Source organism: Artemia sp. Qi Xiang Cuo, chromosome 17, assembly GCF_049724085.1.
Source record: "Artemia sp. Qi Xiang Cuo chromosome 17, ASM4972408v1, whole genome shotgun sequence".
Lineage (NCBI taxonomy): Eukaryota > Metazoa > Arthropoda > Branchiopoda > Anostraca > Artemiidae > Artemia > Artemia sp. Qi Xiang Cuo.
The window spans coordinates 43,641,614-43,707,737 of record NC_142810.1 but is presented as its reverse complement, the minus strand read 5'-3'; the positions used below and the strand labels follow the sequence as shown (position 1 = coordinate 43,707,737).

The following is a 66,124-nucleotide window of genomic DNA, read 5'->3' as shown; positions in this document are numbered from 1 at the left end:
TATCTAGCATGAACAAGAAAGTATTTTTTTATTTCAAAACATTTTTATTTTCAAATATAGGACAATAATAACATAGTTATTTCACTATTTTCATTTACTGATTCAAATCACTGTCTTCAATATATTTGACAGTTGCATTTACTCCATCTTGTAGTTTATGCATATCTGTAGTCATTAGGTACTCTTGTTCAATATTGTTTCTAATTTACCTGTAAAATTCAGGGAATCGAAGAGGAAAAGACAGTGTGGTGTCCATGTAAGAAGGCATGCCACATTCTAACCAAATGGGAACTCTTGGCTTTATTTGACTACCACTAGTACCTTCAAGTTCCAACAGAGTAAAACCACTCATATCGAATAGTGAAATATCTTTTCTACGAGCAAAAATCTGTATTCACAATGTTATCGTTCTGAACTCTTCTTCACTAGTGGTTTAAGGATATTATATATACCTGGAGAAACAAAGAACTACCCGGAACACTACCCAGCAAGAGGATCAACAAACTCTTGGATAAGCCAAATAACGGGGAAACCTACCTGGCCACTCGAAGAATGCCCTGAGGGCTTGGTATGGCTCCTAGTGCGCTTGTAGGGGTTCCCCACTTGACTAGCGTATTGAAAAAACATCTTGAAGAAAAAGTCTAGAAGAAAGAAATTCTTGAAAAACGTCGTGAAACATCTTAAAAACGTCCTGAAAATGTCTTGAAGAAAAATGTCTTAAAGAATGTCTTGAAATGTCTTGGAGAAAAACGTCTTGAAGAAAAATATCATGTCTAGCAAAAACCTACGTCATCCACATCTAAATTTGTATAAGTAAACTTTAGACTAAAGTCTTAGAGAAAGTCCCAAGGGAAAACATCTTGAAGAAAAATAGCCTACTAAGCATTTGCCCAAATATCCAGTAGCTTAAAAAGGTTCTTGTACCAGGAATCGAAGGGATATGGGCGTTTTCGGACGTAGAGATCCGCACTACTCCCGAAGACAAATGTTTTTTTTTTGGATCTATAAGTTTTCTATTTTGTTCTTATGAAATGTTTTAGCAATGGGGCTAGGCCGCTAGGGATCCCTCGCTCATTTCAGAAACTTGGGTTTTTGATCATGAGTTAATTATAAGAAACTTTTCCATACGGAAGTTTTTCAACAAAAAGTAAAGAGCTAAATTAAATCAAAGATGTGCAGATATAAAGTCAAAAATATCTTAAGCGTTTAACAGACGATAAATCACTATCAATAAATAAATGAAACCCAAAAACGAACGGAGGGTAACCAGCCCCTTCCCATTCCCCTTTTTCCCCACATGCATCAAATCAAAATTTTTGAGATACTCATTTTGTTCAAAATAATCAAATGGTCAAATAACCATGCTTCCGGGATTGACGTACCTCCCCATATCCCCCCAGGACAAGGGCTGTAAGCTACAGAAGTTACCCATTGTTAAAATATAAGGTTTTTATTGGGAAAAAGGGGCATGTTTGAATCTGGGTCTCTAAAAAGACTTTGGGTATTAAAACTTTATGGAAATGTTGAGAAGGATGACGAATACAATCAAAACGTACTATGCACATGTTTTTTATCAAAAGGGAATATGAGCAATATCTAAGGAACGGTGGAGAGTATTAAGACGAAGCTTCCAGGGGACGTTGAAGAGTAATTGGAGGGCAACCAGCCCTGCGGCGCTTTTTAGATGCCCCCCCCCTTAAAACTCATCAATTTCTTTGAAAACCATTTTTCAATGCGCTGTAAACTTTTTTTAACATTCATAATACTAAAAAATAAAACACAGTGAAACAAAATCTTAAATGCTGAGACTTCCAAGAGTTAATATCGTTATATATTAAGTGTTTAATTTGTTTTTATTTATCATGAAATAAAAAAAACAAAGTTTTTTTTTAACTGAAAGTAAGGAACGACGTTAAAACTTAAAAGGACCGAAATTATTCCGTATATGAAAGGGGCTGTCCCCTCCTCAACGCTTCGCTCTTTACGCTAAATTTTTTTTTTGTTTAAAAAAATAAGAGTTACGAGAAAGTCAAACTTAAGCGTAAGGAGCGAGGCGTTGAGGAGGGGACAGCCCCTTTCATATACAGAATAATTTCTGTTTGTTTTAAGTTTTAACGTTGTTCCTTACTTTCAGTTAAAAAAACTTGTTTTTCGTTTAATTTTTGAACGTTTTTGAATTAATGCAGGTTTTGATTTTGGCTCACCGTACATGAATAATTAGAACGAAATTTTCATATCAAATTTACTTTTTTTCGGCTAAATGGTTTTCTCGGAAGTTGTTTAATTTTATTTACGAATGTTTTTATTAGTAATAAATATATGTAACTTACGAATTAACTTAGGTAACGAATTTCTATATTCATATATTTTTAATATGTATATTAGGGGGCTTGCTCCTTAGACAATTATTTGAAAAAAACTACGTTTTCTAAAGAGTTAAAGAGGCTGAGTTACAAGGTCGAACCTTAAAACGTACAGGGATTAGAGGCACAGTTGGGGCTACCACCCCCAAACCCCCGCTTTCGCAGCCTTTAAATATAAAAAAATTTCTTTAAACTGAAAGTAAGGAGCGACATTAAAACTTAAAAAGAACAGAAATTATTCCGTATATGAAAGAGGCTGTGCCCTCCTCAACGCCTCGCTCTTTACGCTAAAGTTTGACTTTCTCACAACTCTTTTTTTAAACAATAAAAACTTTAGCGTAAAGAGCGAGGCGTTGAGGAGGGCACAGCCTCTTTCATATACGGAATAATTTCTGTTCTTTTTAAGTTTTAATGTCGCTCCTTACTTTCAGTTTAAAGAATTTTTTTTTATATTTAAAGGCTGCGAAAGCGGGGGTTTGGGGGTGGTAGCCCCCCAACTGTGCCTCCTAATCCCTGTACGTTTTAAGGTTCGACCTTGTAACTCAGCCTCTTTAACTCTTTAGAAAACGTAGTTTTTTTCAAATAATTTCTGCACGTTTTTGTACAGTTTATTACTTATTATTGCTTGACTAACTGTTAGCTGATCGTGTCAGGAGTTAAAGATTGGGGGCTTCCGCCCCCCAAACCCCCCGCTCTTGAACATTCTTGTGTTAAGGCTTTTAATTCCTGAATACTCGAATCACGTCGTACAGGGTGCCTCCTAATCCCTGTACGTTTTAAGGTTCGAACTTGTGACTCAGCCTCTTTAACAGCCCCCCAACTGTGCCTCCTAATCCCTGTACGTTTTAAGGGTCGACCTTGTAACTCAGCCTCTTTAACTCTTTAGAAAACGTAATTTTTTTCAAATAATTTAAAAAAGAAACTGAGTTTCTTTTCAAAGTATATAAAAAAGTTGCTCTGATGGTGAATCGAACCCGAGTTTTCCGCCTGAAAGTCTGAATCTTAGCCGCTGGACTATACAAACACAATAGTAATTGTTGTTTAGCAAATAGAAGGTATTTTCGACGCAAGCAAATTCCCAAAAATCTTGATATGTGGTTTTTGGAAAACAGGGAAGGAGTGATCAGATTGAGCTGAAATTTCGACGATAAGCTCCCAGGCCCCAGGAAAGCTTATCCTCTAAATTTCAGCCCGATCAGACAACGTTAAAGGGGGGTTGTGGAGGGAAAAATTAACATGGGCTAATATAGGAAAACGAGGTTTTTCGTAAATGTAAATTCGGGGGATAATTTTTTCGGTCTGAAAATATCAAAAGGCCCTAACAGGTCGAATTCGGCTTCGAATGAGTCCTCATTCAACCGGATCCGTTGCCAACGGTGGCCTGTAGGGGTGGCTAAGAAAAAAAAAAAGAGATGAAATTTAAGTGGCTATATTTGGTTTTTTGAAAACAGGGAAGGAGTGATCGGATTGAGCTGAAAGTTCGAGGATAAGCTCCCGGGCCCTAGGAAAGCTTAACCTCTAAATTTCAGCCCACTCGGACAACGTTAACGGGGGGCTGTGGTGGGAGGGTCGAAACTTCCGGCCCAGTTTACCCCATGAAGATAAAGTCGGAGGAGGATGAAATTTTGCAAGTTTCTTAGTTTGAGCTTGGGCTACAAAATGCGATTACCGCTGTCTCTCTGCGACCTCTAGGACCGGAAATCACTTAACATTGTGGTGGGTCGCCTCTTTATAGAGGCACAAGTGTGCCTCCTTGATACCTCGCTCTTTAAGCTAAAGTTTGAATTTTGTTCCAATTCTTTAAAAATGACCGCTTAATCACAAAGGTCGTTATTTAGAATAAATAGCTCTTATGAAAGTACTAAAAAATCTTTGGCTTAAAGAGCGAGGTATTGACTAGGGGGTGAACCCAATCATGCACGTAATATTTTCTGTTCGTTTTAAGTTTTGATGTTAATCCTTATTTTCAGTTGGAAAACTTGTTTTTTTATATTTAATTTCTGATCTTTTTTTAAAATAATGCTGGGATATCCTGCGCCCTCTTCATAGCAATGTCCCTTCCCCCATGAAAACTTCCTTCATGGAAAGATCTTCCCACATAACTCCGACCCACCCTATCCCCTACTATCAGAAAAAATCCCCCCTAAAAACGTCTGTATACTTCCTAATAACCAATACTATATGTTAACATTGGGTAAAGTTCATAACTTTCAGCCCTCCCCCCGGGGACTTCGGAGAATTAAGTCATCCTAAAGGACATAGTTATCATATTTTCAATCATGCTGAACAAAATGGCAATCTCAAAATTTTGATCAGGTGACTTTGGAAAAAAATGAGCGTGAGAGGGGGCCTAGTTGCCCTCCATTTTTTTGGTCACTTTAAAAGGGCACTAGAACTTTTAATTGCCGTTCCAATGAGTCCTCCCACGATATTCTAGGACCGCTGGGTTGATACGACCACCCCTGGGGAAAAAAAACAACAAAAAACAAATAAACACGCATCCGTGATCTTTCTTCTGGCAAAAAAAGTGCAAAATTCCACATTTTTGCAAATAGGAGCTTAAAACCTCTACAGTGGGGTTCTCTGATACGCTTAACCTGATGGTGTGATTTTCGTTAAGGTTCTATAGCTTTTAGGGGGTCTTTCCCCCTTTTTTCGAAAACCAGCCAAATTTTCTCAGGCGCGTACCTTTTGATGGGCAGGACTAAACTTGATGAAAGTTATATATTTGAATTCAAGATTGAAATCTGATTCCTTTTGTGTATCTATTGGTATCAAAAACCCGTTTCTAGAGTTTCGGTTACCATTGAGCCGGGTCGCTCCTTACTTACAGTTCGTTACCACGAACTGTTTGATTGAGTTTGAAATTGGTGCCAGATTGAAGAGAACTTTTCGGTCAAAAATCAGGATCAGGAATCAAAGAAACATAGGTTTGGCAGACCGACTTCAGACAGTTCTCTCCGACATAGAGTATAAGACTCCTCCCACACTGTGGGAGAAATTTCTTCCCCCACGCTGTAGACACTGGCTAAAAGGCAAGCGAGGGTTATTCTTTTCGGCCGAGGACAACAATTATTCGCAGCTTTCTAAAATATAATATCACATTCGTCAATTCAGATTGAGGTCCATACTTCTCATCAGGTCCATACTGCAGAGATTAGACACTTACCACTTCCTTGCAATAAATTCGAATCGACGACATAGGAGAGGAAATAACAAAACTAAAACAAGGTGTTGCTCCTGCAGCGCAAATTATACGCAAATATAAACAGGATTTTAAACAAGGTGAGGTGCTGTCAATCTAGTACATTTAAACTTAGTCCAATTTAAACGTCTGAGCGTGTTTTCATTGTATATAAGACCATAGCTGAGTAGTATCGAAATCAGTCATTTTTAAAAGGGAAGTTTAAAAGTGTGAAAGTCTTTCCACGTGAAGGGAAAGTCGACTTGGACTGGGCTGTCTAACTGAATTAAGCTTCCGGGATCTAACTGAGGTCAAAATAAACGATTGATGTGACTTGAAATAGGAGGGGAGGACATCAACCCCCTTCCCCCCACTCATGCTCGCATGCTGCCAGTTTCCCTTTTTACTTCCTGTTGGCAACAACCCGGTTTAGCAGAGATATTTACTTGTCCTATTTCTGAATTAGTATCTTCTTATAACATAGAATGGAAAAATAAAGGAACGAAATGGAGCGATTATTTTCAAGGCAGTTGACGGGAAAGAAGACAAAAGCCTCTGAATATTCTGATTGAGCGGTCCAGATCGTTTTTTGCTCACAGGCCTTGACATCGAATGCGTTAAAATGCCTTTAGATAAAATGTACAAGGGTGATATTAATATTCAATTAAGTCAAAAATTCTCTTTAGTGAGCCTAAGTCAGACTGGATTGCCAGCGAATTGTTTAGCATCTGGTTTGTTTTTTTCAAAAAAAAGAACTCGACTTATTTCTTCACTTTTTCTGTCTTCCTTGTTTTATTAGAATTTAGGTATTAAACTTTAATAACTCCAATTGGAGGTCAGATAGAAGAAATACAAACTAAAGACAAACTAAAGAAACTCTGGATTTACATGGATTATATACTGGATTAATAATGGATTTCAAATAATACTGGATAATACTGGATTAATACTGGATTTCAAATAATACTGGCATAATACTGGATTTCAAAATACACACAGAACCTGTTTAGTGGAAAAAAAAAAATCAAATGTGGGAAATTATTTAATATTTTTCCAAATTGGAAAAAGTACTAAAAATGAAAGATCTAAAGCCGAACTGGCCAGCCATACCAAAAAACAAAGAAAAAAAGAGTTCTCACGACAAGAAAGCAAAAAGGACTTCGGGCAGCAGAAGGAAAAGACAAAACTAAAGCAATGCGGATATTTTGTCTGTATATTTCTTTCTCTTTAGTGTTTTCATTGAAGTGACACTATTTAGCTTCTGTGGCGTCACAGTAGAGACAATTACATGTATACATATTTGTTTTTTTGTCTTTTGGTTTCGGATTATATTTGATTTTGGGTTATTTTAGTTTTTATACTTGTTTCCTTAGCGTTGAAGGCGCCTTGTTTCATGCATGCGAAATATCCGCGTCGTTTTAGTTTTGTCTTTTCCTTCTACTGGCCATAATCCCGTTTTTTTTGCTTCGTAAGATATCTCTCTCTTTGTTTTTAGTAATAAAATGCATATAAACAAATTTTGGATTCGTTTTATAGTTTTTTCGTATTAAAAATACCGCCCAACACCAATCCTGGATGCGGCCTTGCCTCCAGTCCCTCCACTCCGTCCCGAAGTTACAAACTTTGGTACTGGTGCATAATTACGACACTTCTATATACTAATGAGAGACGAAACCGCCAGGCTGGTTATTTTCAAGAGACCGCTCTTGAGAAATGGAATGCAAAGCGTAGTTTTCATTGCGTTTACGATATTTAAACTGTTGTTTTGGGGGTTTAGGGGGGGGAGGTACCTAGGTTAGGTTACGTATTTAATATATGCTATGCTTCACCCCCATCCCCCTAATGTGCCAATATATAGCCCAAATTTGTTTCTAAAGTATTATATATACATCCTATTTTATTTTATTTCATTAGCATTAACCAAAGTTGACTTCTTTAGAAGTGTCGTTATAATGCACCAGTACCCAAACTTTTTATAATTTCTTCAATTATTTATAATAATTGCTTGTTTTGAGGAATTTAACTCACCTATCCCTCCCTTCTTTAAAGAAAACATGACCGGTCCATAGCAACCCCAGAATTTCTTATACTTTGCACGATTTGATCTATAATTACATATATTTCCACTTAAATCTTGTGTGCTTAGGATTAATTATATTGCAAGTAAAAGAAATAATCGCGCAAAGCCTTGATACGTAGGGGAAAACACTGAAGTTTTCACTAACTCCGCGTCCTAATCTTGTGTAACTTGTTACCATTTGGGAGAGAAATTATGTTGATAACTTCTTTGATTGCTTCATTGTGGTGATATCAATTAAGAGCAACTTATATGTAAATCTCTAAAAGCGGTTGCATCTAAATTAACTATAAAACGAGTCTCGATGTAGGTCAAAATTTAACTGTTGCGTCACAGTACCCGCTTTTTACCACTAGCTTGATAATTTTCTCCGGGAATAATTTTTATCTTTACAAGAATTTGTTGCAAAGATGAAACGATTGTATACCGTTTTTTGTATTCTTGTTCTGATTTTAACTATTTATGGGAGTGGCGTGACTGATACTAGTGAATTAACCACCAAGTTTTCTGCGAGGTTGAAAAGAACTGACGACCCTGAGTTGTGGACTCATGATTTAACAACCTCCACCTTGAGGTTAGAGCCGGTGCAAAACTTTTCTGGTTTTAGTGAAGAGAGTGAAGCTTATAGTGAAAATACGAAAATGAATACAGGATATAATGTCCCAGATGCAACTTTTGATCTGAATACAAGTTCAGAGGTAAAACCTAACGGAGACCTTAATTCAAACTCCCATGCTAGTGTTAGGGAAGATACGGTAACTGCTACATATGAACCGTCTCCAATTCTGTTAGTAAATGAACCAAAAATTGAGATTATCCCTTTGGGAGACACAAGGTTAGTTGGGTCAGATTTGAAAATAAATCGATTGAATAAATATAGTAAAAAATTTGTGCCATTTAAAAAAGACGTTATGAAATTAGCCAAAAATTATGATTTGAAAGCTTCAAAAAAGCGTAAAAATATTGCTAAGCGAGTTAAAGGCTTTTCGAAGAAACTACCATTTAAAAAGAAATCAAGTATGGAAAGTAAACTGGAGATTGATTTTGATGTTTCACCACAAAACGATAAAATAGGTGAAATAGAATATCCTCGTCCAATCATATCCCGTTTTAAAACTTTAAGAAGGCGACTTTCAGTTAGAAAAAGGGGAAATAGTACAATTGAAGCGAATATTCCAGACGAAAATTTTACAGAAGAATCACTAACTAATATTGAAGAGCCCTCCCCTCTTACAGACTCTTTCGAAGACACCGATATCACAGAAACTTTAGAGGTTGTTAGCGAAAGTGAAGAAAGGTTTAAAACTAGTGATGATATGAACTTGAAGGCCCCTGAGGCAGATCTACCACCTAGTTGGAACCCGAAGACGGAGGGCACTCAGAAGCGTCCCATATTGAGTCGTGTTAAAAGTCTGAAAAATAAAATCCCTATTCGGAGGAAGGCCCAGTCCAAATCAGATATAATTGATTTAAGCCCCGAGAATAGGGGGGTTGAAGAAAATAGAATAGCACGACTCAATGTCTGGTGGGTTAGAAACTTCCACATTAATGAGACGGTGAAACCGATGGCCTATTACGATGAAGAGACAATTGCGGTTGTTGGATTCGACAAAGCATTAAATTCAACTGCATGTCGCCTACTGGAACCAGTGTAAGTATTAGTTTCAAGGCCCTTGGGGAAGAGAATTTTTTTTTTTTTAACCAAATTATCCTGAAAAAAGTTGTACTTAATTTTAATCAATGATCTGTTATTTCTTAATTTTTTAAAAACTTCTCTCTTCCGGTTTATAGAAAATTGAGAACTAAAAATGTGTTTGAATATTTTAAGTTGTACTTGTTTTCTAGTTTAATATTGAGCTTCTACTACCCAGAACTTTAAATAATCAGAATCAGCTCCAATACCCTCCTGAAATTCGTTGTACATTCTTGTCTAGTGTCGTGTGTTTTAGCATATGTCCACTTAGGCTACAATCAGGGGTTTGTCCTATGGGTGGGGGGTTGTGAGGGGACCCCGTCTTCAATTGTGTATGAAAAATCGTCAACAACATCAATATTAGGAATTTTAAATGCGTGGTGGTTTAATGAAACGAATTTCACCAAAATTTTTATCACGGTCTGTAAAATAATAGATAGAAATGAAATTCCGGTTAAACGAAACTCCTCCATTGCTCAGAAAAAAAAAATTATTTAGATGCTTCTGACAGTGGCGTAATTTCGTGAAAATCTTGAGGGGGGAGAAGTTGGAGCCAATTTTCCAAAATCAAATGAAAATGAATTAAAAACTAAAAAATAAGCCATTTGATACCATAAAAGTACTATAAAGGTACCTTATAGTACTATAAAGGTAAATATATACTTAAAAAAATTATCTGTTTCTGTTGATGCTTCTTGAATTATGCAGTTTTTTTTTTAGTTTTGATAAGATTTCTGAAGAAACTAAATTTTAACTGGGGAGACGAACTGAAACCTGGGGGGACAAACCGAGGTCTGGGAGGGGCATTCCCCCCCCCCCTCCTCACTGCCCCATAGCAAATTATGCCACTGGTCCCTGGTTATAAAAATCTATTACTAGCATTAAGGGTGGTAGCTCCTTCCTCTTATCGAATATTTTTCCTTATTTCAAGTATTAGGCCTAACTACTTACCGCAACAATTTCAATTAACTTTTTTTTTATTTCAGTTTGGTATTTAGATTGACAGATTTGATTTATTCTTCAAAACTGCCTGTATATAAAGTTGCATATTTATCAAAAGATGCACGGTAAGCGTTAAAAAACTCCCTGGAAGTGTAGGCTCTCAAGTCTCCTTGAAAAATACTACAGGCATAGTATATTAATGGTTTTTTTTTTAATAATGACCTTAAACTATTACCATTTGTTACTAAAAAATCTTCCTTTAAGAGTAATATAAGGAGAGCAGGAAAAACCCATGGTCCCCATGCCCATGGTCGTACCCAGAGAGGAAAATCTCGATCCCCTTCCTCGAGATTTAAATATCATTAGAGGCGAAGCCACTTCTCGTCATTCGATGGCCAAAAATGACATTTACGATGTTGGAACCCCTCCAACAGCAAAATTAAGATTGTTGGTATGGACATGCCAGGGTTTGTCATTTGAAGAAAAGATCTGAGTCATAAAGACGTTTAGGTTAGCTATATTTCCATTTTAAAACAGTCTTTTAATCAATAGTAAGAAAAAATGTATTAGGAAAATAATTGCAATGCGCTTTTAAACTTTAATTATTATTACAAAATCTAAAAAAAAATGGCGTGTCACCCCATGGTGAACCTTGGGTCATAGGTAGATGACCCCTGTTCTACACCATATATTGCCTATATTTTGGGAAATCGCTAAAATGTACCAACATTCCTTATTTTCTTCATTATTTTAATTTGTCATACTTTCTCTTTGGCTGCTCAATTTTACGAGTGCCGGTCTTTACCTCTACGGGAAATACCTCTTCCCCTGGAAAATACCTCCCACAATGCCCTTTGCTTCCTGGAAAATGCCGCACACACAAAATTGAGCAGCCGAAGTAAAAAATAGGTACCTAAAAGTGCTAAGGGGGAACAAAAGGACCAGATCTTAAAATCAGTTTTAGGACATGACGGAGAATTATCCACGGGGGGGATTTTCCACAGGAGGGGGGATTTTTTGGGTGGCCCTTAGACCCCAATTTTACGTTTGAGGGGAATTTCCTTGGGGGGGGGGGGTTAAGCCTGGCACAAAAAAGAATAATGTAATGAAATGGTTTACACAATAGGTGAATTGTGCCAAGCTCAAAATTTAGAAAAATTGGCAAAGTGTAAGCACTGAACCAAATCGCTTCTAGGACCCATCATGATCGTTGTTTTGGTACCGTATCGCTAAAAAGAAAACTGGGGATGAGGCATAAAGATTTTTGTCCCTGGGACCCAGTCTGGACTCTCTATGGCCCTGATTAGACCAAAAGTTTACTCCTTAGATTTTAATCAGACGAGTAATTTAACTTTCATACAGATAAAGATCTAAAGGGGTCAATAACGGATTGTCCTAGGGTTAAAACCGATCTCCTGTATATGGAACCATTTATTTATTCTTTTTCAAGCTGCTCGAAATCCTAAGAAAGGGTTTAAGCCTACAATGTAATTCAGTGTGGTCAGCTATGCATTGGTCGATCTTCCTGCCTATTGCCTGAGCATAAGCGTGATAGTTGCCACAAGCTGTCCGCTCAAAAACTCTTAGAGTACTAATAGGGCCTACCACATTAATAGTCTATCAGTACAAGCCAATTTAAATTTGCTTCCTGTCTGCCTCTTAAGACAAAAAATCATTTACTCCCACTGAAATTTTGATCATGGCTGGTCTCCCTCCGCCAGTCTGAGAAAAATTACATTTTTGTGTTATACTTTGTGTTTCATGGTCCCTTAATTTGCGAAGTTATTTAATTGTCAGAGAAGTTTTGTCCGTTGGAGGGACTAACCACCGGTCAAGCTGGTAATTGCCTTTTTGTCAAGGCGAGCAGCAAATTACCAATTTATTGATGAAGTTGCAAATTGTGTTGCAAAACAAGGCAGAAATGACTTTATTTCATAAATCGAGGATCCCATTAACTACTTAATTTAATAAAAATCACAAATAATATTTCAATAGATCACGTATACTAAAAGCTTAGCGCAACAAATTAAATCTTACAGAGTCAAAATCCTTTCCAAATTACAAAAGATGATAGCGTGATACCCGGGGCTATTGAAATAGCACTTGGTTCAATTATGAGATTGAGCATCCTATGCTGGGCATGAGGGTTTGGGGGAAGTAGAGGGGGATACGTACAGCAGCATTAGGGGTGAATCTGGCTAAAAAAAAACCGGGTGTATACAACATTCACCTTCACCCACCTGAAAGCTCGTTTACGCTATACTACTGTCGTCTGCAGCAGGTCATAGCTGACAATTCTAGTAAAAGCCAAACACCAGTACATATAATTATGATTGTTTAATGTGTGTTTATTGTTTATAGCGGATTGCGTAATGTTTTAAAATAACCAAATAGCGTGTTTAGGAAATATATATTTTTTCTTCGCCACCGCTTGAAAATGACCCAATAATTATATATATATAATAGCTACGCTCCGCTATATTAATATATACGCTCCGCTATATAATATATATATTAATATATTAATATAACGCTCCGATATATTAATATAACGCTCCGCTATATAATATAGCCACGCTATATTAATAATTATAATAGCTACGCTCCTGTAGACCCAATCACTCAAATCTTGGTTTTTAAGGTTATTCCTTTGAATCCATCAGAGTTTTTTTTATTGGATGTACCAGTAGGCCTACTTTCTTGGTCTCTATCTTTCTTTCTATCAATACTCGGATCTACCAAATATGGGTACATTGAAATTATTCATAGGATATAATATTCTCCTTGACTTCCACCCCTTTGTGTCCAAGGTATTATGTTGAAGAAAAAACGTAACCATTGCCAAGTTCTTGGCTCTTCAAATGATAATCGGTTTATTAGAACTTAAAAGTACTTCCAAGTTCCATTCTCCTTTATTGTTCCTATGAAATGGCAGTATTGTTGATATTTCTGTGATATGACCGCTATTTCTAGTTAAGCTTGCAATGACCTTGATGAAAATATCTCGTTTCTAATAAAGAAATATTTCCAGAATAATTAATACAGATGACATTGATTGCACTTAACTAAACACTTTATGTTTTATGGCCACACTCAACCTTATAGGGTAGGTAAGAGTCCACCCCGCTGATGTTTTGAAGGGGCGTCGTTTCGGAGGGGGGGGGGCAAGGGTACAGTTCCCTCCCAATAATTTGGAGAAAAATTTATGAAATAGCCCACGTCCCCTGACTATCTGGAAGTCCTAGCTCTAATCAGATCCTAGATTTAGGGTTGGTTGGGCTTTCAATCCTCCACCTAAAACCTTTACGCAGCGAAAAATAGTGATACTACCTCGATGGAAAAGACCAAGAGGACTCCCCCTCGTCCACTAGGTGAAAGACAAAGCCAATGATCTTTTCGCCTAAGCCCACATTCCAGTAGAAGAAGCCACAAGCCTGGGATGTGATAGGCCAACCTGGAGGCACCTGGTCTAATCATTCTCCATGTCAAACCCCTGAAAAGAGCCGCGAGTCAATTCAAGGGTATCTTAAGGATCTTCACATTGGGGAGGAGTGAATCCACTCCCTTTGCAAGACGGTCAGACTCCATGTATCAAGGAACAATACTTTTATTTTCATTCCTTTCTCTTCTGGTAGATAGGTTATACAATTCGAACTGTGCTTTTTAATTTACTATTAGCATATCTATTGATCTGAACTTTAAAAGCAAATTTGAAAACCTAATTTTTTGTCATTTCTCAAATTATCAACGTGAAAAACCCCGTCTTATAAATGCTATGTTTTTGCGAGGTGTTCTGACTTAATCTGACTTCCTGAAATACGAAATTTTTAACTTTGGCATTAACAAAAAAAACTGACTTCAAAACACACTTTCAAAGCTTTAGAACAACGGACAAAAAACAATCTGTATGCACTGATTTTATTAAATCAGTTGATTATTAATGAAATATATTCTACAGTTTATTATCTGTGACTGAATGGGGGTAAAAGGTACGTTTTTCATTTTGATTCTGTCTGCTTTTGGTGAGTTAATAACACTGGGTTATTATAACACTGCATTAACCTGTTTAGCGCAAAAATTAGTCACCGTTTAACTCAGCCAAAAAGAAAAGAACAAACCTCACTAAAACATTGGAGAAAATAATGGCTCTGAAGCAATGCAAATCAATTATAGTCGACATAAGGCAGATTTAGTGGGTACCCATGGACCCAATCACGGACCTTAGAAGGTTAAACAATTATGCTTCGCTGGCTACCAAATGTTTTTTTGTCAGATTTGTTCGTCTTTTCACTTCATTGCCATCTAAGGGTTTAGACAAAGTTTCATTGTCGAATTGCGTTTTTTATTCAAGTTCTTGTGATCACACACAGTAAACAAATAAAAAATGAGGACAGTAAACAGTGAAAACGGGAAGGAGCCTCAAATCTAAAGATTTTATCCAAAATTCAATGTTATTTGATTTTACTGTTTTCACGAATCTTCTTCCCTTAAAAATATCCCATCCTAAATAAATCCTTGCGCATGTGCTTGACAGATGAACAGAATGTATCCAGATGTTGCGAAAATTCACATATCCATCATGAGGGATATAAGCCGGCAGTAAAGACCGTAGACTTCAGGACTGAAATATCCCTTCTTTCTCAGTAGTGGTTTAGTTTTTGTTTTGTTTTAGCTTTTTGAGGAATTTTTATTTTAGCGATTTAATCTTCTTCCCTTAAATATATCCCACTCTAAATAATTTTTAGTGTATGTGGTTGATGGATGAAAAAGATGTATTCCAATTTTTCAAAGATTTGGGTAAACTACATACTTTAAAAGTGAAATACGCCCCCTCTTCATCAGATGTGATTTGTTTTCTCCAACTTGGAGACTCCAAGCTAATAGTTTTTCTTTAATTTAGTCTAGTATCAAAATGTAGGGTTTTGATGTTGATGACACAACACTTGTAAATTATTAAATATATTACCATAAACAGTCTCATCTTATCTTTCGTTAAATATTTTAAAAGGCAATAAGTAAATAAAGAACTTCCAATTATCGATTGATTATGCTTGCTGCAGTCTAAAGTCTCTACAAGAAAGGGCAAGAAATTTGTCGTTATTTCTCGAATGCGATCGTATCTCAAATCGTTGTTATAGCCCTGGAACAAAGGTTGAATCAAGCCCTATTTAACCTACCTGTGGATCTTCTTATTCTCCTTAATCCTCTTCCTGCAAAATTAGTGATTTAACTACTGATTCTTAAAACATTTATGCTGGTAAAAAAAACTTTAGCTTTAGCGTAATGACTGGAGATGTTGAAGTGTGGTGATGGCAGCTCCTTTCGTATTCAGGAGAAAGAACAGAAATGAAAGGAGAAACAAGCACAAAATCAATAAATAATATTGTTTTTGACCGAAAGTAAAGAGTGGCAAATGACTTACTATTATTAATGACTTACTATACTTACGTTATTTTAAATGACTTACTATTCACAATCATTCACTTTTTTTTTAGCTTGAAGGAAGAAAAGGAAAAGGCCCTAGAGGATTTGTCACTTGCTGGTGTAGTACTCAAGCCATCTGACTTTGACACAATGCTTCATATGATAGCAGGATGCAAGAACGAAGGAATACCAGATGACAAATGGAACACTTGGACGCTCTTAAATGGCATTTTACCAGGTAATAAAATATATTATCCAATTTTCCTTTTTAGTTGTTTCTTTTCTTTTTTTAGCTTCTTTCCTGTTTATCTTTCCTTCAAATATATTTTTATTCGCTCCTTTTTATCCGATGCAGCCATATAAATCATTTTAAATGTTTCATTTTTCTCATGTTTCATCATCAATGTTCGTCATTTTCCCTTTAGAGTTTAATTAAATAAAAAAATGAGCTTTTTCAAATAAAAGTAAGGCAACATTAAAACTTAAAAAGAACAGAGATTGGCAGGCACGCCATTTTTACAACCAGAATGTAAATGGTGTCTTTTGATTTAGTTCAACCTCTCAATATATTGTAATGTTCAAATTAGTAATCTTAGCAGTTCCTCAAGTACTGAATCTAAGCCTACTAATAACTAAGATGCACATAGTGTCTTAAGTTCATCATCCCTCTCTACAGTCTCTGAATGTTTCAACTTGATGTTCTTCCCTAACTGTTAATGAAACGTTGAAAATATGTCATTTGGAAACGTGGATGCACATGGCGTCTTTTGATTTAGTTCGACGTCCCCCTAAATGTTCCATGAAATTTTCAACTTAATAGTCTTAGCCATTCATGAGATATTGCGTATGAACCTTTTTGACAAACAGGATTAACTTAAACTCTATTCATTTAGTTAATAGCTCTAGTTGTAATAGTAGAAGTTGTAGTAGTATTTGCAGTCACAGTCATGATCACAGTAGTAGCAGCTGCACTCACGAGTTGCCCCATCCGTAGTCGGAGGTTGTTACACTCGCAGTCTCAAGCAGTCATTGTCACTGTTGCAAGTAGTCACAGTCGTAAGTAGCTATAGTAGTAGTAAAGTTGCATTCGTATCTATAGTCACAATATGTTGCAGTAACAGTCATAAGTTGTATCAGTCTCAAGTAGTCGAAGTCGCAAGTATGCACAGTTTTAAGTGATTGCAATCGCAAGTAGTCATAGTTGCAAGTAGTCTCAATCGCAATTAGGTGTAGGTGAAGTTGCAAAGTAGTCAGATTCGGAAGTGGTTGAAAGTAGTCATATTTGTATTCAAATAGTTGCAGTCACAAATAGTCACAATTAAAGTTCCAGCAGTAGAAGCAATAGTGGCCCTAGAAGTTTCTTCTTAATACCCTTAGCCGCTCTTCAGATATTGTAGATATGCCCTTTTGATAACCTGAATGCAGATAGTGTATTTTAATTTAGTTTAATGTTCCCTTCAGCATTCTCTAAATTTTCACTTTAATAGCCTTAGCCTTTTCTGACACATCCTGCATTGAAAATTACTGTCCCCCCCCCTTTCAAATTATAAATCCTGTATGTAAAGAATGGGCACATTGCATAATCTACTAACTTTTCCCAGGAGCTTGTGGGGTGTATGGCATCCCCAGAGGCACACTTATTAGACACTTTAATTATTTTGAAGGAGGTGTCTATTTCATAATTTTGACCACAATTTGCTGAGGGGAATCTAAGAAGTATAAGGAGCATTTTTGTCCTCCAAGAACTGTTCAAAATGCCCTGAAATTTTCATCTGAATACCCTCAGCTGTTTCTGAGATATTGTTGATATGCTCTTTTGACAACCAGCGTACAGAGTGGGTTTTGATTTCATTCAAAACCCCCTCTACATTTTCTAAAAGTAGGCACAAGTAAAAGTAATCGTAGTCATATTTTATTTGTGTTTTATTTGTCATAACATCAATAAAGAAAGAAATGAAATAGCTTTAATGTATATGATTAAATAAAAGAACTTATGGTTCACCTTCGATCACTATTTAACATCCCCCTAAATACATCTGAATGAGTTTCAACTTAATGACCTCAGCTGTTTCTTGGATATTACTGATACGACCTTTTGACAACCATCATGCACTTAATGTGCTTTAATTTTGTTATACCGACCCCTCAACATTTCTCAAAAGTTCCACCTTAACACTCTAAGCCTTTTTGGGGACTTGGGATCAATCATGCTCCCCCCCCCCCCGTATTCTCTACAAGAAATTCTGTATGTAAACGAATGAAAACTACCATATCTTACAGCCCTTGTCCCAAGGGCTTTGAGGGATCATATCATCTGTGGAGGGATTGCTAATTGAACTTTAAACCATTTTGAACCAAATGGTTACTCAAAATTTTGATGGGATGTCTTTGGAGGTAGGGCAGCTAAGAAAGGTGTTATTGCAGCTAAGAATGATATTGCAGATACGTCGTTTAGATATCTTGGATACATATAGTGTCTTCTGATTCAGTTGACCAACTTCTTTTACATTCCCTGCTGTTTCACCTCAACCTTTTTTGATGCACACATAATTAAGAGTTCCACCCCCTCTCCCAATGGTACATCCTGGATATAAACTTTAGACAAATTCCATAATTTACAACCCCTTCCCTGAGGGGTTGTTGGGGGCATGACATCCACAAAGGCATAGTTTTAAAGCTTTTGACTATTTGATTCAATGGGATTTTTCAGAATTTTGATCAGTGTTGAAGAGGGGCATCTCAAAAGAATAAGGGGATTTTCTGTCCCCCAGATACTTTTCAACATGCCATGAAAGATTTAGCTTAACAGCGTCAGTCGTTCCTGAGATATTGCTGATGTCCTCTTGAGACAGCCAGAATGCACGTAGTATGTTTTGATTTTGTTCAATCTTGCTCAAAATTTCCGGGAATTCATCGCAAATAGAAGTAGTCGCCGTCAGTAATCAAACAGTTCGTGGTAACGAACTGAATCTGTAAGGAGCGACTCGGCTCAATAGTAACCGAAACTAAAAAGCAAAATTTTGACACCAATAGATACATCAAAAGAATCGAATTTTTATGCTGATTTGAAATATATATGTTTCATCAAGTTTAGTCTTGATGAAATTAGAATTCTTGATGAATTTATTACCTGAGAAAAACTTGCCTTATTTTCGAAAAAAAAGGGAAACACCACCTAAAAATCATAGAACTTTCATGAAAATCACACCATCATATTCAGCGTATCAGAGAACCCTACTACAGAAGTTTCAAGCTCCTATCGGCAAAAATGTGGAATTTTGTATTTCTTGCCAGAAGAAAGATCACGTGTGCGTGTTTTTCCAGGGGTGGTCGTATCAACCCAGTGTTCCTAGAATATCGCATGAGGGCTGATTTGAACGGAAGTTAAAAGTTCTAGTGCCCTTTTTAAGTGACCAAAAAATGGAAGGCAACTAGGCCCCCTCCCACGCTCATTTTTTCCAAAGTCACCCGATCAAAATTTTGAGATAGCCATTTTGTTCAGCAACCATGCATACCACCATGCATAAATTGAGTTCTTATTTTGTTCATCCTCTTCCTAAGAATTTCCTGAAATTTAGTCTCAAGTAAAAGTAGATGAAGTCACAATCGCAAGTACTTGTAGTCGTAGTCACAAGTAATCGTAGTCGAAGTCACAAGTAGTCACAGCTGCAAGCAGTCACTGTTGCGAGTTATCTTAGTCACAGTTTAAAGAAAAAATATCTTAGGAAAAAAATCATAACACATTGAACCTTATACTTTACTATAGGCAACGCTAGGGCGTTGCCTGTGATCATAAGGCTTCAATGTTCTATTAATTGTTTATTGATTTTTTCCCAGAGGCACTTCATATGGAAGGGTGATTGTACAAACTTCAAAGGGGGCTCATTTGCACCCTTTTTAAGAGTCAAAAGTGAACAGAAGGCAACTAGCTCCCATCCCTACGTCCTCTTTTCCCAAATACATGCGATAAAATGTTGACATAGCCATTTGTTTAAAATAGTCCAAAAGTCAAATAAGTATGTCCCCCGGGGTTCACAAAACCTCCCACAGCCCCCAGGGTAAGGGCTGTAAGTTACGGAAGTTGCCCATTGTTACCATATAAGGTTTTGACGCAAGGAGCGGTAGTATAAACGTCGAAGGACGCTCATTCTATTTGAAATCGAAAGTTTTAGTTCTCTTTTTAAGAGTAAAATGTGATCGGAGGCTAACCATCTCCTCCCCCTACGCTCTTTTCCCCCCAAATGCGTCTAATCAAAATGTTAAGATAGCTATTTCGTTCAAAATAGTCCGAAGGTAAAATAACTATGGATCCGGGTTTGACAGCCCCCTAGGGCAAGGGCTATGCTTTATGCTAGTTGTCCATTGTTAACATATAATGTTCTTATGGATGGTCGTATAAATTTTAGAGGGGGTTCATTCGATTCGAAATTGAAAGTTCTAATGCCTTTTTTAAGAGTCGAAAACGATCAAAGAGTAACCGTTCCCTCCCATTCAAGCCCTTTTTCACCCAAAAACATCCTATCAAAATTTTGAGATATCCATTTTGCTTAAGATAGTTCAAAAGTCAAATAACTATAACTCAGGGATTTAAATCGAAAGCTCTAGTTCCTTTTTTAAGAGTCCAAAGCAACCAAAGGACAAACAGCCCCCCCCCCCCCGCCCACATGTTTTCCTCCAAATTCATTAGGTCCAATTTTTGAAATAGCCATTTTGTTCAAAATATTCTAAAGGTCAAATAACTATCCTTCTGGGGTTGAACCCCCCCCCCCTCCAGCTCGGGACTAGGACTGTAAGTTACGCAAACTGCTCATTGTTAACATATAAGGTTTTTATGAAAGGTGTGGTCGTATAAACTTTGATTGGAAATAAATATTCCGTGCCCTTGTTAATGTGTCAAAAGAGATCACAGGGTGATCAGCCCCCTTTCCCCAGGCCCTTTTGCCCAAAATGCATCAGATGAAAATTGTGAGGTAGCCATTTTGTTCAAAATAGTTTAAAGGTGAAATAACTATACCTCTGGGGTTGAAACACCTCCCCCCAGTCTCTGGACAATGGCTATAACTTATGCAATTTGCCCATGCTTTACATATAAGGATTTTGATTGGAATGGAGGGCATATTTTATCTTGTGTCTCCAAAAAGGCTTAGGGTATTAAGGTGAAACTTTAAGAAAATGTTGAGAGGGATGCCGAACACAATCAAAATACTCTATGTGCTTGCTGTTTGTGAAAAGCAAAAATAAGCAATATCTAAAGAACAACTGAGGATATTAAGTTGAAAATTTCAAGGTATATTGAGGAGATGTTAAAAAGAGATTTTAGGGCAACCAGGCCCCCTTTCTTGATCTCTTTATGTCCACCCTCTTCTCAACAGTGATCTAAATTTTAGAATTGTCGTTTTGTTCAAACCAGTCAAAACGTCTAATAGCTATACTGCCAGGAATGTTATGCCCCCTTAGCTCTGGGGTAAGGATTGTATATTCTGCAATTTGCCCATTATTTACTTGCAGGCTTTATCATTAGGAATAGGGAAATATTTGATTCTGGGAGTATCCAAAAAGGCTAAGAGTATTAGGGTGAAACCTTGGACAGTCTTGAAGCGTATTTTATACTAAATCAAAAGGTACTACGTGTGTCCAGTTTATCAAAAAGGAGGACCTACAATATTTTAAGAACGGCTAAGGGTATTGAGTTGAAACTTTCAGGACAAGTTGGGGGGGATGTCAAAAAGTGGTTGGAAGGTTGTCAGTCCCCTCCCATGCCTTCTTAGTTAAAATCCCTCTAAAAATATTTGATCAAAATTTTGAACAAGGCTTCTTGTTCAAAATAGTCAAAAAATTCAAACAACTATGCCTATACTAGTACTACCACTACTAACAATTAACCGCAGCACCAAGCCACCTGAGGCCAACACAGCTACGCATTCTCTTCCTCCACCCCAATCTATTCAAAACCTCCCTCTTTACACCCTCCTAGGAAGCTCCCATTTCCCTTAAATCATTCTTTATGACATCTTTCCACCCCAACCACGGACGACCTGCTTTCCGTTTAGCCCTAGACGATTGGCCAAATGGACAATCTTCAGCAATCTGTCATCGTTTATCCACAGAACGTGCCCTAGCCATCTCAACCTTTCTCTCATTATAACCCTTGACAGCAGAGTTGAACCACACTTTTCGTACAGCCTACTGTTTGAAATACGGTCAGTCGGCCGAGTACCCAGAATAACTCATAGGCAATTTCTTTGGAAAACATCTAGCAAATCTTCATCCGCTTCTCGGAGCGCCCATGCTTCAGAGCCATATTTGGCCACTGTCATCACTCTAGCTTCCAATATTCTAATCTTGGTTTGTAGACTTATCTTTCTACTCTTCCAAATTTGTTTTAACTCTGAAAAAACACCTTGAGCCTTGGCTATTCTACTTTTAACATCTTCACTGCTACCACCATGTTTGCTAATAATACTACCAAGGTAAGTGAAGCTGTCCACCTGATCAATCTTTTCGTTACCCAAAGTCACCTTTTCATCTTCACTTATTCCTAGCCTTAGTAAATTACTCTTTTTAACATTTATTTTCATGCCTATTCTAGCACCTTGAACTCGCAAAACCTCTAAAAGTTCATTCATTTTGCTCATACTTTCATCTAGAATGCTTAAATCCTCAGCATATTGTAAGTCTAGGAGAGTTTTTTCCTCCCCATTTGATTCCTTGGTCTCCCATTGTCTTTCCTGTGCTTCTTAAGACAAAACCAATGAAAATGATCCATATAAAGGGGGATAGAACACAATCCTGTTTAACTCCTGATTTAATACAAAACCAGCTGCTAACCTCATTTACTACCTTAAATGCAGCAGTGTTATTCTTGTACATAGCACTAATCACTTTAATGTATTTGTCTGGTATACCATACAAGGATAAGACCTTTGCTAAAGCTCTTAAATCAACAGAATCGAACGTTTGTTCATAATCTATAAAACTGAGGACTAAAAGTGTTTGACAACTCAGGCACTTCTCAATTATTAACCAAAGAGTGAAAATTTGGTCGAAACATCCTCTACCTTTTCTAAAACCGCACTGTTCTTCTCTTAAAACTTTTTCTGCAGCATCTCTCGGTCTAAAAAGTACCATATTACTAAGTGATTTGCTAGCTACAGAGACCACACTAATGCCTCGATAATTACTGCAGTCACTCTTATCACATTTCTTATACAGTGGTTTAATTAAGGTTTTCCTAAAATCGCTAGGTAATTCCCCTTTTTGAAAAATCATAGTCATAATCTTCAGTAACTTATTTCTATCCTCAGGGCTGCCATATTTAAGAAACTCATTTACCACACCATCAGCACCTGGATCCTCATTATATTTCAATCCTTTAGTACTCTCGCCAATTCTTCCTCACAAAAGAAATCTTCTTTCACATCCAAAGTATCACAAACTTTTTCATTTTCCTCTATATCTTTTCCTGCAACTTTATCTCGGTTTAGCATATTTTCAAAATGTTCCACCCATCTCCTTTAACTCTTTCCTTATCACTCCCTCGTTCCCATCTTCAACTGGGAACACTTTCTTTGTTCCTATCTTCAACTGAGACAAGTCCACATTGCCTATTCCCTCTCAATTTATTAACATGCCAGTACAATATTTACTATTATGCTGTCTAGCTTTATCTTCCAGATCCTTGGCAATTTTATCCATGGCCTTCACTTCACAGCTTCTTAGTTCATATTTTAATACTTTCTCCACTTTCTTTATATTCCTTTTGTTTTCATATGATCTATCACTCAGATAATTTTTGTACAAACCCCTTCTCCTCTCTATTAAACGTAAAGCTTTTCACTAATATTCCTATCTGCGGTACTAACTTTCTTCCCTAAGACATCATCAGCAACTTCACAAATTGTTTTCCTAAAATTATTCCATCCATCATTCACGTTGTCGAATTTTAAACTCTCCAATTTAGCGTTCAACTTTTCCTGGAAAGTTTCTCTCAAATTCTCATCCTGGAGTCTACCAACATCATAACTTCCCGGGAGATAATTACCCTTTCGAAACTTCAGCTTTAAATTAACCCTAGACACTACCAAATGATGATCTTTACTTTTAGCATCAATAACAGCACTTTTATATACCCTAGTATCTTGTACTGATCTTGCCAGTCTTCGGTTTACAATAACATAATCAATAAGGTTTGCTGTTTTATCATCACGCGAATACCTTGTTAACTTATTGGCCATTGTATGACCAAACACCGTATTGCTTATAATTAATTTGTTATACCTACAAAATTGCAAAAGTCTGTAGCCATTGCCGTTTTCTTTTCCTACACCAAATTTACCTCTGCTAGGATACCATCTATCCATATTTCTATCGATCTGGGCGTTAAAATCTCCTAATAAAAACACCATATTTCTACCTGGGACCCTGTCTATTTGCTCCTGTAACTGTAAGTAAAATTCATCTGAGTCACTAGTATCCCTGTCAGTTGGTTCTACAGGGGCATATAATACTATATCCGATACCCTGAACTTTTTATTCATAAAATGCGCGATTAGTATTATTAATAGCTTCCCAGCCTATGACTATGGAGATGACTTAACCCCCTCCCCCCCCATACCTTTGGAAAGGGATGCTGAATATAATAAAACACACTGCGTGTGAGCTGTTTGTCAGAAGGACGTATCATCAATATCTAAGGAACGGTTGAGAGTATTAAGTTGAAAATTTCAGGGGTTGTTGGGGGGGGGGGGGATGTTAAAGAGCTATCAAAGGGTAACCAATCCTCCTTGTCGTTTTTTGATGTTCCCTCCCCTCCCCTCTGATTAAAATTTCGAAAAAGCAATTTTTTTGAATCTAGGTGTGTCCGAAAAGGTTAAGGGTATTAAGGTGAAACTTGTAAAAATGCTGAGGGACCTGCTAAACTAAATCTAAAGATAATATGTGCATCCTTTTTATCAAAAAGGAGTATCTACAATATCACAAGAAAAGTTGAGGGTATTAAGTTTAAACTTTCTCAGCATGTTGGGAAGATATTGAAAAAGTGGTCGGAGGGTGACCAGTCCCCTTCCCTTTCCCTTTTTAGTGCCCTCCTTCCATAGATATCTTATCAAAATTTTGGAATAGCCTCCTTGTTCAAAATAATCGGTAAAGTCAAATAACTATGCCTCCGGGGATGACTTAACCCCCAGAGCTCCCGGGCCAAGTGTTGTAAGTTATATAGGTTGCCCATTGCTTATAAATTAAATGCTGAAAGTATTTAAGTTGAAAGTTTTTTCAACTGAAAGTAAGGAGCAGCATTAAAATTTAAAATGAACAAAAAATATCCTGTATTTGAAAGAGATTGGCCCCTCCTCAATACCCCGCTCTTCAAGCTAAACTTTTTATTACTTTAAAAAGCTTTTTATTCTAATTAAACAGGCTCATTAAGCCCTCTCATATACGGAATAATTTTTGTTTGTTTTAAGTTTTAACGTTGCTGCTAACTTTCAGTTGAAAGAGCCATGTTTTTTAAACATAAATTTCTTATCGTTTTTCAAATAATGGTGGCTTAAATCCGCCTTTCCCAAACCATAGAAAAAAAAACGAAAAAATCCCCTATGGATAGTTCTTCCCGTGTAAAATACATTCTCATGTATAATTCCCAACTCGGAAATCACTGCCCCTCACCCAAAGTGTTTATATACTTCTCAATAACAAATACCATGTGTAAAAAATGGGCAAATGTCATAACTTACAGGGGGGTCATATCATCCTCATAGGTACATCTATTGGACCTTCTAACTATGCTGAACAAAATGGCTATTTAAAAATTTTGAAGGGAAGACTTTAGGGAAAAAGAGCGTAGGGGACTAATTCCCCTCCAATGTTTTGGCTACTTAGACAGGGCACTAGAACTTTTAATTTCCGTTCAAATGAACCCTCTTCCAATCTTCTAGAACACTTGGCTCGAAACGATCACCCATGGGAAGAACAAAGAAATACTAATAAACACACATCCGTGATCTTTCTTCTGGCAAAAAATACAAACTTCCACGTTTTTGCATATTGGAATTTAAAATATGTGCATTAGGGGCCTGATATGTTGAGTCTGATGATGCGATTTTCATGAGTAACATTAAACTTAATGAATCTTAAATATTTCGAATGAGCCTGAAAAGCCCATTCTTTTCATTTGTCTATTGTTATAAGATTCAGTATGTAGAGTTTCAGTTTCAGTTACATTTGAGCCGTGTCGCTCCTTTCTTTCAGTTTATTACCACAATTAATTTTATAAATTTTATTAATATTATTAATTAATAATTACACAAGTTTATTACCACAATTACCACAATGTTGATTTAAGGATATTGGCGAAAGGTGACATGTTTTATGTCACCCAAAAAGGCTAAGAATATTAAGGGAAAACCTTTGGAAAATGTCGAAGGGGATGTGAAACAAAATCAAATCAAACTATTTATGCAGGAGGGTTTTCGAAAGGACACAACAAAAATAGCTAAGGAAGGTCTAAGGATATTAAGTTGAAACTTTAAAGGAACATTGAAAAAACAATGAAGGGCAGCCGCCCTCTCTCCTCTAGCCCTTTTCTATTCTCTCCTTGACACTGATAGAGATCTTAAGAAACCATTTTATTCAAAATAGTCACAATGTCTGATAGCTATGCCTCTGGGGATGTCATGCCCCCGTAGCCCTTGGGGTAAGAAATTTAAATTGTGCAGTTTGTTCATTTTTTTTTGATGCAAAATTTAGCATAGGAAATGTTTGATCCGGGATGTGTCCAAAAAGGCTAAGGGTATTGGGACAAAATTTCCGGAAATATTGAGAAAAATCAGAAAAAAACTGTATGTATCCAAGCTATCAAAAAGGCCTATCTGTAATGTCTTAGAAACATGTAAGGATATTAACTTGAAACTTCTAGAGCCAGTACTACTACTCTTACTATTGTGGCTGCAAATGAGACTGATTGCGACGGCAAATGTGACTACTACCGACTGCGACAACTTGCAACTGTGACTTCGACTGCTTGCAGCTGCTACTAAATCTACTTGTGACTACTTTTAGGAAATGTTGAGGGGGATGTTGAACTTGAAAACTTTAACGTTGAAAAAAACATCACTTTGATGTTTCGATACTTTGATGGAACTTTAATATTGAAAAAAAAAAAATGACATTGAAATGGGGATGTTGAAAAACTTAAGCCTCTGGCAATCTAAGACAAACAGAAATTAATTTAAAAAACTTTCCGAGAAAGAAGTTTTTCAAAGAATAGTAAAGAGCCATATTAAACTTAAGACCAGCAGAAATAAATTCCTAATATAATTCAAGCTCAACCCGAGCATAAATAGCTAGTAAGAATAAATGAAACCCAAAAGGAACAGAAATTAAATAAACAATCATAGCAAACAAACATACAACATGTATTAATATAAAGTAATAAATAAACCTTAGATCAATTAAAACTTAAATTGAATATTCAAATCAAATTTAAAACAAACAAAAATCACTACAAACAAGATTTTGGCTACTGACCCCTTTCCCTAACTGTAAAAATCTAAAGCCTACTAGACTATGCCGTTATTCTATTTTATAGCTATATTATGTGATTAAGGGGATTTTATACTATAAACAATCATCATATCTCAACCATTGTAAGCTTTTTAGTTTGTTTGGCCAAACATTTTAGAATTGATTGGGTGGTCCTTCCACCCAAATTGATTTGGTGGCTTAAATAGCTTCAATTAGAAATCTGAATCAACGATTTTTGATCAAGCGGAGCAGAAATTTCTTTTAAATTTTGAAACAAGGGCAGTCCCTAAAAGTGACATTGCATAGCTGCTAGGAAAACGCTGAAGTCAGCTGACACGAAATATCATTTGAGAAATTAGGCAGTTTTGGGAGTTCCCTGTGGTACTACTTGCTCTAATTGAAAATATTACCAGCACAGGGGACGTAAAATTTTATCGTGTTTTCAATCAAATTTCATAGTTAAATGACAGATTCTGAATAGTTCTGGTTGGTGGCTATTTCCCTGGGGGGACTCGCTAATGGACCCTTTGTCTTTGAGACTGTCAGCCGGCACTGAGGCTATCAAAATGATTTTAAGGTAGCTTATAGAACCCTCTTTACGACAAACTTGATGTGTAAAATATACACAATAGAGTTTTCTTGAATAAAATTTAATCTTGAACTAATCATTTACAATTAATAAATCGTTTATAATTAAAAACAATGTGAATTAGTCAAGATGCTTCTCTTGCCCTTTTTAAGGATTATGGTTTGGACGCAGAGGATAAGTGCCCATCATCTTTTATGGTTCACCGCATCACCAATTTGCTTATCTGATTTGATAATGACATCTTTAACCAAAGTTGGATTACTAGGCATGTTTCAGGACTATTTTTCCTCTTCAATGAAGAACACTGAAGTCTCAGTCTAGATATCAATTCAGAAAATCAGAAGTTATTCTTTTTTATTGTCACGATGATTACTCCTCACAATCTGTGCTACCTCATTATCTGTATGTTATAGCTAAGTATCTTGTTCTTTTGGTGCAAGTTGCAGCTGCAGAATTGTCCCAAATATGCTTGTTTCAGGAGGAAGGGTCAGGAAAAGAGCCTTATATATATTCTATTGTTGCTCATTTTTTGAAAATAATTTGATATCTTTAATACATATTTTAGGGTATAAATTTACAACCACTCCCGGTCATAAGGAGACATGTTAAGAAACAATTCTTACTTTATAATGTGCAAAAGTATCATAATTAACATGATATCAAAGGGGAACACCTTTATTCTCACTATTTTCCTTGTTCTTCCAGTTTTTCAATCACATTTTTCACTATTTTGTCTTTTCTCCAAGTCTTGAAAATTGTTCATAAGACAAACACCCAAGAGTGATCTAGCTAACCTAACCTAAATTTAGTTATATTAGCCAATTTGTATTTGTTTTTGGTAGATGGCAGTGATGGTGTTTAACATTCATATATAGAATATTTGAAAACAGGATAAATTTCTAGGTGACACTATAATTTAGCTAAGATGAAAATGAAAATGTAATTTGATGCCTTTTTTATGCTCTTTTGTAATTGAATAATTGCTTCTGCGGCTAGTTGCATCTTGAGCCCTTAAAGGAGCCCCAAATGTATTTCATTTTTGTAACCACACAAAGAAGTTATCAACACTAGTTGTTTAAAAGTGGTTAAAAACATATCATAGTTTAGAAATAAGTTGTTCAAGAGTAATATATTCCAAAAATACTTATTTATAACAATTCGAACCTCATTTATTAGACAACTTAAATATAAACCGTTTTCCCACCATTTCAAGTTTTGCAAATGGTGTTGACAAAAATAGTGCTGAATTGTGCTATTCAAAACTTTGATGTTGACAATTCAGGGTATATATCTGCACATTAGGGGGGTGCAGTGGGCCGTATAATTTAGCTAGGATGAAAATGAAAACATCATTTGATGTTTTTTTATGCTCTTTCATAATTCATATAAAATACCCTTGGGGCTCCTTTAAGGGCTCAAGAAGCAATTAGTCCTAGAAGCGATTATTGAATTATGAAAGAGCATAAAAAGAAGCATCAAATGATATTTTCCCTTTCATCTTAGCTAAATTATAGTGCCACCTAGAAATTTACCGAAAACAGACAAATACAGTCAAATATGTTTATTTGTCCCAATTTTATTAAAAAAAATTGTACAACAGTGAAAATAGTGAGGATAAAGATGCTCCCCCCTGGAAAATATGTTAACTAGGATTATTTGCATATTAAGATGTAAGAATTGTTTTCTTAACATGACTCCTTATGACCAGAACTGGTTGTAAATTTATACCTATTTTAATATCTTTATTGAATAATTCAAAAATAATTTAATATTTTTATTGGAAAACGCTATATAGTCCTGGCTGTTTTTAAGCTCTACAGGACGACTATGACTTTCTTCTCTTATGAGTTACCAATTCATTTTAGTCATTGACTTCATAGCATACAATGTGTATCTTATCATCTATCTCTGATCAACAACTATATTTAGAGTTTTACATGTTTTAGTTTATTTATCCTTTATCTTTGAGGTACAAAATGGTGTGGTAGAGGAGATGTTGCCAAATCGTATGAGGAACTTGGACCAGAAGCGGATATTGATCGGTGCTGCAGGGCGCATGACCATTGCCCAATTAAAATTAAACCATTTAAGAGGAAATATGGATTAACAAACATTTCACTATATACAAAGTGAGTATACTTTTGAAAAAGTTACATAACCTTGATATTATATAATAATAATAATAATAATAATAATCTATTTTAAGCCAAATAATAGGCTATACAGCAGAGTATTCTTAAATACACTCCACAAGAGAAATAACATAATATCAAGTTTCACTCATTGATGTCAACGCTTCATTTACATATTTACATAACTGCCTGATTGTCCTTTTTACAGTCGTCTGCAGGATCCCCGGGAACTCCAAGTTATCACCGTCAAAGTCCCCTTAAAAGAGAAAGTTGCTGGCACTCGGCGAGAATATGGGGCACATCACCAATACCTAGGTTACATCTGGGGCAAGAGTACTACGGATCTGCATCTGATTCATCTACAAATGATTTTGTAATATTATTGATTTTTTTCAGACTTTTGATACATATCAAAGTGTATTTTATGCTTCCATTGTAAAAATAGCCATTAGGAATGGAGCAACAAGTATAGAACACCGTTCTATTTGAAATTAGATTGATCAGATACTACTGCTACTACTACCAACCCACCGCAGCACAAAACCACCTGAGGCCAACACAGCTACGCACGCTCCTCCTCCATCCCAATCTATTCAAAGCCTCCATCTTTACACCCTCCGATCAGCTTCCCGTTTTTATTAAATATTTCTTTACAAAATGCTCCCACCCCAACTGCGGACGACCTGCTTTCCCTTGAGTCCTAGATGGTTGGCCGAAAATGACAACTTTTGGCAGTCTGTCGTCCTTCACCCGCAGAACGCACCCTAACCATCTTAACTTTTTTCTCATTATAGCCCAAGAATGCGGAATTGACCAAAACACTTTTCTTACATCCTACTGTTTGAAATACAGTCAGTCAGTCGATTACCCAAAACATTCCATTGGCAATTTCTCCGGAAAACATCTAGAAAATCTTCATCCGCATTTCGGAGCACCCGTGCTTCAGAACCGTATTCGAGCACTGTCATCATTGTAGCTTCCAATGTTCTAATCTTAGTTCCTGGACTCATCTCCTAATCTTCTAAGCTTTTTTCAACTGTTCATGTTTGTCATCGTTTTTCTTAATTTTTCGCGCGATTAGTCAGCCTTTTATGGTTATGAAAAATAAAAACCAACATCATTTCCCCCGCAACTTTTCATACACAGAACTCGCTTAGAATATTTGTGCTCTCTCTTGAATAAAAAATGAACATAGCCTACATGGGGATTTCTGAATCACATTATGTATGGGGATACATCGATATACTTTCTAATATGTGACTATACCTTTGTAATATTTATAATATGTGTCTTTATAATATGTATTGTATAATATGTATTGTATAATATGTATAAATATATATACATATATATATATATATGTATATATATATATATATATATATATATATATATATATATATATATATATATATATATATATATATATATATATATATATATATATATATTTATATTTATAATCTTTCTAATATGTATTGCAGCAGCAGCTGAAACCTAGTAAGGAACGATCTCTATGCCACTGTGACCAAAAATATAAAAACACGGTTAGAAAATAAAATATCAAATGTGTAACATCATTTGTAGCTGATCCAGGAATAGTAACTGTTATTTTGGCTATTCTTAGAGGCAAAACATTATTGCAGAAATTTTTGTAGGAACTTTGAAGCATAGCCCAAAACCTCTTAAAAACTGTATTGGATCAAAATGAAAACTCCACCATTGGAATCAACATAGTCTAAACCCCACATAAAGGGGAATTAAAATCTCCCATTCTGAACAACGAGGAAACATGCTTTTTCACATGGAAAACAGGGGAAGTGTCGCTATTTTTATTATTAAGGGTAACTCTGCTATGGGGAGTAGAATAAATATTTTCAAGAACGACAGAAATGACTGCGTATCATTTTTATCTCTCTTTCTTATCTTATTCATTTTGGTCCTTTGTGCATCTCTAAGTTTATTCATTTTTGTACGGAGGGTTGAAATAATTGTAATTATGGGAATGAAATTCAAAAAAAAAAAAAAAAAATCTTGATCATTCCTAGGAATTAATCTGTATATTCAAAATCTGCTGCTAATCCCAGATCTACAGGCCTACAGGCTTGCTAAGCTTGATTTGACGAGAGATACAATTTTTATAATCATCGAGAAAATGTTTTTTACTCTTTTTTTCAGAAGTCATTGTGACTGTGACGGTGAGTTTGAAATGTGCTTAAGAGCGACCAAGAATCCTCTGGCGGATGTCCTCGCGAACTTTTACTTTAATGTACTAAAAGTAAGTGCCTTTAACGACTATCAAGTATGATAAATGTTTTTTTTTTTCAAAGAGTGAAATAACAATTTCTAAGATCCATCAACTCTTACGGGAAGAGCAACTCTTTCCATGGTAATGAGAGTAGAAGTAATCAAAATTCCAATCTATTAATTAATTAATTAATTAATTTGTATACCCATCATAAACACAGACATTGATGGAAAAAACAGTAGAAAAGAAAAAAACAACACAAAACATACACTTAATGGTGCAGACAAAGAAAAAACACATAAACATCAATCAAAGTGACGAGAGTAGAGGTAGCCAAGGATGGCTGCTACCCTCCAACTTAGCACAATACTTGTCAAGCAACTGATTAACTGCAGAAAATAAATCAGTTACTGCGTATCGCCGGATCAGGTACTAATTACTCGTTCTCAGTGGAACATGCAGTAGGAACTTCAAATATCTGAAGAAAACTCTGCGGATTTTAAATTTATCTTCGTTACGCAGAAGTTTCCAAAATAGTGTTATATATAATATATTGGCAGCGTGACAGTATTATAAATTCTAGCCAGCGAAAACCTATTAATATTTCTCTTCGACGAAATTGTGGCCCCGTACGCAGTTCTAATCTTACGCTCTGTATGTGTGATGACTAGAAAAAGGGTAGTTGACAGTGTGTCACCGATGGGCAGTCCCTAGTATACTAGTGACTCCACAGGCTCGACAGACTGGGATCCTAGTTGAATGTGAGGTAGAGCAGACTTATTCCAGTTAAACAACATCACTTCCGATTTTGACACAATAAAACTAAGGCCAATATCACCATACTGAAATGACTGAGATGTTCAAATAAAAGAGGACTACCATTCAATAGATGATCTGCACATATTTTATCAGCACCATTTGACGATTTTTTGTTTAATCTTTTTCAAACGTCCCGGATTTGAACACTGTTCACAAAAAAATAATTTAACTCTTTAGTAAGGAGGGGACTTAGTTAATCAAAAGACGTTTGGTTTTTTGACTAGTCTGGGGTAGAAAATTCCGTACTAAAATATTCAACCTATTCTTTCTCACCAATCATATTGGAAGTCGGATTATTGTACTCAGCAGGCTTTGCACGCAGATTCCAAATCAGATTAAGATTATCCATGATTTTCGACACAGTTTAAAGTTTTAAAGCGCTACGATGTTTACGCAGTTCTTTTGCAAATTTCCACTTGGACGAATTTGATTGACTGCACCACTTTTAGTCCTGTTACATTCATGCCAAATTTGCAGCCAAAACTTGGCCGCAGCCTTTACATTAGCCAAATCAGAGTTTTGGGCCCATCCTTTTGCTCAAGATATACGGCGCAATTCAACACTCGAAACAGCTTCGCTTTTAGATATTTTTAAAGCGTGGCATATTTCAGCAAAGTATAGGTTCAATTGCAGTCTTATTTTGACCTATCAGGTAAGTCAGCATTCCACTGGAGCAGAAGAAATAGAACCTTAATTTTTCTGAGGACGTCGTCACACTTTCGTTGAAATAAAGAGCGAGGGACCTTTTTCCAGTCACTCACGAGCTTCGGTTTAGGTTTTCGCGGGTAAGCATTCACAATACATGGGATAGTGACAGACAGGGGCAGATGATCTGAGTACATTCCGTCAAGTCCTACGTGTATGGTAGGTAGCTCAATATTATAACTAATAGCGTGATCGATGTTAGACACAGACTGGGAGACACTTATAAAAGATTATTGCTTGTTTTTCGTGGCTAGCATGAATCCATTAAGAAGTGAACTTAGAAGCACTTGGGCACGAGAGTTGCTGCTGTATTCAATGTTACAGTTAAAGTCCCCCAAAATCACTAATGGTAAATCACTAAATGTAAGTCTTAACCAGATTATTTGATTTCATCTTAAAAGGATTACTAAAAAGGGTCAAAAAACTTTTCTGGCCATTTACCTGTTTTTGAAACTTTTGAAATATTAGGCAATACACTAGGGTGTAAATTTATCAAAATAAAATAACAGTAATAGTAACAAGTCCAGTTCTTCAATTCCTAGTCCTTCTAAAAATCACAATCTACTCAGTGTGAAATATCCTTGACTATTTATATATAATTCTTAGTCGAAGTTTTAAAGATTCTTGAGTTAAATCAAAAGATACAATATGCATCCAGTTTGTCAAAATGACCTGATTGCAACATCGGAAATTTTTAGGGATTGCTCAGGGGGATCTTGAACTAAATCAAAAGAAAATTTGTCCATGTGAGTCGTCAAACCGGTGTATACACAATGTCTGAATAAGGGCTAAAAGTATTAAGTTGAATGTTTAATGGAGGGTTGAGGGGACGCTGAACTAATTCAAAAAACACTATTCACATCCAAAAGGGCTTATCTAAAATGCCTCATGAACAGCTAAGGGTGTTAAGTTGAAACTTTTAGGGAATGTCTAGGGGGATACTGAACTAAACCAAAAGACGCTGTGTTCTTTCGTGTTGTAAAAATAGTAAACCTACGTATCCTAGGAACTACTAAGGGTATTAAGTTAAACCTTTTAAGGAATAATATACAACATCAAAGAGAATATGCGCACCAGGTTGTCAAAATAGCGTATCTAAAATATCTGTAGATGACGGATGAAAGTATCAAATTGAAACTTCCTAGAAATGTTGAAGCTGATCTTGAACTAAATCAAAAGACAATTGATTCATCCAGGTTGTATAAATAGTAAGTCTGCAATGTCTCAGGAATAGTTAATTTGAAATCAAACAGTTCGTGGTAACGAACTGTAAGTAAGGAGCGACCCGGCTCAATAGTAACCGAAACTCTAAAAAACGGTATTTTGATACCAACATATACATCAAAAGAATCGGATTTTAATGCTGATTTCAAATATATTAGCTTCATCAAGTTTAGTATTACTCATTAAAAGTTACGCACCTGAGAAAATTTGTCTTATTTTCAAAAAAAGGGGAAAAAAAACCCTAAAAGTCATAAAACTTTAATGAAAATCACACCATCAGATTCAACGTATCATAGAACCATGCTGTAGACGTTTCAAGCTCCTATCTGCAAAAATGTGGAATTTTGTATTTTTTTTTTTTTTGCCAGAAGAAAGATCACGGATGCGTGTTTATTTATTTGTTTTTTATTCCCCCAAAGGTGATCATATTGACCCAGAGGTCCTAGAATTTCGCTGAAGGGCTCATTTGAACGGAAATTATAAGTTATAGTGCCCTTTTTAGTGACAAAAAATAGAGGGCAACTAGGCCCCCTCCCACGCTCTTTTTTTCCCAAAGTCACCCGATCAAAATTTTGAGATAACCATTTTGTTCAGCATGGTCAAAAAACACAATAGCTATGTCTTTGAGGATGACTGAATCCCCCAGAGTCCCCGGGGGAAGGGCTGTAAGTTATGAACTTTGCCCAATGTTTACATATAGCATTGGTTATTGGGGAATATATAGAAGTTTTCAGGTTTTTTCTCTGGTAGTTGGGGGGGGGGGTCAGGGGTTACGTGGGAGGATCTTTCCGTGGAGGAGGCTTTCATGGGAGAAGGGACATTGCTATGACGGAGGCGCCGGATTTCCCAGTATTATTTAGAAAACGATCAGAAATAAAAAAAAAAAAAATTCAACTGAAAGTAAGGAGCAACATCAAAACTTAAAACGATCAGAAATTATTACGTATATGATCGGGTTCGCCTCCTAGTCATTACCTCACTCTTTACGCTAAAGTTTTTTTTTGTGCTTTAATCAAAGCTATTTATTGTAATTAGCGGCCTTTGTGATTAAGGGGTCATTCTTAAAGACCTGGAACAAAATTTGAATTTTAGCATTAAGAGCGAGGTATTGACTAGGGGGAAAACCGCCTAATATACGTAATAAAATTATACGAACATAGAGGTTCGTTACGTAAGTTAACTCGTAAGTTACGTGAGATCAAAATTTCGAGAAAGCCATTTAGCAAAACAAAAATAAAATTAATATGCGAATTTCGTTTTAATTATTCATGTACGGGGAGCCAAAATCAAAGCTGCACTAACTCAAAAACGTTCAGAAACTAAATAAAAAACTAGTTTGTAGAACTTTAGCGTAAAGAGCGAGGCGTTGAGGAGGGGACAGCCCCTTTCATATATGTAATAACTTCTGTTCGTTTTAAGTTTTAATGCCGCTCCTTACTTTCAGTTAAAAAAAACTTGTTTCTTTTTTATTTAATGTCAGTCAAAGTTTAGGGGCTGTAGAACTAAATCAAAAGACGCTAGGCTTATTCAGGCTTCGAAAACAGAACTTCTTAAACTCAGGGACGACTAAAGATTCTAAGTTAAAACTTCAATGTGTCTTTACAAAAGACACTATATAGGGAAATATGCAATATCTCTAGAGACAAAATAGGTCATGTCAATGGGAAATCAAAGCTCTACGGTGTTTTTTAAGAGCCAAAAGCAAATGAAACAAAAGACGCTATGTGCACCTTCTCTTTCAAAATTAGATACAATACTTTTGAAATGGCGTAAGGTATTGAGATGAGACTTTGATGGAAGATTGAATGGTCAATTTGGATTTTTCATTTTGACTTTTTTTGGGATGTGTGAGGGGGAATGTGGAATAAATTGCAAGGCACCATATGTATTCGAGTCTTTAAAACAGCATGTCTGCCTGATTTTGGGAACGGCTCAGGGGATAAAGATGAAAATTTCAGGCTCTGTTGGCGAACGGAAAACGAAAGCTTGGGTGACAGAAATTGAAATTCAGTTTTAGGGGAATGGAGAAAAGACCAACCAATTTTCCCTCCAATCCATGCATTATTAAAGAACTTACACTTTAATCTCTTATGAGACTATCATTTATACCCGGTTAAGGAGATAGATGGATTAATATACACTATGTACTGACAGGTTGTCAATTTGACATATATTCAATATCATAAAAAAAACTGAAGTCAAATACGGCACTATTAATTCTTAATGCGAAAAATTCTATTTTTTTTATGCGACTCCGCTTTAAATTTCAGACCATGAAGACACGTCAAATCTCATTTTCAAATCTAAGGGAACCTCAAACCGGAAACAAATCTTGTCACATTGATTCTTGTCATATTTTTGATTTTTAAGAATAAAGCAGAACTATTTTGACAAGAGAGCTGAAGATGTATTTATCAGAGGAACGCCCTAGCTTTGTCTATAGTTAAGAGCCATAAAGCTTCAATGTATTACTTCTTTTTTTTTTCAGAGGCATTTCATATGGAAGGGATGGTTGCATAAACTTCCGAGGGGGCTCATTTGATTGGAGATTGAAAGTTCCAGTGTTCATTTTGAGAATAAAAACTGATCGGAGGGCAAAGAGTCCTCCTTCCACGCCATTTTTTCCCAAGCAACATCCGACCAAAACGTTAAGATTGCCATTTGGCACAAAATAGTCCAAGGGTCTACATACTATATCTCCTTGGTTGAAATAATTCCCAGATTCTGGGGCAAGTGCTGTAATTTATGCAAGATGCTCATTGTTAAGACGTAAGGTTTTTATTGGGAAATGGGGTATGTTTGATCCTGGTTCTCCGAAAAGGGTTAGTGGGTTAAGTTTAAAGTTTAAAAGAATGTTGAGAGAAATGTCGAACACAGTCAAAACACACTATGCACATCCAGGTGATCGAAAGGGCGTGTAAGCAGTATCTTAAGAGCGGCTAAGGGTAATAGTTTGAAGCTTTCAGGACCACTATTTCTGCTACTACGGTGACTGTAACTGCGACTACTTAAGATTACGACTATTTAAGACTGCGAATACGACTGCTTGAAACTATTTACAATGTTTACTATGTGCGACTTCAACTAAAACTGCTTGCAACCAGGGCTGTAACTGCTTGTGACTATTACTACTTGCAACTGTGACTACTTATGATTCTGACTGCAACTACTTGTGATTTCGAGTACGAATACAACTTACCTGCTGCCGCAGCTACTTGCGACTACAAGTGTGACAAACTGCAACTACAAAGGCGACAACTCGTCCCTGCAACTACTACTAATTGAGACTGTGACTAATACTATGAGTACATGCTACCACTAATGCAATTGTGACTGTGACTGCTATTACTACTGCAAGTATTATTTTTATATTAAGAACATTTAAACTAAATCAAAAGGGTTTAACTGCATTCTGCTTTTCAAAACGGTGTAATGTATTCAGGCTATCAAAAGAGCTTGTAATATCCCATAAATGGATAAAGATATAGGGTTAAAATTAAAGGAGATATTGAAAGGGATGTTACATAATGTCAAAAGATAATGGATGCATATAAGTTGTCAAAAGGGCGTATCTGGGCGTAGCCATATTGATCTCAGGAACAGATACGGGTATATAGTTGAAACTTAAATGGAAAGTTAAGGGGCATCTTGAACGAAAACAAAAGACGCAATATGCATCCAGGTTACAAAACGGCATATTTTAAATATTTCAAAACAATTAGGGAATGGTATCAAGTTAAAACATTCTGAGCATGTTGAGGGGAACATTGAATTTAAATACCCTATGTGCAACCCATTTGATTATAGGTGTAGCTGCAATTTCTCAGGAACGGCTAAGATTATTAAATTAAAAATTTCACGACATGTCGATTGGGATGTTAAACCAAAAGACACCACACGTGTTCTGATTTTCAAGATAGCTTGTCTGTAATATCTCAGGAATAGACAAGGGTATTAAGTTAAACTGTTTGAGAATGTTGAGGGGGGTGTTGAACTTATTCAAAATACAACTATGTACATCTCGGTTGTCAAAAGAGCATATGTGCAATATCTCAGGATCAGATAATGGTGTCAAGTTGTAATTTTCAGGGAATATTGAACTAAAACAAAATTTACTTACTATATACATACAGCTTGTTAAAGTGACTTAAAGGACTATCAGAAAAATAAGCCCTCGGGGCAAGAAAATTCTAATATACAACAAAATTGAGTTTCAGTGCAGAAGAAGTGTATTCTCACAGAGCGATTTAAACGGACTGCTTATATAGAATTTCTGTAGTACCAACTAAAAGTACAACGTGTCTGCATGCGTGTCTGATATTTTAGGTACAACTATTCTGCATATTATGTAGTAAGAATTGTTTTCTAACTTCACACTGTCCGAATGTTGTCGTAGAAACTTCAAAAGGGACTCATTCAATTGGGAATTGAGAGGGCTAGTGCCCTTATTAATAGTTCCAACCTTCCTTTCTTTTTTTATACGATGAGCAATAAAAAATTGTAATAATAAATTTACATATTCCAAATTTACAAATCTACATTAAATCTATTTCTTAAACTATTTCTTACTATTTCTTAATGGGTAAGGGTGAGTGTCTGCAATATCTCAGGGACAGCTAATGGCATTTAGTTAAACCTTCAGGGAATGTTGAAGGGGATATTAAAATAAATTAAAAGACACTATTTAGAGCTAATAAATTACAATAAGATGTTTTAATTCTTAAGCCGAAGGCTTAAAAGCTGGAGAACTATCTATAATTCTAACTAAAACCGAAACTTTGACAAAAAAAACAAACTAAAGTTGGTAAAAAAAATTACGAAAAAAAAGAAACAAGTCCTATTTTAAATCAGCAAAAACAAGCTCTATAATAATTCAAACTCTAAACGATCAGAAATTACTTTTGAGAAATAAACCAAACCGAAAATAAGCATAAATTTTAATCAATCATCATATCAAACATACAGATAATGGATATTGGTATTGATGAGTAAATACATGCTAAAACGAGTTAAAATTAAGTTTAATAGTCAAGTTTGGCTACTGCCTCTTTCCCTTTCTTCTAACCGTAAAAGTTCTAAAACTTATTGCGCTATTTGCACTCAACAGAAAACACGATAAATAATAAATATTGTCTTTTATATACGAGAAATTGAAAAATAAAAAGAATTGCTGAATTTTCCAGGAATTTAAATATTCAGTTTATTTTCGTTAGTTCTTTACACTTTTCTTGATTGTTCTAGTAATGTATTCTTTACTTGTCGTCGATGTTTTCAAAGACTAAAGCACACTGTTCAAAATATTTAGTTTTCGATTGCAATCAAATAAAAAAAAGAAAAAAACACAATAAAAACAAACAATTGGAAAAACAAATCTCCACTATCAAATGATTGCAAAGCTTTTGTCTCATATTGAAATTTTAAAACCATAAGACAGCAGAAAACAGCATACACAGCGCTTGCACAGGTTAAAAACAGCAACCCGTGGCTAAACAGTCCAAGCTATTCAAATTAATATACTTTTAAATTTTTTACTCTTTGCCAACGTTTTGTTGCTTTTTCTATCATTTCTGTTTTTAAGACCCAGAGATTCCCAAGAGCTGATCACATTTTTAATTTGTGGTGTGGTAGACCCAACAGCATCGAGCCTTAGGCCTGATCACTCCACGTGACTGAGCCTGCTGTGTCAAACCTCTGACCCCTGACCCCCGCCCCAAATCAGGACTTAGGTTTTGTCAATACCAGGATTTGAACCTGCATCTACAAGAGCATAAGAGTGCAAGTCTGATCAACACCTCCGGAAATGATTTATTAAGCACCGTAATTCAATCTGAAACATAATCACTTCTAATTTTAGATTACATCCCAGCCTTTTTAATTCTGCTTTGGCTTAGCATATTTTTATTCACTAAATATTCTGTACATATTGAAGACGCTCTTAAGACGACTGAATTAGTTTATAAGAAAAACCGTTTTACAAAAAGGGCAAGTTGGAATCGGTACAAAAAAAACTGTTGGAATCGGTTACTTCAAATATAAATATTGACGGAATTGAAAAAAGAAATATTTAAAAAAAGGGAACTAAGGTTAAAAATAAATCTTGGGCTTAAAAAGCCCCAAAGCAGATCAATTACATACAATTCCTAAACTTAGAGCTACAATAGATGCTTGCAAGAGGATTTTTTATCAGCAACATTCCCAATTTTTGTTTTCTTTTCGTTGTTTTTTTAACTTTAATTACTTTCTGAACATTAATTTGATTGAATATTTTGTTAATGTTTAGTTTTTAACCAAACTAACTCAGTAGTATGTTTTATTTTGTTATTATCTGGATTTTTGTGGATATATCATTTGTAAAGAAATTTTGTTTATTTTTCAAGTTCTAATGACTTTTAATTTTCGATTTTTGAGTCGTTTTTATGTATCTAATTTTTCTTTTGTTTTTTCATTTTTAGGGAGTTCTTTTTCGGTTCCTTTTTACCGAACTTAGACCCGTTTCTTCGGAACGACCTTTCTTTTCTTTTGTTAAGGAACGTAGTCATATTCTACTGAGGAAGGATAACAGAGTGCTAAAAATTTTGATTTTTTGACAATACAGCTGATGCCAACCAAAAAACAGACAGTCGACAAACTAGTCGGCCGCCAGAACTATTCAATTTTGAATTTTGTTTCAGGCTTTTTCTAGGAATGCTCGATCCGGAGCATCGATCGATCTCTTATATCTTATTTTATATTATATCTTATATATTCTGTTATATATCTTATATTCGATTATGTCTTATCATAATATATCTATTATATATATAGATATCCTATTATATCTTATTATATATATCTGGAGCATTCTCGATCCATCTTATTTGCGGTCTTTCTGCTCATTTGACTGAACATTTTCTCATTGTTAAGACTATTGATACTTCATGATTAAATTGATAAATATTACCAGGAAAACATTGATTAGACTTCTTTATATTTTATAGAAAAAATCTATATATTATTTTTACAGATTCAATGTGTGGCAGAACGTGAAAAGTCCTTCGAGAACTGTTTGGCAAGGAGCGATTGCGATGCTGAGAACATTGTAAAGATGCAGTTTCGAGATCCTAGAAGATTCATAAAAAAGAACCAACTTTCATCATTTATATATTGACCCCTCGTTTTACCAATTTATATTTATTCTCTTTCTTTCTCAAATTTCAGTTGGAAAAATAATTTATTACGTCATTTTGCTGTTATCATTCGTTTTTAGTTTTTACTCGAATTACAAAGTTTTCTTGATGGAAGTAAAGAGTGAAATTGAAACTGAAAATTTGGAACAAAAATTTGATCTTGAGCCTATAAAAATGATTAAAACTATATTTTTGTCCTTTAAATGCAAATAAAAAATAAGGAAAAAGAAAAGGGTCACACTTCTAACTAATTCAAAAGACCATTCAAAGGTCAATATCTATCAAAATTTAACGATATGAACTGCATAAATGATAATTGAGCTGGTGGTAACCTTTAACAGTTTCTCAGTACTCGTTCTCAGTGCTCGTAATTCTTCAATGCTTGTGCTGTTTTCAAATAATTCAGTTTGAACACATTTAATGTTAGGATCTGAGACGGAATATTTATGACTAATAAACCACAAAACAAATTCTCAATTTGACTGCCGTTTTCAAGAAGCATCGTAGATACTTGTGAAATTATGCTACGAATTATTCAGAAAATTATAACTGATATTGGAATTTACTTAAACTAAATTATATAAAGTAAATTAAATTAATCCATTAATTAAATCTATTTGAATTGAAGGAATTTGAAGAACACATGTCATTTTATTAAATCCGGTAGCCAAGTAATTTTTTCAAATTTTACAGAACAACAAACTACGAGTTTGCTTAAAAGTTAATATCAGTAATTGTAAATTGTTATATATCAATAATTGTTAATATCAATAATGGTAAATTTCAATAATTGTAAGCTTTTCAAAGAAATAGAGAAATATTCGAAATAATAGATGTTACCATTAGAAGCAACTCTTATTTCATAATGAAAATGAAGAATTTACTCCAATCCTATATACTTCAAAATACATTTACCCCCCCCTTTTTTTACTTGATGCCGCCGGTTCCTAATACATTAAATAGGTAACTCAGAATATGACAGGCTATTGAAAGTTGGGTGTAAAAACATCTTAAGATGCTTTGTGTAATTACTGTAATGAAATCTAAAGCCGTTTTGTGATTTTAGTAAAGTACTAGTTTTACATAATCCTAGAAGTTGCTTGTAACTAATATTATAGATGCATGTTAAATAGGCTCAGATCTGGTAATCTTCATTTTTTGTTTTAAATTTTAATTTTGCTAATTACTATTGTCAGAAAAAATTGTTCTGTTTTTCATTTTTTGCCCGTTTTCATTTTACAATAAAATACATGTTATTAGCTCATAGAAGAGTTCTTTGCCTAAGTTAGGCAAACATATAATATAAAGTCAACCTGAGATTTGTAAACAAAAAAAAAAATCCGAAAGACTTATTAACCAAGGGATTTTACTAATACCGAAATTTAGCTAGCATCAAGTTTAGCCAATCTGATTTTTTAATTAAATTTTCTGATTGGCTAAAATTAGCGCTACATGAATCTCGGTGTTAGTAAATTCTCATGGGAAATGGGCCTTAACATTTTGATCAAAAACTTTGGTCAATCGATTGACGTCTGCTTGAATCAACCTTCAATCGACTTTTCAATCAGCTCTTCAATTTTGAACAAAGCTAATTTCAAGTTGAATTTTAGCTCGCAACCAAATTAGTTTCAGTTCAGAGTTGGGTAGTGAAGTGCCTACCGTGTGTGAAATGCAGTCTAGTACCGATTTGGTTTTCGTACATATACTTTGGTTGCGCTCTAGCGACCACATTGCAAGCAGTTTACTACTTCTTTTTCTGTTCGATCGCCTTGTACTCGCGGTTGAAATTTTTTCTTAAAACATTGGTTTTCTTTTTTAGTTCGAAAGCTGTATAATCTGGTTTTAATGTCGTTACCGCCCGCAATATACTGTCAAATACCGTACTGTTTTTTTGTCTATAATAGTCTCTACTTTTAACTTTCCATAATTCAGGGTTATCCCAGTATAACTTTATTAATAAACAGATAAGCTCGCGTTCGCATTCTTGCTTTTTTTTTTCGGTATACCTTCCATTGTTGCTGGCACGTGACTGACGCAATATTGTAACAAAACTAGTCTAGACGGTCAATCACCCTCGTCAACCGCCAGAGTCATTCAAACTTTCTATCAATCACCGTCAACGCTTGATTCAAGGGCCAAAAAGGTTCCTTGGCAGTCATTCATGCTTGAATCAACCGATTGACGGAAGCTTTGGATCAAAATGATTGACATTCTCTGACCTCCTTAAGTTTTATTCCTGTACTCCGTTCAAATTTTTCAGGGAAAATATGTGGAACGGTCACCACTATAGATAAGAGTTTCTATGAACAAGAGTGCCAACGTATTCTGGAAAAGATTTTGGAAAGTACATTTGGCTCAGCTAATCCCCTAGCTTATCGTTCACAAATCTCACTATCTTACATAAAACTATTCTAAGCTCTAACATATTCCCTGCAATTGTGACTGAAGATGGCTCAAAATGAACGAATATTAATAGAATCTATTTGATTTAGAATCTGTTTTACAAACATTATAAATCTGTTATAAACATCATGTTAAGCTTATAACAGAGTAATATTATAAATCTGTTTTTCTAAAAGTGAATCAGAGGCAACGCTCAATACACATCCATAAACCTTAAATGCCAAGGAATAATGGCATATTTTTCTTTTTCCCAAAAGAATAAAGTTGGATTTGGGAATAAGAGAATAACATAACAAAGAATAAAATAAAAAAGAAGCTATTGCTCCGATTTTCTTAAAGGATTATTCCTGTGCAAAATCTGGTCATTGCTCTTCCACGAGAACATGTTAGTAGCATTACACTTCTGCACTGTATTAGTGCCACCGGCAAGACAAGCATTACTTATTCCAGGGAGAAGAAGACGTTTGTGAAAGTAGAACTAAAATAGAATCTTGTTGGTCAAAGGATAGAATTGACAAGAAAACTGAAAGGTTGACCCTGTCAATATACCAAACTATGTGAAGGAAGAGATGGCAGTTGCAAAAAAAGTGAAAATAGCAGTTTAAGGGAAGAATCCTTCTGACTTTAATTCGCTGAATCACTTATGAGCGCACTTGTTCCGTCGCCCAAAAATTTTCCGCCTAATGAAAACGGCCTTAAGAATCCCGTCCTCAGAGCTTTATACCGGTTAATAGAGTGTGTATAGAGTGTCATTAATAGAGTGTGAAACAATAGCTTTCGATTCCCTAAATTTTGGATAGGCATATAGTTAAGCTCTTGAAGCCATTCCTCTGACAAATTTAATGCCAGAGTAGCCAATCTCAAATAGCCGCATTTCAGTGCAGTACACGTGGAAAAATACTTATACCAAGCACCAGAACAGCTCCAACTTTGAAAGACTATTAATAGATAATGAAATTGTTTTTTATTTTTCATTAGCAACTTTTGAACTTCACTGCTCCGAAGAGAACAGGCTGATTTATTTGAATCCACTTACGATGGACTCATCAAGACAAATTATGCAATACACACATATTTTAATAAGTAATTTGAGTAAGCTTTTTGAGGAAGCAATTAAAAGTTTCTCTACGATTTTGTGGTAGACTAATATCCTTGGGGAACTAAAAAAAGACGACGCACCACTGCTACCTATGCAAAAAAGTGATTATTCTTTTTTAAAAAGAATAAGTGCCCAATAACTCATAGGATTTTAGACCATGAAAAATTAAATACGACTGCTACTACTACTACTAACAACTCACCACAGTACCAAACCGTCTAAGGCAAACACAGCTACGCACCCTCATCCTCCATCCCAACGTACTCAAGGCCTCCCTCTTTACACCCTCCCAGGAAGTTCCCGTTTTTTTAAATCTTCCTTTATGGCATCATCCCCCTCCAACTATGGACAACCTGCTTTTGTATTAGCCCTAGACGGTTGGCCGAAAAGGACAGTCTTTGGCAATTTTCCATCTTTCATCCACAGAACGTACCCTTGTCATCTCAGCTTTTCTCTCACAATAGCCCTAAAAAGCCGGATTGAACTAAACTTTTTGTACAGTCAACTGTTGAAAACCAGTCAGTCAGATGGGTACCCAGAACAATCCGTAGGCAATTTCTCTGGAAAACATCTAGCATATCTGGAAAAAATCTAGCATAATAAAACTTAGGTAATTTCTTTTGGAAACATCTAGACTATCTTCATCCGCTTTTTGGAGCGCACATGCTTCAGAACCATATTTATACACTGTCATCACTGCAGCTTCCAATATTCTATTTGGTTTGCAGAATTATCTTCCTATTCTTCCAAACTTTTTTTAAACTATGAAAAATCACCCTGAACCTTGACTATTCTACTTTTAACATCTTCAATCCTCCCATTGTCCTTACTAATAATACTGTCAAGGTAAGTGAAGCTTGTCCACTTGATCAGACTTTCTTGTTATGTCACCTGTTCATCTTGACTTATTCCTAGCCTTAGGGACTTCGTCTTCTTAAAATTGAATTGAAAATCCAGTATTTTGCAATAGGTTGCATCAAGAAATGGATAATTGTAGAAAAGGGAAAAACCAAGATGGATAGTCCAAGTAATTGAGAGGAAAATATTTAAATGGCTGCACGGGTAAATCGCAAGAGCAAGTATGACTCTCATTGGACAAATACTTGTTTGTAAGTTTTTGGAAAGGCACGCCTGCCTAGAGTCACAGGTAGGTTGACCAAGTATTTAAAATTGACATAGGACCGTTAGATTGCATGGAATGAGAGGCAAACAAGGCCCGCCCGACTATGATCTTAAGAAGGTAGACCAAGAATTTAGAATTGACATAGCACCATTAATTTGCTTGAAATATCAGCCAAACAATCTTTTAAAGCCACCTTTTTTTAACTATGAAAAATCACTCTGAACTTTGGCTATTCTACTTTAACCTCTAAAAGTTTATTCATTTTGCTCACACTTTCATCTAGGATTCTTAAATCATCAGCATATTCTAAGTCCAGGAGAGATTTTTCTCCCCATTTAATTCCGTGGTATTTCCTGTGCTCCTTAAGACAAAGTCCATCAAAATGATCCATATAAAAGGGGATAGAACACAACCATGCTTAACTCCAGATTTAATACGAAACCAGCTACTAACCTCACTTCCTACCTTAACCGCAGCAGTGTTATTCTCGTACAAAAAAAAAAACTAAGAGTTTATTTTGGAATCAGCCCAAAAGACGGTGTCATTTCAAGCAGTCAAATCATCCTGTAGTACCTAAAATATTCAAAAAAAGAAAAAAACGGTTCAAGATGATAAGTAAATGTTTTAGCGCTTTACTTCTGATTTTTTAGCATTTTTAGTGAATAATTTATAGACTGAAAAAAAAAACTATCGAGGATTCTCGGCCTAATGGTTTTTTTTCCATAAAAATTTAAGTAAATTAGTAGAAAAGATCAATGAACTAAGAAAAAAACTAATACAATGTTGAGTATATATGAATAAAACAGAAAATACCATTATTTATGAAAACTGCACTATTTATGTAGACTTGCAGCAAAATGCCTAAAAAGTTATCAACTTGAATAATGTCAGAATTTGATATACAAAATTAATGTCTGTGTAAAAGAAAATATTTTAAAATTATTTCGTTATGTTGCCATTATTGAGGCCATATTGCACTTTAAGGTGTAGTTATCAATACACACGTATAAAAATCACACAGTCAGAAGCGGTTAGACACGGCCCCTCGCTCCTAGATGACAAAAGTAAAAAAGGGACAGACTGGTGCTACCCCCACAACAAAGTCATTTCCTTTGTTGTTCAAGGTAGGGGAGAGTAAGTCTTTCAAACAGGATTTTCAACAAAGGTGACTTTAATTATATAATATAGTCTTGACCCAGCACTTTTTTGTGGCTTTTCAAGCCCTGCTTTAAATACCCCAAAATTTTATTTCGCAGCAAGCTTTTAGTATTAAGCTAAATCTACACAGCAGTTGTCCGTCTTGAATCACTCATAAAAAATTTTTTTTTGTCATTAAACAGTGTTTTTAAAAATGTTGCTGAACTTTTGATTTCTATGGCAATTTACAAACTAAGTAAATATTAAATGGGGCACTAATAGAATCCCGGTTTTTGGTGAAAATCTTCATATAGATACGAAAATCGACAGAAAAAGACAATCCTTATCAGAGGCAACGCTATAGCGTTGCCTATAGTAAAGGCAATACGGCTCCAATGTTTTATTATTATTATTTATTTTTTCTCCCAGAGGCACTTCATATGGAAGGGGTCTTCTTAAAAACTTCAAAGGGGTCTCATTTGATTGGAAATCGAGAGTTCTAGTGTACTTTTTAAGGGTCAAAAGCGATTGGCGGGCAACTCCCCCCACCCCTTATTCGACTGGAAATTCAGAGCCAGTGCCCTTTTTGTTGATAGTTGAAAGTCACTGGAGGGCAACTAACCCCCCTCTCATGTCCATCTTTTCCCCAAACATATTCAATCAAAATTTTGATATAGCCGTTTTATTCAACGTAGTTTTAAGTTCTGGAAATTAGTTATTTGAGGATGACAACCCGCCAAAGCCCTCAGGGCAAGGGTTGTAAGTTATTCCGGGGGCATATAAGGTTTTGTATAGACTGCGTTGTCGTAAAAACTTCAGAAAGTTCGTAAAAACTTGAAAAGCTACGAAAACGACTTGGAATATTATAAATGAAATCGTAAATAAGAAGAAAGAGACCGAGATTCCTGCTAGTCTGATCTTTGATGGTAAATTTATTGATGGAAATGATGAGGTGGCTAATTTGTTTGGTGAACATTTTTCTAAGATTGGTGAATCAATAAGTGAGAATCCATGCGATGAAAATAATGAAATTAATCAGACGTTTAGTGATGAAAGGGGAGTTGGATTGGAAATGTCTGCAGATTAAACGAACGTAGAAGAATTAAAACAGATAATAGGATTGGTGAAATCAAGTTCTTCAGGTAATGATGGAATTAATCTGAAAACGTTCAAGCATGTTATGATATATTTGTTGCCTTGTATTATTTATTTGATTAACCTTTCTTTGAAGAAAGGTGAATCTCCTACTCGGCTGAAAGAGGCTAAAGTTATTCCGCTTCACTAAGGGGGTTCAAAGACTGATCCGTCTAATTGGAGGCCGATTTCAATATTGCCCCTATTTGCTAAGCTTTATTAAAAAGTGATGCATCGACGACTTTATAACCATCTGACTACTTACGGTTTTCCTAGTGATACCCATTTTGGATTCAGGAAAAACCACTCTGTAATACATGCAGTCCAGCACCTAACAGATTTCATCAATGGTGCTCTCGAAAAAAGTGTACTGGTACTTTCAGTAATTACAGACTTTAGAAGGGCTTTTGGCACGGTAGTTCATAAAATTTTATTGCGTTGGCTAAGCTGTTTAGGGAACCATGAGGTTATTCTCAAATGGTTTAAATCTTATCTTACCAGCGCATTATTCGAGTGTCTATTAAAAATTCTATTTCAAAACTTTTATCGTTAATTCTGGTGTGCCTCAGGGTTCCGTGCTTGGCCCACTTCTTTATCTAATTTACGTTGATACCATGCGTTTTATATATCAGATGCACTGATAACGTCTTTTGCTGATGACACGGTGTTTACGATTACAGCTACTTGTCTGAACCAGTTAGTTGAGAAGACAAGTAAGGCCCTCGCTGAATTGATAAATTTTACAAATTGTAGTTATTTGGTAGTGAATATTTCAAAAACAAATTTCGTGACATTTTGTAGAAATGGAGTTTCATGTGTTTTAGATAATAAAATTGTTTTTAATGGTGACTTTTTAAAGTATGTAAATGGTGTTAAAAACTTGGGCTTTAGTCTTGATTTTAATTTAAGTTGGAAATCACATTGTGATCTTGTGGCAGTTAAGATTTCAAGAGGGATGGGTGCGATAAGATGACTGAAAAACCAACTACCGTCAATTTTTTTACTTTTACTATATTATTCTATTGTTAGCCCTTATTTATCGTATGGTTGCGTGCTATGGGCCAGTAGTTTTATTTCAAGTTTTAGAAAGGTCCAAATTTTACAAAATAAAATAGTTTGTATTTCAGGTAATTATATTCAGTTTGTTTAATAGCACGTTGAATTGCTTTACAAGTTTGAAAATTTTAAATATTTATCAGTTACGGGATTACCAGTTAGCAATTTTTATTTATCAATGTTTGAATAAGTGTTCACCGGAGGTATTTTGGAAAAATTTTAAAGCTAACTCATCTTATTACTGTTACGAGACTAGAAATGCGAATGACCTTGCATCGGAGCTCCGGAATACTCAACGTGCTGCGTTTCTGCCTCGTTTTGCGGAACCGGGGGTGTGGAATTCCCTTCCGGATGCTATTAAACATGCTGATAAGGTAAGCCAGCTCAAGAGTAGATTAAAGCGTTACCTTTTGGGTTATAATTTGAATGATTAGAAATTTGAATGATTAATGTTTGGTATGAAATTTGTTTGGACAGACAAAGGTCGCATTTTCGCGAAATTATCCAGCCAAAGCGCAAGGAGTCGGCTCTCAAGCCTAGCTTATACTTATTAATTTTGTCATAGTTGATTTAGTTAGAAGTATCTCATTTTGTTTTTGTTTTTTTTCTTTACCTCTGTTGTTGCTTTTTTTCTTTTTTTTTGAGTGGATGTTTTAAGGATGATATGTGATATTTCTCACTTGAGATTTCTAGAGTGTAATCCTTTTAGAGTATGAGATGTTCTTTATGTTGATTTAGTTCAAATGCTGATTTTTCCCCGTAAAGAGATAGTTTTTATGCGAATGTAGAGCTTTATAATAATGGATTTGCAGCCATCTTAAACAAACCGTCGGGTTTTTGCAGATGCCTGCTGTAAATTTGTTTGTATTTTTTATGCTAAATAAATTAATTTGAATTTGAAAATTTGAAGAAAGGGCTCATTCGATCGGAAATTTAAATAGCTAGTTCCTGTTTCAATAGTCGAAAGTGATTCTAAGGCAACTGACACCCCGTCAACGCCCACCATTTCCCCAAACACATCCAATCAAAATTTTGATATAGCCATTTTGTTCAACGTAGTTGAAAGTTCTGGAAACTATATATTTGAGCAGGACTCCCCCCCCCCCCATAGTCTTCATAGGCAAGGGTTATAAGTTATGCCCTGGGGGCATATATGGTTCTTATGAGAGGAATGATCATACAAAATTCAGAGAGGGCTCATTTGATTGGAAATTGAAAGTTCTAGTTCACTTTTTAAGTGTCAAAAGATATTGGAGGGTAGCAAACTCCCCCCCAAAAAATTCTTTTCCCAAATGCATGCAAAAAGTTTTAAGATAGCTATTTTGTTAAAAATTGTTCAAAAATCATATAACAAAAATTCTGGTGTCAACACAACCCCCCAGGACCCGGGGGCAGGTGTTGTAAGTTATGCCCTGTGGGCATATATGGGTCTTATGGAAGGGATGCTCGTATTAACTTCAAAGAGGGTCCATTTAATTGGAAATTGAAAGTTCTGGTTCACTGTTTAAGAGTCAAAAGAGATCGGAGGGCACTTAGCCCCCCCCCCTCCACGCCCATTTTTCCTCAAACCCATCCAACAAGAACTTTGTGATAGATTTTTTTTTTAAATAATTCAAAGACCATATAGCGAAAACTTCGGGGTCGACACACCCCCCCAGGTCCCGGGGGCAGGTGTTGTAAGTTATGCCCTTTGGGAGTATATGGTTCTTATTGCAGGGATGCTCGTAAAAACTTGAGAGATGGCTCATTTGATTGGAAATTGAAAGTTCTAGTTCAGTTTTTTAGATTCAAAAGAGATCGGAGGGCAACAAGCCCCCCCCGCCCATTTTTCCCTAAATGCATCCAATAAAAGTTTTGAGATAGCCATTAAGTTAAAAATTGCTCAAAAGTCAGATAAAAAAAATCGGGTGTTGTCAAAAAACCCCTGGGCCCGAGGGCAGGCGTTGTAAGTTATGCCCTGGGGCAGATATGGATCGTATGAAAGGGATGCTCCTATAAACTTCAGAGAGGGATCATTTCATTGGAAATTGAAAGTTTGAGCTCACTTTTTAATAGTCACAAGAGATTCTAGGGCAACCAGCCCCCCCCCCGCGCCTCCTTTTTACAAACGCATCTGATGAAAATTTTGAGATAGACATTTTGTTAAAAATTGTTCAAAGGTCGGATAAGAAAAATCTGGTGTCAATACACCCCCCAGGGCCCAGGGAAATGCGTTCTAAATTATGCCCTAAGGGCATGTATGGTTCTTATGAAAAATATGCTCATATAAAGTTCATAGAGGATTCATTTGATTGGAAATTGAAAGTTCTAGTTCACTTTTTAAGGGTCAAGAGAGTTAACGGCAACTAGCCCCCCCCCCCCAAAGCTCTCTTTACCCTAAACCCATCCGCTACAAATTTTAAGATAGCCAGTTTTTTGGAAATTGTCCAAAAATTAGATAACAAAAGCTTCCCCCCAGGGCTCAGGGGATAGGCGTTGTAAGTGTTGTCCCTGGAGCGTATACGGTGAAAGAGATACTTGTATAAACTTTAGAGGGGGCTCATTGGAAATTGAAAGTTCTAGTTCAATTTTTAAGAGTCAAAAGATATACAAGGGCAACTAGCCCCCCCCCCCCCCTCACACACTCTTTTTTCCCCAGCCCCTTCGATACAATTTTTATAACAGCCATTTCATTAAAAATGTCTCAAAGGTCAGATCAGAAAAAATCCTTTGTCGATGGAACCCCCAGGGCCCGGAGGCAGGCGTTATGAGTAATGCTCTAGGGGCATATATAGTTCTTATGGAAGGGATGTTCGTATAAACTTCGGAGGGTTCATGTGATTGGAAATTGAAAGTTCTCACTCACTTTTTAAGAGTCAAAAAAGATTCGAGGGCATATATATATATATATATATATATATATATATATATATATATATATATATATATATATATATATATATATATATATATATATATATATATATATATATATATATATATATATATATATATATATATATATATATATATATATATATATATATGCAATTGCAAAAATATTTGTATATATTTTGAAAAGGGATTATAAAAATTAAAAAAACCTTTAAAAAGAAAACCAATAGTTTGAAACTTAGTAGAAATCATTGACAGAAAACGGATTTGCTTGAATAATCAAATATCTGCGGTTAGAAGACAAGCGACAATGAGGACTCATATATAGAAGCCTGCCGCCTGCCGGACTCTCGGTACTAAATCCATAAATACATAATTTCCAGAACTTTCAACTACGTTGAACAAAATGGCTATCTCTAAACTTTGATTGAATGTTTTGGGGGAAATGCTGGGCGTGAGAGGGGGGTTAATTACTCTCCACTCACTTTCGACTATTAAAAAGGGCAATTTCAATTTCCAATCAAATGAGCCTATTTTGAATTTTATACAACAACTTTCTACTTAAACCTTATATAACCCCAGGGCATAACTTAAAACCCTTGCCCTAAGGGGTTTGAGGGGATTGTCATCCTAAAAGACCTAATTTCCAGAACTTTCAACAACGTTGAACAAAATGGATATCTCAACATTTTGATTGGATGTGTTTGGGAAAATGGTGGACGTGAGAGGGGCGTTAGTCGCACTTTAATCACTTTCAATTATTAAAAAAGGCACTAGCCCTTTCAATTTCCAATTGAATGAACCCTTTTGAAGTTTCTACGACAACGCTTTCAATAAAAACCTTATATGCCCCAGGGCATAACTTGCAACCCTTGCCCTGAGGGCTTTGAGGGGGAGGGATTGTCATCCTTAAAGACCTAATTTCTAAAACTTGCAAATACGTGGAACAAAAAGGCTATCGAAAAATTTTGACTGGATGTGTTTGGGAAAAGGTGGGCTTAAGAGGGGGTTTAGTTGCCCTCAAATCAATTTTGACTAATAATAAGGGCACTGGCCATTTGAATTTCCAATTGAATGAGCCCTTTTTTAAGTTTTTTACGAAAAAGATCTCAATAAAAACCTTATATTCCCCCGGGGCATAACTTATAAGCCTTGCCCTCAAGACTGTTTGGGGAGTGTCCTTCTCAAACGTATAATTTCCTGAACTTTAAAATGCGTGGAACAAAATGGCTATCTCAAAATTTTGATTGGATGTGTTTGGGAAATGGTGGGCGTGGAAGGGGTGTTAGTTGCCTTATAATCACTTTCGACTATTAAAAAGGGCACTAGCCATTTCAATTTCCAATCAAATGAGCCCTTTTTGAAGTTTCTACGACAACATGTTCTATAAAAACCTTACATGCCCCCAGGGCATAACTTACAACCCTTACTCTGAAGGCTGTGGAGGGGGGGGGGGTCGTAATACTCAAAAACCAAATCTCCAGAACTTAAACCTACGTTGAATAAAATGGCTATCAATATATATATATATATATATATATATATATATATATATATATATATATATATATATATATATATATATATATATATATATATATATATATATATATATATATATATATATATATATATATATATATATAGTACCGGGAGTCCGGCAGGCGGCAGGCTTCTATATATGAGTCCTCATTGTCATTAGTGTGGGAGCATATTCTTTTTCTGGTAAGGTTTTGTATTTACAGGCATTTTTTAGACTAATTTTCGACTCGGTCAAAAATTTCGGGGGGGGGGGGGTTCAAATCGGGTAACTTCCCCTGGATACGGCCTTGATATATATATATGTATATATATATATATATATATATATATATATATATATATATATATATATATATATATATATATATATATATATATATATATATATATATATATATATATATATATATATATATATATATATATATATATATATATATATATATATATATATATATATATATATATATATATATATATTTTAAACTTAAGCTCAGCAGATACAAATACCTTTTAAAATTCAAACTCAAAACGACCAGAAATTACTATTAAAGACTAAATGAAACCCAAAACAAACAGAAATTAAATAAACAATCATTGCAAAATATACAACAAGTAATAATATAAATGAATAAATAAATCTTAAAGTGAGTAATGCTTAGATTGAATATGAAAATCAAGCTCAATATTATATTGAAAAAAAATACTTAATATTGAAAAAAAAACATTAAAATTATAGTAACATTTTGAACTCATGAACTTTCAGTAGTTAATATCATTATACATCAAATATTCAGTTTAATCTATTAGCTCTTTTTAAAATTTTTAAAGACGAATATAGTTTTACTACAAACAAGAGTTTGGATACTGCCCCCTTCCTTAACTGTAAATAAAAACCAAAAGCCTACTGCGTCATTGGCGCTTAAGTGAAAACAAATTATATTACAAATATTTTCTTTTTCAGTCCTTACAGCATTGAAAATAAAATACAATTAGAGTGAAATAAATTCTTGAACTGATGGATCTTTCAACAACTAATATGCTTATGCATCAAATATTCAATTTGATGTTGTTTGTACTTTCCAAGACTATTCAAGACGCATATAGTTTTCAGTAAAGCGCCAATGACGCAGTAGGTTTCAGACTTTCACAGTGAGAGAAGGAGGTCATACCCAATCTCTTGTTTGTAGGGATTTTTGTCCGTTTCATGCTTGATTTGTATATTCAATTTAAGTTTCACTCGTTTTAAGATTTATTTATTAATTTAGATTAATATCTATTGTATATTTGTTTGCATTGATGGTTTATTTAATTTCTATTCGTTTTAAGTTTCATTTATACTTCAATAGGAAAATTTTTTTTTTCGTTTTAAGCTTGATTTTCATATTCAATCTAAGCATTACTCGCTTTAAGATTTATTTATTCATTAGGTCAGAGTTTTTGTGATCTGACCTTTAAACTATTTTGAAAAATGGCTCTCTCAAAGTTCTTCTCGGATGAGTTTGAGGAAATTAGGGCGTGGAGAGGGGGGCTAGTTGCCCTCCAATCTCTTTTGACTCTTAAAAATTGAGTGAGAACTTTCAATCTCGATAAAAGAGAAAAATGTTAGTTTTCGATTATGTATTTTTTCAAAGAAATTTTAAACTTCGATTCTGAGTTTTTCCGACGAAGAAAAAGTAAGTTACACTTCAGTTCTGAGTTTCACAAAAGAAGAAAAACGTTCGACTTAATTTCTGAATTTTCTCAAAAAGATGAAGAAGAAATACATTTCGATTCTGAACTCTCTCAAACAAGATAAAAAAAAATCAAGTTTGTTCTGGATTTTACCATTGAAGAAAAAAAGTTTTGCTTCTATTCTGGAATTTTTCCAGAGAAGAGAAAACGTTATGCTTTGATTCTGATTTTTTTCAATGAAGAGAAAAACTTACACTTCGGTTCCAAATTTTCCCAAAGAATAGAAAAAGGTCCCAGATCAATTCTGAATTTTCTCGACGAAAAAAAAATTCCACTTCAGTCCTGGATTTTTTCTAGAGAAGAAAAAAAAATCAAACTTTGTTTCTGATTTTTTCTCGTAGAAGATGAGGAAACTTAAACTTCAGTTCTGAGTTTACCTAAAAAAGAAAAAAGTTTTGCTTAAGTTCTGAATTTTCTCAAAGATGAGAAAGAGTTACACTTCAATTCTGAATTTTCTAAACGAAGAGAAAAAAGTTCAAGTTTTATTTTGGATTTTCCATAGAAGAGAAAAAATTTATACTTCGATCTTGGATTATTTTTCAGAGAAGAGAAAAAGTTCTACCTCGATTCTGAATTTCTTCCGGATAAGAGAAAAAGTTCCATTTTAATTCTGAATTTTGTCAAGGAAGAGAAAAAGTTCCAAATTAATTCTGAATTTTCTCAAGGAAAAGAAAAAAGTTACATTTCGATTCCGAATTTTTTCCAAAGAATAAAAAAAAGTTCAAGATAAATTCTGATTTTTTTCCAAAGAAGAGAAAAAAGTTAAAATTTGATCCTGAATTTTTCCGTAGAAGATAAGAAAAGTTACAGTTCAGTTGTAAGTTTCCCCAGAAATAAACAAGAGTAGGGCTCAAAAGCTGTATGACTTCCCAAGGCCAGGGCATAAATTTGCATTTTACTGAATATTAAAACAAAGTAAAACACAGTCAAGATCTAAAACTCTAGAAGATTTGTATCCTAAGACAAAATTCCAGTTTTTCAAAGAAAAGTAAAGAACTCCATTAAAAAGTTAGCAAAAAATAAAATCAAATAATCTTCCAAGCGTAAAACAAACACAAATCAGCATTAATAAATAAATGGAACCCAAAACGAACCAAAAATACAATGAATAACCGAGTCAAACTCAAAAAGACCAAAAATTAACAAGAGAACGGCTCAAAAGTTCTATACCTTCCCAAGACCAGAGCATAAATTTGCAGTTTACCGTACATTAAACAAAGTGAAAATACAGTCAAAGTCTAAAACTCTAGAAGGTTTGTGTCCTAATATAAAATACCAGTTTTACAGGCCATGGAGCCTTTGTGGGGATTTGTAGATTGTTATAAAATTATTTTACTGATATATGAAAAATAAATCTATCTATCTGTCTATCAAAGAAAAGTAAATAACTCAATTAAACCAAAATGAGCACAAAACAAAATCAAATAATCTATCAAGCGTAAAACTACCAATAATCATCAACGATAAATAAATGGAAGTTAAAAGGAACAGAAATTACAATAAATAACCGAGTCAAACTCAAAACAAGCAGAAATTAACAAGAGTATGTCTCAAAAGCTCTATGCCTTCCCAAGGCCAGAGCATAAATTTGCAGTTTACTGAATATCAAAAGAAAGTGAAATACAGTCAAACACTAAAACTCTAGAAGGTTTGTGTCCTAAGACAAATCTCAGTTTTTCAAAGAAAAGTAAAGAACTCCATTAAACCAAAAAGAGCAAAAATAAAATCAAAAGATCTACCAAGCGTAAAACTACCACAAATCAGCGTCGATAAATAAATGAAACCCTAAACGAAAAGAAAATACAATAAATAATCGACTGAAACTTAAAACGAGAAGAAATTAACAAGAGTATTGCTCAAAAGATTTATGCCTTCCCAAGGTCTGAGCATAAATTTGCAATTTACTGAATATTAAAACAAGGTCAAAACAAGGTCAAACTCTAAGACTCTAGAAGGTTTACGTCCTAAGAAAAAATCCCAGTTTTTCAAAGAAACGTAGAACTTCATTAAACCAAAATGAGGAAGAATCAAATTAAAAAATCTACCATGCGTAAAACTGCCAAAAATTAGCATCGATAAGAAAATGAAACCCCAGACGAACAGAAAATACAATAAATAATCGATTGAAACTCAAAACAAGCACAAAATATGTTTTTCGAAGAAAAGTAAAGAACTCAATTAAACCAAAAATGAGCTAAAAATTAAATCAAATAATCTATCAAGCGTAAAACTACCACAAATCAGCTTCGATAATTTAATGGAACCAAAAACGAAAAGAAATTATAATAAATAACCAAGGCAAACTCAAAACAAGAAGAAATTAACAAGAGTAGGGCTCAAAAGCTCTATGCCTTCCCAAGGTTTGAGCATAAATTTGCAGTCTACTGAATATTAAAACAAGGTGAAAACAAGTTCAAACTCTAAAACTCTGGGAGGTTTGTGTCCTACGGACAAAATCATGGTTTTTCAAAGTAAAGTAAAGAACTTCCTTAAATTAAAATGAGCAAAATATCAAATAAAATAATATACCAAGAGTAAAACTACCACGAATCAGCATTGACAAATAAATGGAACCCAAAACAAACAGACATTACAATAAATAACCGAGTCAAACTCAAAACACGCGGAACTTACAAAAGAGTAGGGCTCAAAAGTTCTATAGCTCCCAAAGCATAAATTTTCAGTTTACTGAATATTAAAACAAGGTCAAACTCTAAAACTTTTGGAGGTTTGTGTCTTAAGATAAAATCCTGGCTTTTCAAAGAAAAGCAAAGAACTCCATTAAACGAAAATAAGCCAATAATCAAATCACATAATCTAACAAGCGTGAAACTACCACGAATCAGCATCGATAAATTAATGGAACCCAAAACGAACACATATTACAATAAATAACCACAAAGAACTCCATTAAACAAAAATGAGCAAAAAATCAAATCATATAATCTATTATGCCTATAACTACCACGAATCAGCATCGATAAATAATTGGAACCCAAAACAAACACAAATTACAGTAAATAACCGTGTTAAACTCAAAACAAGCAAAAATTAACAAGAGTACGGTTCAAAAGCTCTATGCTTTCCTAAAGCCAGAGCATAAATTTGCAGTTTACTGAATATTTAAACAAGGCTAAAACAAGGTCATACTCTAAAACTCTGGAAGATTTTTGTCCTAAAACAAAATCCTGGTTTTTCAAAGAAAAAATAAAGAACTCCATTACACCAAATTGAGCAAAAAATCAAATCAAATAATCTACAAAGCGTAAAACTATCACAGAAAACGATATATTTTCATTAAAAGCCTTTGAGAAATAGCTCTTAATATGGATTAAATCCACCTCTATTAACAACCCTCCCACCCTTGAATTGTCTGGTAGGACCCCCATCTAATTTTAATTTACGCTTGTATTTTTGTTTATATTTCATCCTATGTCAGGTTTTTTCACGTTTTGTTTTTCACATTTGCATAGTCTTGTCGCAAGAAACACTGTATTTTCAGAATTTCTCTAATTATACATTTGCTGCAAACAGTAACTTAAAAGAATTATAACGGTTCAAAAAAATAAATAAAAAAGAATGTGAATACATAGTTTGACGATTACTTCACATGCATAGAACTAATTTTCAGAATTTCTCTAATAACACACTTGCCTTGGAAACTATAATTTCTGGAAATATATTTTCCCCTTTGAGCGTCAATTATCACAGGTGTAAGAAAGACATATTCGTCATTCTAATAAGCAAAACCTGAGAATTCTTCTCGCATATAATTTGCTATTTCTACAAAGTATTAACCAGAACAGAATATTGAAAATAGCTTGATGGTCCTGGTGACTGGAGCGTTGTTCTATTGGATGGTAATTTGTCTAGTGAGTCCTAATGAAGACAAAAATCATTAGAATATAATGATCCTATGAGAAATCTCCCGGAAAAAAAGTAATATGTAACAATCCACGTATAGATTAAAAGCGAGGTTGTCCCCCACGGACTCTGAAGAAGCGATTCAAGTGGGAATGCGTCATCTATAAACACTCCTCATTGCGTAAGAGCTAAAGAAAAAAAACCTTGAAAGAAAGAAAAGAAACGCCTTGAAAGAAAAAAAACGCACTGAAACCTCTTAAGGAAAAATGTCTTAAGAAAAGTCTTAATAACAATTCCTCTGCATGGTGCTCTCATTATGTAACCTATACGCTGTCATTACGTAAAATGTGTACTGTCATTACGTAAGATATGCGTTGCCATTAAGTTATTTTCGATAAATCCACTATGTCATGCATGAGTTCCAGCTCCAATTACTAAACATCCCCTGTGATGGAACATGTCACACATGATTGTGTCATCCGTATTACATAGCAACCAAATGTAAACATTCCCTAACACCTACATCTATTACTCTCCTCTTTTCTAATACTGAGGTAAGATTACTTAATCCATATTACATAGCAACCGAATGTCAACATTGATGTCATGGAAACCAGGGTGTCATGGAAACAGGGTATGCGCTTGAAATAGGGGATGTTGTGGAATCATATGGGAATCTGTTATGGGCGTTGTTGAAACCAGGGCCTTCTACAAATCCTATGGGAATCTGCTATGGGCCTTTTGGAATCCAAAAAGCCTATACTACTGGCACAATGTGTTTTTTTTTTTCTTAGACCAAAGAACTTCGTATAGAATGAGTTGTCGTAGAAACCTCATAAGGGGCTCATGAAATTGGAAATCGGGAGTTCTATTGCTCTCTCCAATAGTCGAAAGTGATTGGAGGGCAACCCCCCTCCCCAAAGCTATTCATTCCCCAAATACATCCAACCAACATTTTGAAACAACCATTTTGTTTAGTGCAGCTGGAAGGTCCAGTAAATATGTCTTTGGGGATGACTTCTCCCCTTCACGGCCCTCAGGAAAAGGGTTGTAAGTTATGCCTTAGGGGCATATAAGGTTTTTGGAAAGAGTGGTCGCATAAGCTTTGGAGGGGGCTCATTGGATTGAAATATGAAAATTCTAGTGCCCTATTAATAGTCGAAAGTTAATGGAGGGCAGCCGGCACCCCCCCCCCCACGCCCATTAATTCCCCAAGCACATCCAATCAAAGTTTTGACACATCCATTTTGTTAGGCATATTTGAAAGGTTCAGTAATTATGTCCATGGGGATGACCTCCCCCCCTATAAGTTAAGGCTACAAGCTATATTAGTTGCCCATTGTTAACATTTAAGGTTTTTATGGAAAGGGCGGTCGTATAGACTTCAGATGTAGCTCAATCAATTGGAAATCAGAAGTCCTAGTGTCTTTTTTGAGATTCAAAAGTGATAGGATGGCAACTAGCCCATCCCACGTCTTCTTTTCCCCAAATGTATCCGACAAAGATAGTCATTTTTTCAATATAGCCTAGAGATCATATAAAATACCTTCAGGGTTGAAATAGCCCCTCGGAACCTGGGGGTGTGGGTTGTAAGTTATGCCCCGTGGGCATTAAAGGTTTTATAGAATTGGTGGTCGTATAAAATTTGGATAGGGCTCATTTGAACGGAAATTTGAAGTTATGGTACCCTTTTTAAGAATCAAAAGTGAATTGCGGTCAACCAGCCTCCCCCGCTCCCACGACCATCGTTTTCAAAAACAAACATCAAATCAAAATTTTGAGATGTCTATTTTCTTCAGCATTGTTGAAAAATCCTGTAACTATGCCTTTGGGGACGTCAACCCCTTCACAGTCCCCAGAACAAGGGCTTTAAGTTAGGCAATTCGTTCACTGCTTATATGTAATATATACCGTTGAGAAAGGCATGCTTGTTTGACCTTTACTTTATAATGAAGAAGCAGCATTAAAACTTAAAAAAACAGAAATTATTACGTATATGAGCGGGTTCGCCCCCTAGTCAATACCTCACCCTTTTTACTAAAGTTTTTTTTAGTAGTTTCAAAAAAGCTATCTGTTCTAATTAACCAACCTTTGTGGTTCAGGGGTTTTTGATTTGAACAAAATTCGAACTTTAGCGTAAAGAGTAAGGTATCGACTAGGGGGCAAACTCCCTAATATACGTAATAAAACATATGAATATAGAGGCTCGTTACGTAAGTTAATTCGTAAGTTACGTTGGAACAAAATTTCGAGAAAGCCATTTAGCCAAAAAAGTAAAATTAATATGCAAATTTCGTTTTAATTATTCACGTACGGCGAGCCAAAATAAAAGCTGCATCAATTCAAAAACGTTCAGAAATTAAACAAAAAAAACAAGTTTTTTTAACTGAAAGTAAGGAACGACATTAAAACTCTAAACGAACAGAAATTATTCCGTATATTAAATGGGCTGTCCCCTCCTCAATACCTCGCTCTTTGCGCTAAAGTTTTTTATTGTTTTAACTTTATTTTATTTTACTTTATTTCTGCTTATTGTTAGCCTTATGGGAGCTCTTTACTTTTCTTTGAAAAACCTATTTTATCGAAAAATTTTTTTAAATTAATTACCTAAAAACAGCAATTTATACCTTGATTTTTCACAGCATAACATTCTACGACCACAGCACTGATTTGACACAATATTCCCTAGAGAAAAGACAGACCAGTGCTACCAACGCAAAAAGGGTTTCTCCTGTTATTCAATGGAGGGTACTCTAGGTCTTCAGCGAGGGGTTTTGACAATGATGGCTGCAATGCTACAAATTATTTTCAATCAGCCACTACATTTGACAGATGACAAGTTCTTTTTTATATTCCCAGATCTTTGTTTTAGCAATAAACTTTTACGATTAATCTAAAACTGTAGAATAGTTGTTACGCCCTAAATCACCTTGAATGATACGCCTGAATCACCTTGAACCACCTTTTATCACCAGGGAGTGTTTATAAGCGTATTGCTGTAGGCCTTGGCTACTATTGTTAACAACGGGCTATGTGCATTATGGTTCACTGATTACTAACTACGCAAAATAGTAGCTGGCTCACTAATGAAATTTCAGTTTCTGCCTACGCTCGCTAAACGGTTCCATTGTAACTGAACCACCGTGTAACTGAATTTCAAGCAACTGAACCACTCTAACTGAACCACCGTGCAACTGAACCCTCGTGCTAATGAACCCTCATGTAATTGAGCTGCCTTTAACTGAACCCCCGTGCAACTCAACCCCATTTAACTAAACCCCCCATGTAAATGACCCGCCATGTAACTGAACCACCGTGCAACTGAACCACCGTGCAACTGAACCACCGTGCAACTGAACCACCGTGGAACTGTACTACCGTTTAACTGAACCACCGTGTAACTGAACCCTCGTTTAACTGAACCCTCGTGCAACTCAACCACCGTACTTAAATTGGGTAGACACAAGTTAGAATCTTTACATGTTCAACCTTGTTGGAATTGTTTGCTTTTTTAAGTCTTTATATAAATTACTGTCAAAATGATTTATAAAAATGCTCTGTTTTGTTGTCACGAAAACAAAGAAAATCGGACGTCATAAACTCTTAAATCCAGATTTATTTTTCTTTTCTATGTCTATTAATGGGGGTTCCCTTCACCCTGTTAATTTCTACGGGTCTAAGCGTTTACCCCTCTCCCCACGGAATTTTTTCTCCTCCACCCACGGAAACCCCTCACCTGCAAAATAACCCTCTCGTGGAAATTATGGTTTCCAAAATTTAAAAATCTTCTTTGGTTCATGTTATTTTTCAGTTTAATTGAGCAGTCCTAAGGGAAGTGGAAAAGAGGAATTTATGTGTAAATTTTGTCCCCCCCCCTCCGTGCAAATACTTTCTTCTCATGAAAAATCCTCCAGAAAACCCCAACGCAACAAATACTATCTGTACGTAAAAGACAAATCAAAAACTTAAAAAGGAACTGAAACTTCTGCAATGGGGTTATCTGATTGTTTTGTAGTTAGTAAGAGAGGGAGAATCCTCAAAGGGTGTATTTTGATGCCGAAACATCTCAGCTCTTATTGATCCTTCAAATCAATACAGAATTAGCTCTAAGGGAGAGATGACAGGAGGATGGAGGAAGAAATTGTTTGATAATCCCCAGGCATTTCTAGTCTTTTTTTATAAGCCGAAAGTGATTGGAGAACAAGCAACCACAGGAGGTTTTTTTTTTTTTTTGGGGGGGGGGGTGTTTCTATGGGTATTGATTTTCTGGGGGGGGGTATTTTCCGTGAGGTGTTACTTTCCGTGGGATATTTTCCTCAAGGGATGTTCTTCATGTGGGGGGGGGGGGGGGTAAACGGCGGTTTTCACTGTCTACACACTAATTTTTTTTTACCACTTTGCTTATTTTTTTATTTTCATTTTGTGGTATTTTCTACGCTAGTAGTTGGTTATTGTTTGGTTTGAACAAGGTTAATTACCTGCTTCGGTGGAGCCGACACAAAAACTACTTTCTCTTTGTGTTTGGAAAGTTTTGGTTTGAATTTTTTTCCTTCGATGATTCAGGCCTTTCCTGGACGTTAAGTAATAAAAATCTTGACTGAAAATATTGGAACTTTGAGAATTTAGATAACAAAAAAGTCACTTTTGGTTGCGCTTTCTTTAAATTAAATTAAAAGATTCTTTCGAAAAACAATTTTTCAAAGAAAAGTAAAGAGCCATATTAAACCAAAGACTAGCATACAAAATTCCTATAATGATTTAAACCCAAAATGATCAGAAATTACTACAAAAAAAGAAGCCCAAAACGAAAAGAAGTTAAAACAAACGATCATAGAAAACATGGGGGTTTTGGGGACAACAAAAAAAGGAGCTAAAGAGTTACATGCTGAACCCCCGTTCTGACAAATTCCCTTTTAACTCAAGCCTCCTTTAACCCAGCCCTTGTTTAAATCAAATCCTGAACCTATGTCAAGGCCTAAAAATAAGTTTGAAATAAGGCTGATAAAAGCTCAAAATCTATTTCTTACTTCATTTGCGGTTTCTAACTTGTATTACTCGTCAGTGTAAGTAGAGTGCTAACTTATACTTTGGGGAGACGTGTAGCCACTACTCTTTTCTTCCTTATTGGTTTAATATCATGAAGAAGGTTTAACGGTGATTCTATGTTCCTTCCCATTGATATTTGCTTGGTTACGTTCCTTGGCACCTTTCCAGAACATGTACTTATGGATTTGCTTGCCTTATGTTCCTTGGTGTCTTTCCAGAGCATGAACTTATGGATTTGGGTGGATTATGTTCCCTCACATGCTATTTTAAGGGATTATGTTCCCTTCCATGTTAGTCTAAGGGTTTATATTCCCTCCCATGCTATTTTAAGGGCTTATGTTCCCTCCCATGCTATTCTAAGGGTTTATGTTCCCTTCCATGCTATTCTATAGCGCCATGTTCCTTCCATTGTTATTCTATGGGACCTCTACACGTGATTAAACACGTTATGAAACTACTTGCTATTTGCTTATGCCCGGTTGGTACCATTCCAAACGAGCGGGGATTCCCCACCTGTTCCTAAACATTGCAAAAAAGATAGCAGTATGAACGGGGATTCCCCACACAAGTTTGTTTCAACTTTAAGTTTTTCAACCAGAGTGTTTTTTCGAGCCGACATCTATTTTTTAGGGAGCCAATCAGAGAATCGCTTACACATGATTTTCCCTTTGCAGAACAATTCGCCCTTGGGATTTCGTATATAAGGGACATGCGTTGTGATTAAATTATCAGAAAGTTCTGTAACACAAAGGATACAACAATGAATAATATTGATGAGTTAGAAGCCTTGGCAACAAATATTTACAATGTGAGTACACTTTCATTCTTTATTTCCAAAAAAAATCATTTTACCAGTAAAATCAAATTTCCGGGGGACTTAGCCCCCCCCCCCCTCCCACACTGCAAAACTTAAAATATGGTGATTACATTCGCTAGAAAACACATTTTACGCTTTTTTTTCCATTATGTAAATAAAAACCCATCCCAACAACGATCTGTATACGAGGTTAATCCTGTAGCTTAAGA

The 66,124-nt window shown here is 35.3% G+C and overlaps 1 protein-coding gene across 1 annotated transcript; it reads left to right on the top strand.

Annotated features, from left to right (window-relative positions):
- The first annotated feature begins 8,034 nt into the window (after window positions 1-8,034).
- LOC148942230 (uncharacterized) lies at window positions 8,035-43,344 on the top strand. The gene is made up of 5 exons (XM_089103742.1): window positions 8,035-9,275; window positions 15,755-15,921; window positions 29,762-29,921; window positions 32,103-32,202; window positions 41,924-43,344. Exons 1-5 carry the CDS (start codon window positions 8,035-8,037, stop codon window positions 42,065-42,067), a joined length of 1,812 nt encoding a protein of 603 aa, XP_088959868.1. The 3' UTR covers window positions 42,068-43,344.
- Window positions 43,345-66,124: the final 22,780 nt, after the last annotated feature.

Bases quoted from the DNA above. Each gene is read 5' to 3' on its own strand.
- LOC148942230 (XM_089103742.1), top strand. From the start codon at position 8,035: ATGAAACGATTGTATACCGTTTTTTGTATTCTTGTTCTGATTTTAACT. The intron at 9,276-15,754 runs GTAAGTATTAGT...CTTTTTTTTTAG, and splicing joins TGTCGCCTACTGGAACCAGT to CTTGAAGGAAGAAAAGGAAA. The intron at 32,203-41,923 runs GTAAGTGCCTTT...TTATTTTTACAG, and splicing joins TTTACTTTAATGTACTAAAA to ATTCAATGTGTGGCAGAACG.